This window comes from Lacerta agilis, chromosome 1 (genome assembly GCF_009819535.1).
Source record: "Lacerta agilis isolate rLacAgi1 chromosome 1, rLacAgi1.pri, whole genome shotgun sequence".
Lineage (NCBI taxonomy): Eukaryota > Metazoa > Chordata > Lepidosauria > Squamata > Lacertidae > Lacerta > Lacerta agilis.
The window spans coordinates 112,662,813-112,734,901 of record NC_046312.1 but is presented as its reverse complement, the minus strand read 5'-3'; the positions used below and the strand labels follow the sequence as shown (position 1 = coordinate 112,734,901).

General features: G+C 41.9%; 1 protein-coding gene across 2 annotated transcripts; it reads left to right on the top strand.

Moving 5' to 3' along the window:
• Nucleotides 1-17,539: 17,539 nt before the first annotated feature.
• MTX2 (metaxin 2) lies at nt 17,540-52,883 on the top strand. 2 transcript variants are annotated; one of them, XM_033167553.1, is made up of 10 exons: nt 17,540-17,761; nt 32,979-33,026; nt 34,069-34,115; nt 42,446-42,518; nt 45,927-46,003; nt 48,740-48,832; nt 49,229-49,267; nt 49,627-49,752; nt 50,288-50,364; nt 52,367-52,883. In XM_033167553.1, the coding sequence occupies exons 1-10, from the start codon at nt 17,722-17,724 to the stop codon at nt 52,575-52,577; spliced, it is 831 nt and encodes a 276-aa protein (XP_033023444.1). In that variant the 5' UTR covers nt 17,540-17,721; the 3' UTR covers nt 52,578-52,883. The 2 variants fall into 2 exon arrangements, with proteins under 2 accessions (XP_033023444.1, XP_033023452.1); XM_033167561.1 differs by lacking the exons at nt 17,540-17,761; nt 34,069-34,115 and having other exon boundaries at nt 33,003-33,026.
• Nucleotides 52,884-72,089: the final 19,206 nt, after the last annotated feature.

The window sequence follows — 72,089 nt, the reverse complement described above, 5'->3', positions numbered from 1 at the left end:
CTTGATGTTATTATGTTTTTATATGTGTTGGGAGCCTCACAGAGTGTCTGGGGCAACCAGCCAGATATTATTATTATTATTATTATATTATTATTATTTTAAATAATTGCGTCTGAGAAACCTCGTTTAGGTTCGCGTTGCCTCTAGCCTAGGACTTCAGCTTCAAATTTGAAATTATAGACACCGTATACCGTTGCCTTTGTTTTAATTTAGGGAAAATCCTGGAGCACAACCTGATCATTCTGATCGCTGGGAGAGCATAGAGCAGACAAAGAGCCCGCGCGATGTCTGCCTAAATGTAGCAAGAAAACGGGCTTTAATGTGCAGGGGAATATATTGTAAAATATACGACTGCTTTCATGCCGTCTTAGGCCATTGAAGGAAGAGGGGTCAAACAGAGTTCATGCGAGAGAAGGGAGGGGGTGGGTTCCCTCTCCTGCCAGTATTTCTGAATGCAAGCCTATGAGGAGCACAGGTGGATAAGGCATAAGGTATAAGACCAATCGTGGAACCTTGAGCTCAGATGTCAAGAGAAGTGAAGTTCTCTCTGCACGGGGATAGGGGCAGCAAAAGGGCTAAGCCTGTTGCCCTCTCTATCTTGCCCCACATAAAATCATAGCACTGATGGGGACACCAAGGCTCATCCAACCCCCTACAATGCAAGAATCACTGGCAGGTGATCATCTACCTCTGTTAAAAAAACAACAACCACCAACTAAGGAGCATCCACCACCTTCTGAGTTGTCCGTTCCACTGTCAAAGAGGCCTTCCTAAAGTTCTTCCTAATGTTTAGTCGAAATCTCATCCTGCCTTTCTCTCTGTCCTTGCTTCTGGTGTCTCCAGGCCAGTCCACAGTAAGATATTACATAGTTGCAAGATGACAGTGGGTTAGGGGGCTGATCTGGCTGCATTACAGAGACTTGGGGTGGCCAACTTTTTGGGGGTGTGTGTGGACTTGACCTAGCTTTGCCCAGCTTGATATTCAGTACCCCATCTGTGCAGACTGGAGGGCTGGGAGGTGGGATATTGCACTAAATTCATACAGCTTCAATCTTCTTCAATAGGAATCTGCCAATTTGGGGAGCTGGGTGTGAGGGTCTGCATTTAGGGCTTGCTGACCAGAAGGTCGGCGGTTCGAATCCCTGCGATGGAGTGAGCTCCCGTGCTCGGTCCCAGCTCCTGCCCACCTAGCAGTTCGAAAGCACGTCAAGTGCAAGTAGATAAATAGGAACCGCTCTGGCGGGAAGGTAAACAGCGTTTCTGTGTGCTGATCTGGTTCGCCAGAAGTGGCTTGTCATGCTGGCCACATGACCCGAAGTTGTACGCCGACTCCCTTGGCCAGTAACGCGAGATGAGCGCCGCAACCCCAGAGTCGGACACGACTGGACCTAATGGTCAGGGGTCCCTTTACCTTTACCTAAGGAAACAATGGTGCTGTTAGTGTACTCCCTCTCCCACTGCTCCCACAGGAGGTAGTTACAATGTGGTTTTGGAGGATCCTATTGGAGACTTCACTGTCCATGTTGGGACGGCCTTGACTTGTCCAGCGCAGGACTTCATGGCCATGATGACAATGATGGATGTCTCTGACTCCCCCAGTAGAAGTGAAATCCGACTGTGCCCTATACTAGCAGTATAGAGGTGTAATCTGAAAACTATTTTATTTGCTCAGGACTTTGGAATATAGTGGGTATTATCACTGACTCTGCTGCTTCTGTCTTTGAACTGTGGATGATAATGCTGTTTGTTTTTGTTTTAAAAAGTTTTATGATTGTATTTACATTGTGGGATATAAAACTGATGAAATAAAATAAAGTTGCTACACAAATGAAGTGTCTTGTGCTACTTTAAGGTTAACTCTTCCCATGGATTCTGTGACACAGGCATAGCCAGGATTTATTTTGGGGGCAGAACCTCAGTTAAGTATTGTACTGCTCAGAGTGGCTAGGGCAACCCAGTAAGACGTGTGGGGTACAAATAGTAAAATTATCATTATGGAATGGGACGTCCCTATTTTCATCGCAGAAATGTTGGAGGGTATGTAATCGAAAAGGGTTCACCATGTGACAGGCTGTACAGCCAGCACATTCCTCATTTTGTTTCTCTGCAACTGCTTAAAAGCCCAATTACCACAATGCTACAGCAGACCTATTGAAAATGGTTTGGTAGGTACCTCACAATGGAACAATGACAAAGCAGGAGAGTGCTGAGATGTTTGGATTCACTTCAATACTCCTTGGCCAGGGCCAGCATAACTGCATAAAGAGCTCAAGCAGTTGCTTAGGGTGGCAATATTGTTAGGAATGCTGATGCAGCACGATGCACTCTGAAGAAATGAGGGGGGGGGTCTTGGGAGTTCATGGAGCTCAGGGTAGAATTCTTAGTGTCACCAGGTGAGGCTGGGACAGACCCCTTTCTGAAACCCCATAAAGCTGCTTCCAGTCAGTGTCGACAACACTGAACTATATGGACCAATGGCCTGACAGCTTCATATGTTCATACATGGCACATCTTTATGGGCTGGCAAAATACTCTGGATTTGACTTGGTTTGCTTTTTGCCCAGTGGCACCTCACATCAACCTTGTGTCTCAATGAATCCCTTGCTTAGTTCCCCCCCCCCCTTTGGTTCACCTTACTGTTTTTTGGCCTTTATTCTTCCCAAGTGGAAGACACATAGGCACAAAGGAGGTTATGAGAACGGGAGAGTGGCATGCAGCACTGTAGCTCCCTACAAAATGCTCTCCTGATCAGCTGCTCACAGTTGCCTACAGCCACTCTAGGCTCTAGGCAATTTCCTATTACCCTGAGGGTATCTTTCTTCACACTTTGACCTCAAGGCAGGATGGGAGAGCTGGTTCTCCAGAGTGCCCATTGAAGCACTCTGCTTCCAGAAGCTCTGAAGCACTTAACCCCCGCCCCGCACTAAGGCTACAGTCATAAGCACACACTTTGGAATAAGTCCCAATGAAATAAGAGGAAATTCTTTATGCTAAGTGTTGTGGCCCACAGAGAAGTGCTTCATTAGTGCTTTGTAAATGTGTTTCAACTGGCTTAGTGTTAGGTTAGCTGGGAAATTTGACATCCCTCAAAGAGAAGAGCTGTTTTGGATCAGATTAATGGACCATGCAGCCCAGTGTCTTGTATCCAGCAGTGGGCAGGGGCCATTGTGGAAGTCACAATCAGGTAACAATTGGCTTTCAGCCAGAGAATGGCTAGAAGTCATTGCTGGTTCTAGAGTCCAGGAGTCACTGACAGTTGCTGAGTGACATTGTTAGGTAACTTCCACACAGTAAGAGAATTATTATAATTGGAATCTGCTGAGTTTCTATTGAATTGATGAACAGCTGACTAGACCTAAGGACAGAATGATGCTCTTCTGCCTTCCTGGTATCTAGAGATAATGGTTGGGGAGCATTGGGAAATCTGTGTTGCTTCCTCTCTGCTTTTCTATAGACCAGTCTCAAGCCTCCAAAATCGCTCAGAAATTCATGTATTATAAACATTCTAAAAATATTCTTTGAAAATGATTGCTTTAAGCTTCAAAGATCCATTGGGATGCTCTTATCTCACCGCTTTTATGGCTCATATATACATCTTTTGCCAAATGATGATTTCTTTTGATTTTTGTGTGCTGGTCTTCCAAGAAGAAAGCCGAGTTCAAAGCAGGTCACAGCAATAATAAAGCACAAGAGAGGTAAATGACAGGTTAGTCAATATATCCATATGAACATATCAAATGAACAAGAACATAGTGAAACAGCAGCAGGCAATTTAAATACAAAACAGGATGATCTCCAACATTAGTCATATTTAGAGTAAACCCAAGTTATTCAAGCTCATTGATTTCACTGGGTTTTAATCTGTGATTAATATCATCATCATAATCAATAATAATAGTAATAATGAAAAAAGAATGTATCATGAAATCAATATTATAATTTCTAATCAAAGAAGCTTAAAAAAATAAATAATTAGGAGAACTGTAGAAATAATATAAAGTGGGGAAGCTAATGTGGTACCATTCAGATGCTGCTGGAGTCTAATAACTACAATTATCACCAACTAAATAGTAAATAAATAAACCTTTATTGTCACTACACCACCTGTGTGCAGTGAAATTAAACGAGCCCCACCCCCCCACATGCACTCAGTCTTGTTTGCACTCTGTGTGCTTGTCGGAAGTCAATTGCACCACTATTCCCCCCCCCCATTCAGCAGCCCAACTAGCATGGCTATTCTTTTGCACAAGCACCATTGAATGGAAATAGCGCAAGAACACAGTAGACACGTTGTCAATAGTGGGCTATCATGGGCCAGCTCTCAGATCAAGAGTGGAAACCCATTCATTTATACACTGAAGGAAGTCCCTCCGTGGGGCTCACTTCCAAGTAAATATGCATAGGACTGCAGCCTTCCACTTTCCCTTATGGTGAAACAAAATTTTGGTGGACAAAACTGAGAACTGATAGCCAGTAAAACTTGGCGAGCTCAGACAGTTCTTCCTTGGAGTTCACATTCATTTCAATGGTCTTGTGAAGAAGGGCCTGTATTTCTTGACTGTGACTATTATATACCACCTTTACCGGGACTGTCACACAGACTTCATTTTGTACATCTTCCTAGAGTAAGGTTGCCATTATTCCCATTTTACATTTTGGAGAAAGAAGGGAAAGCTATAATACAGGAATTTGCCAAAGGCCACCCAGTAAGCAGAGACGGAAGCCTCAAACTGAGAAAGAGCCTTCTGACTTGCTTCTCTCTCCCCCTCGTGCCATATATTTCCCCAAATAAACAGATACACATGTTGACCTTGTAGTGGGGACAGCTCTATATCCATCAAAATGACACAGCCCAAATATTGAGACTTGCTTGTAAATTATGACTGAGCCAGGCAACTTTTCTTACAGCAGCTGGTGAAGGGATAAGGGATGAGAGAGGCTTTCGATGCCAGGCACTCCTTAAGGATAATTTCTTGCTATGTGATACAGGCAGTTTAATGAGGCCTTATTTCCAGATGAACAACCCAAAGAGTATAAGTGTTAGCTACTGCTCCTTTGCATTATTCTGTCAGCGAGGGGGGCCCAGAGGAATGAGATAATGCAACTCATGTGCCAATTCCTGAATAATTAAATAAAAAATGTCTGTAATATATATGGGCATATACACATGAGACAAATAAATGATAGATAAGGGTCTAGCATTCAATTCATACAACATTAAGTCCAGCAGTTGGGTGCCGCATATGTTCTATGGATGCCAAACAAGGAATTAAAGGCTGGCTCAGAATTCTCAATGGAATCGGAACTCACAGAAAAGGCTTCTGCCACCATCTCCGTGAGTTCTTAACACCTCTTGATTCTCATGTTTATAAGTCTATAACGTCTAGTTGTTTTGTCTTACTTCCCCTCCCCAGGCGCTCTTTTTTTTATAAAAAAAGCTATTTTATGTTACAGCTTTCTTTTATCTTACCAAATCACTCTTCTATGTTATACAGAATCATGGGCACTCTAGATAAGAAAAACTCAAAATGATAATTAGGGATGCCTGAAAATTAATGATAATTTAGTAAAGCAATCTGGCCACTAGATGAAGTGAGAAATGCGGGCCAGGAGCTTAGAAACAATAAGTACGTTCCATTTGTATCAATAGATCTTACCTCCAAACGTAATGTGTTTTAATAGCAAACTAGAGTGACTGAGTGCCTATTGGTATGGAAATGTAACAGGGCAATTAAGAAATAAGGTAGTGGTTTCTGAATACCAGGGGAACATTTTAGGTATGGAGAAGTACATATATTTTCACATTAAAAGACAACAAAACATTTAGAACCCACCCCCCCAACTGCCCAAGGATCTGTGAGCTTCCAGGGTTGGTTTAGGGCAGGGGTAGCAGTGGTCCAGGTCAAGGTTGTTGAGCTTTTTTTAAGAAGGAATGCCATCCATATTTTGGGGGTTCGGGTCAAAGTTGAGCTTTTTTTTAAGGAAGGAAAGCCGTTTGGGGGGCTTCAGGGCAAAGATGTAGAGCTTTTTTTAGGGGAGCCAAAGTTGCTGAGCTTCTTTGGGGGGACCCAGTGATCTACCACAGACGTCCAGTGATCTACCAGTAGATCACAATCTACCTGTTGGACATGCCTGGTTTAGGGAATATCAGTGGCAATTGAGCTTATAGAAGTAAAGAATACCCTTTCCCTCCTAGAAATTCTGCCAGCACAAGAGAATTGAACCGTAGTACTGTACTAAGTGCCTGTTCTAATTGCAACACTTTTCTGGTGATGGGACTATACTGTAAGTTTCCTCTTGTATAAACATTGAAGCAGCCTTATATTAAACCACGTTTCACATCTGAACAAACCAGTCCACATGCAGAGAATTGTGGGAATATTCAGGGAGGCAGGAGAGGATATATTGTTTAATTACATCCTTCCCAACTTGTGTTAACAGTTAATTTAGCAGAGTAACATTCCCCATTTAAACTTTCACAGCGGATAGGTTTGCTAGGCTTGTATAAGCCTCTAAAATACCGGTAAGTTTCCTGGTAATTCCCCTTTATTCCCTCTTAAAAAGAATAGACACGACACAGTCTAGTATAAAAAGTATAAAATAGTTCATTCACAGGTTCATTCAGTTCACAAAAGGATCCCTGAAGGCAGACTTAAGTTACAAAGTATATACATGTGGAATCTATCCCATATGGAGATAGTTCCTTTGTCCTCTCTTGGCTGGAAGCCAAGAGAGCATCTCAGGCTGATGCTTCTTCAATGAAAGCAAAATGGAGATGAGAGAGATGTGGTGGCCAGTCCTGTGCTTTTGTTATCTGTGCAGTGAGATCACGCCCACCTCTGGTCACATGTAGAGGGAGTTTGTCCCAGTCCAGGAGGAAACAGGAAGTTCCAACTGGCTGGTCCAGACACCCCCTTTTTATGTCCACTCTAGGAATGTTGTATTTGACTGCTCTGTGTTTCACACCCCACAAGAACTGCATTCATTTTTAGTACAGAAGCAGAAGGTCCTTTCTACCATGACACTGGCTTGAATGAGGACCATCCTCTGAGAGTTGTTATAATTTGCTTCAGCAATAAACCTGTGAGCAAGAACAGGGAGAGACAGAACAAGCAAATGGATGGACTGACGGGGAGCAGACAAAGGAAAAAGAAGGTAGAAAAAGAGAGAGATGAAAACAGAGAGATAGTTGGGATGACTAGAACCTTGGGGTCTCCCGTGATAGAGGTCTGAGGTTCTCCAGAGACACTTGGCCTACAAGTTGAGACTTGTTACTTAGTGCTATGTTAGAGTACTCTATAATGTAACACTGTTTACAGAAATATAATTGTTTAAGTAACAAGATGGCAAATGTATACATGCATCTAAGTCATCCTCAGAGTAGACTCACTTTAAACACTGGACTTAAGTTAGTCATGACTTTAATGGCTCTACTCTGAGTATCATAGTCAGATGCAACCGATTGCAACCTCCACTGCCCTAATCAGGTCCCTTCCTTAACTCAGTTTCTGCCGTTGCGAAATGGTTGTGAATGAAGAACTCTGTGACATAGTGTGTACCCAGTGAGGTGTCTGACAGCTCAGCAACTTGATTCTTGCCTGGATGAGTCAAATCTGGATTCACAAGGACCAATCACCAACAGGAGATTAACCTGAAATTATTTATTGGAGGTCATTAAAAAAACACCCTACAGAATATGGAGCAGTATTTAATGAGATTCCTTCCAAAGCGAAGTGGAATGAGAACTTAACAAATATAGTTTAAAGTGTGTACACAGTCATAGTCCTATGTTGAGGGTCACTAGGATTATAACCATTTTCAGACTGTTAATATTTTTTGGGTGGGATTCAATTTCATACTATCAAATTCAGGTAACGCAATTAAACCTGATTTGTAGCTTTTGTACGACAATTCCTCTTCCCTCCAGAATCAGACTTTTTGAGATAAGGAAAATGATAGGGAAGCCACTGCGAAATGTGGGATAACACTTGCTTTGATAAACGTTGTCTAACCCAGTGTTTCCCAACCTTGGGCCTCCAGCTGTTTTTGGACTACAGCTCCCATCATCCCTAGCTAGCAAGACCAGTGGTCAGAGATGATGGGAGTTGTAGGCCAAAAACAGCTGGAGGCCCAAGGTTGGGGAACACTGGTCTAACCTCCCTGCAAGCGAAACAAAGTGAATGCTCATTAAAACAGCAACATTGTCTAACCTCCCTGCAAACAAATCAAAATGAATGCTCAATAAACAGGTCATCTGGAAGCACCCTAAAATAATTTTCTCTGCAGCAAACTAGACTTTCCAAGATTCTTTAAGCCATGATAGATTGGTGCAGGGTTATTAATGAAAAGGGCAGCCTGCTCTGAAGTCCAGTTAAACTAAAGCACTTGAATTTGTCCCATCTGGACACTTAATTGTTACAAATTTGTCATTTTAGCTGGGAAAATTAAGTGAAACATTCAAGTTCCTCAGCTGATTGGCTCAAATAGTTTCCAGGGCAAGTAATATCTGAACATTGATTGTGACATACATTGATTAAACCTGTAAACTGGATTAAACACAGTGTGTGCGCCTCAATTCAATGCACACTTATCCCCACTGAGTTCAATGGCGCTTACTACCAAGTATGCCGCTATCAGGTGGTACCCCAAAATGGCTCGAAATAAGTCAAGGTGCCTAATGAAGAATGTTTCCTCTCTGCTACTTTCACATGTTAACAATTTAACATGCCTGCTGCAAGAATCGAAGTTACAGGGAACCAGGCAGGGGGCCTTCTTGGTGGTGGCACCCGCCCAGTGGAATGCCCTCCCATCAGATGTCAAGGAAATAAACAACTATCTGACTTTGAGAAGATATCTAAAGGCAGCCCTGTTTAGGAAAGTTTTTAATGTCTGATGTTTTATCGTGTTTTTAATATTTCTGTTGGCAGCCGCCCAGAGTGACTGGAAACCCAGACAGATGGGGGGGGTTTATAAATAAATAAATATTATTATTATTATCATTATTATGGCCAATTCTTAGGGAATGAGGGGTCTTTGACCCAACCCATAAAATATTTGAGGGCCCCCCCAAAAAAGTTGATAGACATTGCCATTCAAATGGGGTGTGTTTACTGTGTCATGTGATAGAATGATTATGCAGAGTGGGGTTTATCTGCCCCCCCCACCAAATATTTATTCAAGTTGACACCCCAGTTTGTAAGTGAAACTCATCACATTTATTTCTGTGCAAGAACACTTAGCAAAGATTCCCAAACTGCCTGAAGCATCTTTGAGCAGCGAACACACAGTGAAATAATAGGCAGCTGCTTCAGATCATGCTGTAAAAACACATGGTGACCCTATGGTGGTTTTACTCCTTCTGTAAAAGGGTGAGCTAGGTTTTATCATGCAACTGCTTTTGAGATTGAATTGACTGAAGTTGTGCCAGATAAAAGGAAGGGAGCTTAAAGCCAGTTTGTTTTCATACACATTCAGATGAGCCAGAATAATGACTATTTCTTGCATGCATTCAGATATCCGAGGAGGAGGAGGAGGAGGAGGAGGATAGACAAGCAATAAGCAGATTGCCAAGATGTTAAATCATTTGTTGTTCCTTTGCGTTATTCCCATGTGGCAGTCAGACTTAAAAGACACATTTGATAGGCCAATGGTGGATAATTCAGTGGGTGGAGAAGTTCCATAGTGACAGCAAAGGGAATCAACACCCATAAGGCTGGCCAAATGGCCACACACCACAAACAAACACAAACAATTTCATCTAATTCAAAGTGGCTTTTTCTAAAAATACGCATTGCAAACAACTTTATATATTATTGTGATGTACCTTCAGATACACGCTGAACAGATGGATGAAGTTTTGGAGAACCAAAATAATCTAAGGGAGATTATGTGAAATCAGCCACCAGCAGTCCTGTAATGCTAAATCTACACATGCCGTAGTCAGAATATGGATTGTTGCAACAATGTCTAAATTAACATATTGTAGAAGAACAATTTATGATCAGCTAAATGGATTTTTAGAGCAATTGACTTTATTTGTTATGTATTGGAGCAATACATTTCAGAATAACACAGCACTTTTGCATTACTATAATTATATATGTGTAAGATGCTCTTTAATTATATTTATGTATAAATTATTTTTTTAATTAAAATCTTTTCTTCTTCTTCTTCTTCTTCTTCTTCTTCTTCTTCTTCTTCTTCTTCTTCTTCTTCTCATAATCAAAATTTTTCATTTTTAAAGGTACAACATGACTCCAGATTGCTTCCATCTCCCAAACTCAAGCTATTATTAGTGAAAGTCAGTATAGCATAAAAGTTACGAGTGTCAGGCTGGGAAGATGGGGGGCGGGGGCGGGTTAAAGCCCCACTCAGTTATGAAGCACACTGGGTGACCCTGGGCTAATTGCCTTATCTCAGCCTAGCCTACCACACAGAATGTAAGAAAACTTGCTGGGCTCACCCTATCCTTTGGTCTATAATTTATTTTCACTGGTTTTAATATTGTATTTTTAAATAACCACGATGCATCCTGGGACCTCATGGCAAAGGGTGGGCAAGAAATCTAAGAAGAACAAGAACACCTGGATAGCTTGGTTGGTTAGAGTGTGGTGCTGATAACACCAAGGTTGCAGGTTCGATCCCCAAGTGGGACAGCTGCATATTCCTGCATAGCAGGGGGTTGGACTAGAGGATCCTCAGGGTCCCCTTCCAACTCTGTGATTCTATGAACATAATATGCCAGAGGAGGAGGAGATTCAGGTATTAGAGTATTGGCAGGATAAGTATATAATAAATGAAGTATTGCCAGTAAAGTAGGAAATCTACCTACCACCAGCATTTTATTTACAGTATTTGGTTTATACCCCACCTTTCCTCCAAGGAGCTCAAAGTGGCTTACATCATTCTTCCCTTCCCCATTTTGTCCTCACAACAACCCTGTGAGGTAGGTTAGACTAAGAGACAGCGACTGGCCCAAGGCCACCCCCTTGAGCTTTATGGCTGAGTGGGGATAAGAACCCTGGTCTCCCAGGTCTCGAACCACTGCATCACACTGGAACTTCAATTTAGTTACCCACTCCCATCTCTATTTGAGTGGCTGATCAGAACTTTTTCATATAATGTAATCTTGGCACAGCCCAACCTATACACTTAAATGGCAGTGCAGGAATTGTTAGGAACCATTGTAGATTACTATGGATTTAACAGGTTAACTGTAATTATTGGCACAGCAGTGTGAATCCTGGAGCTCTGTAGTACTGGATTCAATGTATGTCATGATCAGATTCTGACTGCTGAATGTGCACTGCTTCACACGAAGTGGCATATTTCATTATTGCCAGAAATGCCTGAAAAAAAGAACTGAAATGAGGTAACGTGTCAGATTAATTTGATATTTCCAGTATAAACTATATCTACCATCTATGAGAAGTTATTGCAACTCCCCAGGGGCTCCCCTCACCATTGATCGCGATCCAAGATTTAAATTAGAAGAGATGAGCAGTTGGCTGAAAAGGCAGATGCTGATGATGAAGATCTTGACACAAGATTCCTGTCACATGGACAATGCTGGGCCTTTGATTATGTCTATTTTTTTTTGTCAGTTGCAGTAGGAAACTGAACACAAGATATTATCAGCTGGGGGGAAAGTCCTTTTTATTCATGCCTGATCTGAAAGGGCGAACATTTTAATTTATATGATTGAATTCAGAGTGCCAATCTGGGATAGAGCTTGGTGTCAGGCACCCAGGCCTCGGGGCAAGCAGCAAACAGAGAGGCAGAAATCACACAGGCTGAAGAAAGTGCTGTCAATGGTTAGAAGTCTACAATTCTGATATGGGTGGAAGGGTAAATCCCAAAGAGGGTCTGGGAATAGACAAAAAACAGTGCTTTTTGGTAAGTTGAGGAAAGGACAGAGCTCAGTGCAAAATATGTGGTGTGGTGTGGTGTGGTGTGGTGTGGTGTAGTGTAGTGTAGTGTAGTGTAGTGTAGTGTAGTGTAGTGTAGTGTAGTGTAGTGTAGTGGTGAGAGTACCTGAGAGACAAGGGTTCAAATCCCCAAACAGTCATGAAGTTCACTCGGTGACCTTGAGCCAGTCACTGTATTTCAGCCTATAGGAAGCATGTATGTCATCTTGAGCTCCCTGGAGGAAAGGTGAGATATTAATGTAACAATAATATTCATCTATGTTGTGTGCAGACTTAAAAAGAGGGCAGGGGGGGGGGGAATCAGCCTTGCACCTTGCTTTTCTAGCCCTGTATACCTGAAGGAGCGTCTCCACCCCCATCGTTCAGCCCAGGCACCGAAGTCCAGCTCTGAGGGCCTTCTGGCAGTTACCTCATGGCGAGAAGTGAGGTTATGGGGAACCAGACAGAGGGCCCTCTCGGGAGTGGTGCCCACCCTTTGGAGCGCCCTCCCATCAGATGTCAAGAAAATAAACAACTATCTGACTTTTAGAAGACACCTGAAGGCAGCCCTGTTTAGGGAAGTTTTTAATGTTTGATGTTTTACTGTGGTTTTTAAAATTGTTGGAAGTCATGTTCTCGCAGTGATGGAACCGCCAGAAGGCCCTTGTAGCTGGACCTCAGTGTCTGGGCTGAACGATGGGGGTGGAGATGCTCCTTCAAGTATATTGGGCCCAGGCTGTTTATGGCTTTAAAGGTCAGCACCAACACTTTGAATTGTGCTTGGAAACGTACTGGGAGCCAACGTAGGTCTTTCAGGACCAGTGCTATATGGTCACCGATAGAATTGCCTTCTATGAAAAGCAGGCCTGTGTTGCAGGGAGAAGCAAGATAATGCCTGCTCCACAGAACTCCATAATTACACATTCAATATTAAGCAATGCTGCTGCTGTTGTTACTACAATTATTACTACCCATGTTTTATGTAATGCAATTAAACAACAATAAATACTGGGTGCACATAGCTTCTCTGAACATAGATGTGCATGGACCAGCCCCCGCTTTCACAGAAATGCAGAAGTGCCTTAGAGTTCCACTGTGCATCATGCAGCCATCACATAGAAGCTTCAACAGAAATGGCATAATTTATACAGCACACAGATTGCACTTTATTCCACCAAGTGACACCTTTGTCTTAAAAAAAACTCCAGATATAAATACTGAGTGGAGAACAAACCTTTATTTAATATATAAATAGCTACTATCCGTAAGGTCACATACCACTCTTCATGGTAGATACAACCTGAGGTGAAATCCCCATAAAAATCTCTCATTAAATTGCTCCCTCCCTCTCTCCTCCATTGAGAGCTGCAAGATTAGGCTGGAGATAATGACTAGCTCACTGTGAAAATATAGTGAGAAAGAGCCATGTTGAAATTAGATCTAGACAATGTAGTAATGAAAAGCACTGGCCAATATTGTAACGGATGGGGATATTTATCATAATTCTGTTCATTATGATGGATTGTTGGTTTGAGGATTAGCCACATAACTATCCAACAAATGGAGGCAAAGCATATGTTTGAAGGTGATGACATTTACAACATAAGTCATGACGGATGTAAAACCCGTTAGTAACATAAACAGTGTTGGCTTCTCGAATATTGCTGACAGTTTAATTCTGCTTCTGCTATTAAAATGAAATATGAAGTAAGAGGGATAGAAAGCCTGCGGACATTGGAATTATTGGGGTATACAGCATCAGCCATGCCGTTAGCCGATGCTGGTCAAAGTCAGATGCATGAGAGGTACTCGGGTATCAAGGTGACTTGATGTATACAGCTAAATCATGCGGAATTGTAGGTCTCCAGTATTGTGGTTGTTTCGTAATGTGGAAGGAACCCATAAAATAATTATGCAGGAGCAGATTTTCATAAAGGTACAGAACAACCAACTGTATATTCTTAAAATTCAGTCATGCACCAGTGGTCTCATCAACGCAGGACTTTGGGTCAAAAGTCGCAGGGCCCCCACCAGTTTTTTTAAGAACTGAAAATAACATTACCATCTAAAGAGCCTCGCCTCATAAGATCACTTGGTTTCTCAAGGCAAATCTAAAAAAAAAAGTAGTACTGTATAAACACTGACAACTGGGAAACACTGGCTTGTGAGCGCTCCAACTGGAGAACAGCCTTTACAAAAGGTGGCATGGACTTTGAAGATGCTTGAACTCAGAACGAAAGGGAGAAACATACTAAGAGGAAGGCATGTTTGGCAAATCCTCACCGTGATCAACTCCCGCCTGGAAACCTATGTGGAAGGATGTGTCGATCCAGAATTGGCTTCCACATTGACTCACTGTTAAGACTGTATTCATCGGGAACCTTTCAAAAACTATATAAGAAATAAAGTGGAAGGAGCCAACCTTCTAATAGCTGTATAAATGGGCCCGAAGAATAAAGTTAAATAAGGAGTAAAAATCAAATCAGATACAGTATACAAAAGATATAGTTATACAAACTGCAATAACAGGAAGGCTGGAAGTGAACACTGGGGTGTGTGTGTACAAATTGTCTTCATTTCTGCACGTAATATATTTCTCTTTTTTAACCTTTCATTTTTCTTTCTCTGTATTGCTTTGCATGTTTAACGTGTAAATTTTTTCGAAAACTTCAATAAAGCTTATTTTATTATATATAAAAAAGACCGTATTCATGGAAGACAATCTTACTCAGCTACGAGTGATCGCCAAAGAAGAAGAAAGAAGCCTAAAATTACTAAATTGTATCATGATATGAATATAATTTGAGTGAGAGCCTTTCCAGATAATCTCTTAACAGCACAAATTCAAGAAAGAATAGGTGTGTGTATGGCCTCTCCCAGCTGAAGTCAATGGCTTTGGATGTCTCACAGTGCAAATGGGAACAGAAAAGTGGCTCACATTTATCTCTGGCCCTCATTGGCAGTGATCTCAATGCAGCAATGATTCAGACATTATAAAGATATGTGGGGGAACAGAAAATGTGAGCCACTTTTGTGTTCCTGTTTGCACTGACTTCAGCCACTGACTTTAGTTGTGAGAGGGCACACAGACATATTCTTTTTTCAGTGAGTGTGTAGGGCATGAGCAGGACGATTCTACTTAGTGGTATCCCCATAGGGTTATTATTTTATTTATTTTACAAATTTACGAACTGTTTTACAGCCCAAGGCAACCAAGATAAAATTCAAAAAGAAACTTCAAAGAACAATTTAAATCGTTTCTGCAGACTCTAAAAAGAAAACCATTGCTACAGATGTACAATTGATATTTCATAAATTACATGATCACACCTCAGGAAAAGCCTTCTTAGGCAAAAGCATCCTCAGTAGATGTATAAACTTCATGGCACCGGGTGCCTAATTTTTGTTCATTCCAGAAGACCAGAGTGACAATACTAAAAGCCTTGTTTCTACTACAAACTAAATGCACCTATTGGGCATGGGATACTCTCAGCTGTGAGTGAGTCACCTGGGGAGTAGAGTTGCGAGCTGGGATATATATTGGAACTAATTTCCTAAAACAAGGGAGGGCAATTTTTTTCACCCTGAGGGCCGCATTCTCTTGAGAACAGCTTTCCTAGTACATGTCCGTGGTGGGTGGGTCCAGACCCGAAAGCAGTGGGGCAATGTGATTCTTACCTTTGTACAGGAGGCTATATTCTAGCCACAAAAAACCCAGAGGTTTCTAACCCCCCCTCCCCCCATTTCTCCATCTAGGCCAGGGGTAGGCAAGCTAAGGCCCATGGGCTGGATGCGGCCCAATCGCCTTCTCAATCTGGCCCGCGGATGGTCCGGGAATCAGCGTGTTTTGACGAGTAGAATGTGTCCTTTTCTTTAAAATGCATCTCTGTGTTATTTGTGGGGCGCTGCCTGGTGTTTTGACATGAGTAGAACGTGTGCTTTTATTAAAAATGCATCTCTGGGTTAAATGTGGGGCATAGGAATTCGTTCATACTTTTTTTCAAAGTATAGTCCGGCCCACCACATGGTCTGAGGGACGGTAGACCGGCCCACGGCTGAAAAAGGTTGCCGACCCCTGATCTAGGCAAGCAAGTGGCATTATTACAGTTCCAAGGACAAAATCATGCCAGGCAAAAAGCACTTGAGGAGGGGATACAGCAGTGCCAGTGAGGAGTGCAACCTGGGGAAGGTGGCATAGACTGGGAAGAGTCCTGAGAGGACTTGATGTCTGCAGCTTTCATATTTTTAGGAAGTAATGCAAGGCCATCAAAGTTGTGATTCAATGTGGTGTTATTTCTTCAGTATCCACTTTATTCTTGCTTTGCTTAATGGCTGTTACATGCTTCAGATCAATGCTATTTTGTTATGAAGTTTTTATTTCTGGGTTACATTCTTATGGAGTGCTCTGTGCATGCTGCTTTGAGCAGCATATCCAGGACTAAAACCCTACTCCAGGCTTGCCTTTCCAGAGAGAGAGGATAAAACCAGGATGCAAAACTTTGCTTTTCATCCTGGAAGCTTGCTAATAATCACCGTCCTTTCCAGAGAGGTAGCTGAATTAGTCTATCACAGCAAAAACCAGCGTTTCGTGCCACCTTAGCGACTTAAAAATAAATAAAAAAGATGTAAGGTTTCATGGTCTTCATAGAATCATAAAATTGTAGAGTTGGAACGGGACCCAAGGGTCATCTAGCCCACCCTCCTGCAATGCAGGAATAAATTCAGATGTATGAATTGTTCTCAGCTGAGCAAATACTTGAATTCAAATTCATGAGCAAATACTTGGAACAGCTGAACAAATACTTGAGCGTACAGGGAAAAGTGGGAATGCATTATTATTATTCCTATGTCACACTAGGGCTTGCCGATCTGAAGGTCGGCGGTTCGAATCCACGCGATAGGGTGCGCTCCCGTTGTTCGGTCCCAGGTCCTGCCCACCTAGCAGTTTGAAAACACGTCAAAGTGCAAGTAGATAAATAGGTACCACTCCGGCGGGAAGGTAAACGGCGTTTCCGTTTCGGGAAGTTTTTAATCTGTGATATTTTAAATGTATTTTAATATTTGATGGAAGCCGCCCAGAGTGGCTGGGGAGACCCAGCCAGATGGGCGGGGTACAAATAAATAATAATATAATATAATATAATATAATATAATATAATATAATATAATATAATATAATATAATATAATATAATATAATATAATATAATATAATATTATATTATATTATATATTATTATATTCCGTGTGCTGCTCTGGTTCGCCAGAAGCGGCTTAGTCATGCTGGCCACATGACCCAGAAGCTGTACGCCGGCTCCCTCCGCCAGTAAAGTGAGATGAGCCCCGCAACCACAGAGTCGTCCACGACTGGACCTAATGGTCAGGGGTCCCTTTACCTATGTCACACTCAGCCTTGGGGTTCCAGAAATAATAGCTAATCATCATCATCATCATCATCCCCGGTGTTTCAGGCAGGTTTTGTGGGCAGAGTGGGCTCAGGCGCGGTGGCACAGAAAGGGCATTGCGCTTTACTGCTGAAGCGCCTGAAGTCTCCACAGGCAGCCGTGCGCGCTCTTGTCTCTCGCCGCCAGCCGGGCGAAGGGGTGGAGCAGGCCCCGGATGCACTTCCCTCGCAGGGTTGTCGGCGCAGCCGCAGTGCTCCGGTGGGTGCCCTTAACCTTGCGCGGTTTGCGGCGCGGCCCGAGGACCCGGCGCCCCGTGTGTGTGCGCGCGAGAAAGAGAGGAGAAGCAGAAGGGGCGACGCTCGCCGGGGAGCTGCGCTCGCTCGCTCGCTCGCCCGCCTCCCGCGTGGAAGCATGTCTTTGGTGGCGGAAGCTTTCGTTACGCAGATAGCAGGTGAGGAGGGGAAGAAGCGGCCGTAGAGGGGGCCGGAGTGAAGCAACAGGGGCCGTGGAGCAGCGCCCGGGCCAAATTTATTTTGAGCACGGATAGAGGTGCGTTGCGCGCGTCCTTCCAAAAAGACGCCCTCCCACCTGGTCAGGCTGCTTTGTGGGATCTTGCCTGCCTCTCCAAAAAAGAAAAAAAAAGAGCAACCGCAGGGACTCCATAGCAAATCTGATAGGCCTTAAGAACTGTTTTGAGTTCTCATGGTTTGGTTGCCATAGCATCAGCAGGAACCTCTGCTTTGGCTACTTTGTGGATGTTCCCTGGAGTAAAGTCATATGTTTAAAAAGCTGGAGTCCCAATTTGTGGCTAGGGTCTCCTGTGACAGTGCTGGATTTAAGTATAAGCTAAACAAGCTATAGCTTAGGGCCCCACTCCCTTGGGGGCCCCCAAAAAATTGAAAGGAAAAAAACAACTGGATGTACATTTCCAAAATAGAATAAAAAACAAAATAAAACCTACATACAGCAACAGTGTTTTGTGTTGTGTAGGCTCCTATGATGTAAGTAATGGGACCCGCCTGCTCCCTAAAATATCACTGGTTTGCTCATTTGTATATATAGGGTGCCTACATTCTGCATGGACTGGTTGCATGGCAACATGTGCAAATGTCTTTAGATACCTATTTGTTATGTCGTTTAGTCGTGTCTGACTCTTCTTGACCCTGTGGACCAGAGCACGCCAGGCACTCCTGTTTTCCACTGCCTCCCGCAGTTTGGTCAGACTCATGTTGGTAGCTTTGAGAACACTGTCCAACCATGTCATCCTCTGTCGTCCCCTTTTCCTTGTGCCCTCAATCTTAAAATCAGGGTCTTTTCCAGGCAGTCTTCTCTTCTCATGAGGTGGCCAAAGTATTGGAGCCTCAGCTTCAGGATCTAGATACCTATTAGGTCCATAAATTGACCATGTAGCATATATTCAACACACAAAAAAGCGACAATTTGTTGTTGACAAAGGACAGCTGGACATATAAAGGGCCCCATTACCTTCAGTAGCTTAGGGCCTCATCAAACCTAAATCTGGCCTTGTCTGTGGCTTCTGGGACTAGCAGTGCTAAGGCCCAGTTTAGACTGATTTGCCAGGTGTGGGATAGCCTGGCCACAGTCACCTTACGTCTGGACTACATAGTGTGCTGTATGTGGGACTGCCCTTGAAGACAATCTGGAGGCCGCGGCTAGTGTGGAATGTGACTGCTAGGCTGGTGAGCTCGGGCAGCCCGGTGGGGCCATGTGTTACCAGTCCTGAAAGCCCTGCACTTTTTGCCAGTGAGCTACTGGGCCCAATTCAGCACTGGAATACAAAGCCCTACTGTAAATGACTTAGGGCCCAAGTACATAAAACAACGCTTTTCCCATCTTGAACTACGATTGGCAGGTGAGATCTTGTTAGTGCTGTTGCCACTTTTTATCAGCCTGTGACAGGGCCTTTTCAGGGGTAGCTTCCTGTTTGTGGAATGCCCTACCAAGGTGAGGTACACCTGCCTCCCTCGTTTCCGGCTTTCAGGAGGAATCTAAAAAATGTTTCTTGTTTACCCACGTGTTTGATGGCTGAAAGTTCTTGGCAACCTTGAAATCACTGGTTGATAAAGTGTTTTTAAAATGCTTTTAAGAATGTTTTTGGTCTAGGTGTGTTTTCTGCCCTGGGCTTCTTTGGGAGGAAGGGTGGAATATATTGTAAATTGAATGGATGAATGGATGGATGAATAAAAAAACTGGAACAAATGGCCTGCCGAAAACTTTTATTGCACCAGGCCTACACAGGCAATTAAGAAAGCATATTACCACAATGGTTAACTGATGTCTGTTTTTAACTTTTTTATATGCTTTTCATTATATGTTTTAATTATTTTTTTCCTGTAAATCTAACAAAGGGAAATTTTGTCAGGCCAAACCTGTCCTCCAAGCTAACTAGCAAATACCGCTCCAGCAGCTGATGATTTAGGGTTTATGTCCTAATCTTCTGTAATATGTACCCAGAGCAACTATTAAAAAAAGAATATTCAAGAATAAAATAATTATATATGAATTTATGTACATAGCCAGATATTATTGTTTTGATAATGTTACACTTAAATCCAGTTTCTTTATTTTTTTATTTAAAAAAGAACCTAGCCAGAAATAACACCATGGATATGTTATCCAGATCTCAGTTTATCATCAAATATGTTGTGTTCTTGAATCTGGATATAATTCACATTTTTTTTCCTCATTTGAACTGTCTAAATCCTTCACCAAGTGTTTGTCAGTAGAGGAGTCATAGTTGACTACAGCATGTTGCTTGTTCACACTATGGGACTGCTGCATCAGCTGACAGCCACCTTTGCCAAAAAAAATAATCTCTTGTGGCAGCCTATGACAGGTGTCTCTACTGCTCACCCAAAACCAGGATGTTGAGCTCATTTTCTGCTTAGTTGATAAATCCTCACACGTCATTCATCTTCTGCACAGTGAAGATGTGAAGAGGAGCAAGTCCCATTGAGTTCAGTGGGACTTTACTCCCAGGTGTAAGATTGCAGTTTGCTGTTTGGAAAATAAGGCTTCTTTACTTACCAGAATTTGTGAATAACATTATATTGGGGTGTGTTGATATACTTCCATAGGATTACAATTTTTAAAGAGGTATCCACACGTGACTAGCTCATCCACACGTGACTAGCACATAACATGTGTGCATGATTTGTTACCATGTGAATATCTGGCATAATATATGAGACATCTCCTTTGAAAAGTGCTGAAGGAGCGTCTCCACCCCATCGTTCAGCCCGGACAATGAGGTCCAGTGCCAAGGGCCTTCTGGCGGTTCCCTCACTGCGAGACATGAAGCTGCAAGGAACCAAACAGAGGGCCTTCTCGGTAGTGGCGCCCGCCCTGTGGAACAACCTCCCATCAGATGGCAAGGAAATAAACAACTATCTGACTTTTAGAAGACATCTGAAGGCAGCCCTGTTTAGGGAGGTCTTTAATGTTTGATGTTTTATCATGCATAGCTGTCAGCTTTTTCCTTTTTTTAAGGGAAATTCCCTTATTCTGAATAGGATTCCTCACAAGAAAAGGGAAAAGTTGACAGCTATGTTATCGTGTTTTTAATATTCTGTTGGGGAAACCCAGGCAGATGGGTGGGGTATTATTAATTAATTAATTAATTAATTAATATAATAATATTGGATGATCAAAATTTTCTTTTTAATCTAGGATTGCTAATTCACAGTTTGTAAATGTGAGTCAGTTTACTAGTTGTTAATAGGGCTGGCCAACTCATGAGGCAAGGTGAGGTGATCGCCTCAGGCAGCAGGATCCACAAGAGCAGCAGATCCCAATGTATATTTTTATTCCACCCTTGTTCCTGATCTAGATTGTCACTCACCCCTTCTTCCCTGGTGGGGCTGGTTGTGCCATTTTGTGGTTTGCCTCAGGTGCAAAAATGTCTTGGGCTGGCCCTGGTTGTTAATAAATTCATAATCGGCCAATAGTTCCCTGGAGTAATGTGACTCATTAAATACTAGCAACCTTGTACCTGGCTTTGTTCAATAATTTTAAGAATCCAAAAGTTCAGGGCAGTTTTGAAGGTTCAGTCCACCATCTTAATTCAAAATGGCATCCACTTGTATCCAAACATAGAAGAACTCCTGCTCCTTGAGCTTGGGTCTCCAACTGCATACCATCAAACAACTTGCTAAAATATATAGTTGATTTTCTGTGAAATACATGGATGAATACTTAAATAGTTAGTTTGGTTAGTTTTGTAATTTACAATGTAGTGCAGTGATGTGAAGGGAACTTAACTGGGCCACTCTGGCCTCAGAGGTTGGCCAACCAGGCTGCTTTGGGTGATTGCATATATGACATCAGTCCACAGGAATGTTATTGCCACAATGCTCAAGAAATTTCCTTACTTTAGAATAAGTGACTATTTCTCTTGAAATGTTTGTAAATTCTTTTCTAGTAATCTACTCAGCACAATGCAAGGAAGTTGCTTTGCTTAGACGCTGATAAACGTTTTGGTTACTTTGGAAATATGTACCAGCAAAATAATAATCCTTAACTTTTCCTGCTGATACCTACTTTTAGAAGATTAAAATGAAGCCCACCAAATCTTCCGGAAGATCATCTCCTGGATTGTTACATAAATCTGCAAAATCCTGTTGCACTGCAAGGACATGTTCACCATACGGCTTGTCATAATCTAGTGTTTCAGAAGTGAGTGGAATGAAAAATGTAAGAGCCAATCTGTAATATTGGTTACAGATACACTGGTTCAAACTTTTGCTGAGCCATAAGGCTCTCTGGATGGCCTTAGATAAGTCCCTTTTTCTTTGCTTGATCTTCCTCCAAAGGTTTGTTAGGATCATACAATTGTAGAGTCACCACGAGGGTCTTTTAGTCTAGCCCCCTGCAATGCAGGAACATTTTCCCCAACGTGGGGCTCAAACCCACAACCCTGAAATTGAGAGTCTCGTGCTCTACTGACTGAGCTATCCTGGCGTAAGGTCTATTGTTGTGAGAATATAATGGGGATGGATGAGAAGAACCTTGTATATACTACGCTGTGCTCCCTTGAAGGAAAGGCAGGATACAAATGTAATAAAAGAATTGGATATCCAGTACTCCTTCATATATACTGCATTGAACATCTGAAAGCAGCCCAGTTTAGGGAAGTTTTTAATATTTGATGAATTAATTGTATTTTAATCTTTTTTTGGAAGCCGCCCAGAGTGGCTGGGGAAACCCAGCCAGATAGGCGGGGTATAGATAGTTAGATAGATAGATAGATAATAATAATAATAATAATAATAATAATTATTATTATTATTACAAGTTCATGCATTCATCACTCTAACCCAATGGGGGTTTAGTGTTCACACAGATGTCATTCAGGAACAGAAATAAATGAGAATCTGAATAAGTACCTCTTAAAAGGATAATGGATTTATTTTCTGTTTTCTGTAATACCAGTTCCCTTATTTTGTATGCATGGTGGTGCAGTCATAATTGAGAAAGTTTTTATATCGGTAATAAAAATGAAATTTGATTGGCTAGTAATAGAAGGTCCTGTTCGTGAAAACAATCACTTTGTCACGCAGTTCCAATTAACTGAAACTGCTGTGGTGATATAGCAGCTATAAAACATTGATCTTCACTGCATGTGCATTAAAACTGCTCTAGGGTGATTATATTATATTTTAATTTTTTGAAATGTATTTAGGAGATTTTTCTTGGCCCAACATTGGGTCATGACTTCTGTCTGGATGTTGACTCCCCCCCCCCTTTTTAATGGCCTTCATCCTCTGGAGAAAGTGTATACAGTCTCTCCCAGTCTTAATAGCTTTGCTTTTCGTGCTTGTTCATCTGGACTCCTTTAAAAGCACAGAGAATGTTAGTTTTCTAAAACATTGCCCCCTCCACTTGGGAAGTTGCATTTGTTTGAACATGCTGAGCAGAGTCTGTTGCTCTAATGCACTAATGATTAAATATAAAATGATGACCAAATCATTTATGAAGCGATAAGAGGCTTTTCGTGATTATGTTGACTGGGTAATGAAGAAATCATTTGCTAGCGTTTCTTTCTGCAAAATCTTACCGGTTTTAGTTGCGGATCAGCACAACACTGCTTTCTCACACCAGGGAAGCAACTTATTTTCCTCCGTAGTGTTACAAATGGTAATCATATGCCTTTACAGTATTTCAAACTCGCTGTCGCACAAGGCAGTGCCGAGTTCTGTTTTGTGGAGACGTCTAGTGTAACCTGTTTTCCCATAGACGTGTGACGATTTATAGAGATTAATCGTATATGTATCACTCTCAGGATAAGAAAATGAATTTCCCATGCCACTTGGAAAGTGAACATCTTGGTTTTCAGATGGTATCAGACCTTAATCTTTCTTAAAGCAGCAACTTTGCCGAAATATCAGCTCGATAGTGTTAGGTCAGAAAAAAAAACTGTTGCAGATGTGATAGATTAGTGGATGCAAAGAAGAGAGAATTTTTCCTAAACTCTCATTCGCTCTTTGTAAATGAAAAAGAAATTGAGGGGATTTTCTTTTCTGTGGTTGCTGCAGTGGGTGGGGAAGAGGGACATATTTATTTACCAAAGTTGAGAGATTTCCTTTCTAATCTTATACTGTGAGAAATGACTTAAAATGAAAACAAAAGCCAGACATTCACTGCATGCTGGCTGATCCCTTATATTTGCCAGACGTTCACCTTCTGAGCATCACAGAGTTGTTTAAAAATAAATCTCTTCCATGTAATTTTGATGTATGAGGTTGAACCCTGATTGCACTCATAATAAATATGTAGAATGCCACACAAAGTGCTTTTGTAGACAAAAAGCTACCTTTCTCCAATAAGGCTTCAAGTAACAAAGCAGACAGGATAACAAATGTGCCTATGTTAAACTAAAAAAAAAAAAAAGTATTAAATAGACATGTACAATGTCTGTGACCAAAGTGTTGAGAAAATTTGGATATAAAAGGCAATCCCTCATATACACAGATATGTTGGAAACCTTTTCATGTAACCAGTTATGTAAGCTGCATTTCCAACGTTTTTAATATATATAACTTCTGCAAGGCTGAAATGGCTTTTCATTGATAAACCAATTCTTCAGATTCAGTAAAGGCAGCCAGAGAGCCAGTGTGGTGTAGTGGTTAAGAGCAGTAGACTCGTAATCTGGGCAACCGGGTTCGCGTCTCCGCTCCTCTACATGCAGCTGCTGGGTGAAAGGAGATTGTTAGCCGCTATGAGACTCCTTCGGGTAGTGATAAAAAAGATATCAAATCCAAACTCTTCTTCTTAATAATAATAATAATAATAATAATAATAATATAAACACAGTAAAGGCAGCCTACCTTGAACAAATCTTTGGCAAGTGTCTGCCACAAACCATACTCAAAATTTGAGAGTACCTCTGTCATGTATGCTTCAGTACATACCCATCATTTGGTGGAGGTTTGCTTCTAGTCTATTAACTGTACAATCCTATACATGCCTACACAGAACTAAATCCCATGGAGCTTAGTGGGGCTTCCTCTCCTGAACTTCTGTAGGATTGTAACCCAAATAGGGCTGAGCAATATCTGGTTTTCCACATCACGATATATCACCAGCTAAACATTGCGATATCACACTGTCTGAAATAAGTATGGAACTATGTAGAGCTGAACAGTAGGGCTGGGTGATATATGTTTTACAACATTGTGATATATCACCAGCTAAACTTTGTGATATACTGATATACCACAATGTCTGAAATAGGGATGGAGCTATGTAGAGGCATTGGTTGGCTTCATGGTTTTTCCTGCATTGTGATTTTTGCTTAACACACACACACACACACACACACACACACATGTTGCCGGATCAAAAAATGTGAAACTGATTTCACAATATAGACTTCAAATTGGTTTTGGGTGATATATAACCCAGCCCTAACATGCGTCATGATTCACGATGTATTGCCAGGTTAAAAATTATGAAACTGATATCACAATATCGACTTCAAACGGGTTTTGGACAGTATATCAATATATCGTCCATCCCAAAGCCCGAGTTGCAGAATGAGCAACAGCACAGCATAGGAAGGCAAGTAGAATTGCAAGCCTGATTATAGCCTATGGAGCCAGGGATCCTGACAGCAGCAGCAAGTACAGTCGTACCTTGGATCCTGAACGCCTTGGTACTCGGATGTTTTGGCTCCTGAACGCCGCAAACCTGGAAGTGAGTGTTCTGGTTTGCGAACGTTCTTTGCAACCCGAACGTCCAACGGGGCTTCCACGGCTTCCGATTGGCTGCAAGAGCTTCCTGCAGCCAATCAGAAGCCGTGCTTTGGTTTCTGAATGTTTTGGAAGTCGAACGGACTTCCGAGGTACGAATGTACTCTGCTTTTGGAATTATGTTACCAGACGTATATTAACGAACGGGCATTTGGTTTATGAGGAGAGGGAAAGAGCAAAGAAAAACTCATGCGAGCCAGTGGAATACTCTTAAGAATAATTGAACACTCATCTTGTCAAACAGGCAACCAGGCCGTAACCTGTTATTTTTTTTAAAAGGCCATGTGTTGGATCTAGAATTCACTCCTGTCAGTGAGAGCACCCCCAAGGGCAGTTGCATTCAGGGGATTCCCCTGCTAGTGGGATGTTAGTTTTTTGTTAGTTTCCCCCTACCCCTGCAGCCCCCAGTGCCAGAGGGTTGAGTGACTTTCAGTCCTTTGGTGGCACTGGGGGTTGCAGGTGGAGGGGGGAACCTGCAAAAGTGGCATTGCCTCTGTCTGCCAGCTTGATTCCCCAGCCGTATCAAAAGCCTTCCCGTTCTATCTGCAGGTGGTGAACTCTGGATCCTGTGCCATGTTTTGGGTATGGGGTTGCATCCAGAGAACTGAGCAGGAGGGAAATTTCTGCTGCGTCCGTTTGCAAATGCTTGCACAAGAGCAACGCTCTAATAGATAGGTTCTGTATTATGCTCTGCAAGCAGAAAAGCATTTTTGGATTTTGTTGAGTGAAAAATGTAAATAAATAAATAAATAAATCGTTTGTGAAAGATGTACTTCCATGAGCTTAAGTTCTCCTTTCTTATGTGGAAAGCTACCTTTGGATCCAAACTATGGATTTTAACTAGAATTTGTCATTGGGCTAGCAACTGATTTACTGTGCTATTCTCGGTAATTACTCAGAAGTAAAGTTCAGTGGCACTTACTCTTTCTAAGTGTGTATAGGATTGCAGCCTCAGTGAGGGCGAGGAAAGATGATAGATGTGTTCACCTACTTCTGAACCCAGGAATATTTTTCATTTTCAAAATAAAGTGTGTGTTGGGGGGAGGGGTTTGCTACATTTTTAAGAGCCTTTGAATCTCCATCTCAATGAACTTGTTTTCTTGACCCTTTCTGGCAAAAGGTCTGAGTACATCTTGAAATTGATCGTGCCTTCATATAGGTATTTACATTGGATGACGATGATGAGGCAGCTAATTCATAAAGGGATGTATTTGAGCATTCTTTATTGATCACTCCTAATGGATGAGAGTTCTTTTTAACTGTTGTTCCAAACTGACTGCAGGCTTATTGAAGTAATAAAGGCTAGTTTAAAATTATCAGCTTTTTCATGTGCCTGTGAGGCAGTAGAAGTATGGTTTAAAATTAACTTTTCTATTTTTAAAGGATAGCAAACAGGTGGTAGATTTGCCTAGACATCTTTCTAGGAAACAGGTCATTAAAAAAAAATTTCCTGCGGACTCCATAGCCTTCCAGATGTTGTTGGGCTCCAACCTCTAGCATTGCTATTTTATTATTATCTTTTTTTAAAAAATTCATAAATTTTACACACTTTTTGATTGAAAAACCCTCAAAGTTGTTGCAGATATGGCCATCTCTAATGGCCACAGGTGACGGCAGTTGTGGTCTAGGAACATCTGGAGATGTTCCACTGGTTCCACATCCCTGCCAATGTAAGTCCTGCTGGCACAAGTTCTGCCTGCTGACCCAGCATGGCCCCTACTCAGTTGGGTTGTGAAAGTTATGCTGGGCGGTCCCTGACTGAGCCAGGATGAAGATGTATTGTTGGTGTGGTCCAGGCTCACTGAGGACAGCCCAATATCCATCCATTCTAAACTTGCTCATCCTCACTGATGTTGGGTATGGATTGTGCTGTAGGTCTTCCTAGCTGATGCTGAGCTGGACAAGTGTATTGGCAATGCAGCTACAGCAATGGCTTGCCTCGTTGAAAGGGTATGGGCGAACGTGATGCTAACGATCAATACCAAGATGAAGGTTTACCAAGCTTGTGCGTTGAGCACGTTGCCCTATGTGAGTTGTGGGCAACTGACAACTGCCAGGAGCGACGTCTCAATGCCTTCCACATGCAGTGTCTGGATGATTTGGGGCATCATATGGCAGGACAAAGATGTGCTCTCCCAAGCCCACATTCCCAGCATGTTTGCACTCCTGTCTCAGCAATGTCCATGCTGACTTGGTCATGTCCGCAGAATGGAAGATGGCAGGTTCCCCAAGAATGTGCTCTATGGGGAGTTGACTTCAGGCACCAGGCCTGTTGTCAGACCAACCCGGCATTATGTCTGCAAATGAGACATGGAGGCTGGCAACATCAACCCTGCCATGTGGGAATTCCTTGCAGACAACTGCAATGCCTCGAGACAGACAATCTAAGTTGCGTTCCCATAGCAGTGACCAGAGGAGGAACAACTGGTGGGAGGAGTGCAGAGAGAAGAAACAGCATGGTGCATCTGCAGCAGCACAACCAGATGCCTTCATCTGCCCCAGCTGCAACAAAACATGTCTCCCCTATATTGGTCTCTACAGCCACAGCAGGTGCTGTAACTCTCAAATGGTTTGATTTCACCCCCAAACCTGCACTCCTCCATTGTCTCCCGAGACAGATGGATGCCAACCCAGACTTCCTAGTTGTGGAGAAAGATCACACAGATCAGTCCATAAAGTTCTCCTTTCTCCTGTGAATATGGCATTAATATATTTTGCTAGCAAAGGACTTCTTTTCTCTCAAGTCTTAACTTCTACTAGCTAGGATGGCCAGAGGTCAAACTTTCATGTGTTGTCCATCTTCGTGCTGCAAAGCAAGCAATCTGCACAGGCAAAATAACACAGAATATTGTGCTTGCCTCAGGTATGCATGTTTGGGAAAAATAGACATGTTTTTGTGTTGGAAACAGGAAAAGGAAGGAGGAACTTGGTGAAATGCTGTAAAGCTTACAGGGGTGCTGAGGTGTCTCTGTGGAGATCTACGTTCAATCTTTACATTTGCGAATAAAACCAAATACTACAAAATGCTCTTAAGTCTCCAGTCTTCCAAAGGAATCCATATCCAAGCCAGCACTACTCCTAAAGCTTCTCATTGCTTGGAGCAATGAGCATCATTGCAAGTCATTCTTGACGCTTCCCTCTTCAAACTAAAACCAGTTTTCATTTCTGAGTCCTCAGCCACGTGCTTGTCTTTCACCCTTCCCCTCCCTTCCCCTGGCATTAGTGTGATTTAGGCGAGATGGGCAAATAACAGCTAAAGACCGAAAGAATCTAGTTGCTGAAGGATAAACTTGGTTTGACTTCATTATTAGACAAATGATAAGTTTGTGTGGACTTATTATAACATTAATCAACCTGATGGATTGGAAATATGACAGAACTGAAGCAGCGTGTAATATTAGTGCCTATTATTCTACAAATTATGCCTTCACCTATTGTTCGCAAGGCAAGAGTCATGCTGTATATTAAAAAATGTTGTGTGCACATTTCCCCCTCTCTTGTTAAGATACCTCCCACCTCTTCACAGTTTTCATTGTTTTTCTTGCTCTCGCTAATTTGGAGGCTGTTGCCTAAAATCCAAAGATAGAAAAAGCATGAGTAATACTGGTGAGCTTTTGTTTGGTTTTATTGATTGCTTTTATTTGGGTTTATAGCTAAACCCCCCCCCCCATTCCCAAAGCTCAGAATGGGCAACAAAAGCAACCCCCTCCCAGAAGAAAAATAATAATGAAATTTGCTAAAGTTTCTCCGTGCTTCTTCTGTTTTATTCTGACCCTCAGAGGCTACTCTAAAAACTGGTCATGAAAATCTTCTGAATGCATTAATACTTCCATCAGCTTTATGGACTGGCAACTCAATTATGCTATCTATTTGTATGGGTGGAATCTAGAGTGGCCCTTCCATAGACAAGAGAAGTCCTTCAGTTCATGGCGAAAACAGGGATCCTGTAGAGGCTTCCCAAGGAAGGGGAAAGGAAGAGATTTCAGTTGATTTTCCCTTCCATGACTTCCTTGCCATTCAGAAGGATCCCCCAACCTCTCTTCCGATGAACTTTTCAAGGGGAACAGGAATTTCTTACATTATTATTAACTGTACTTATTAAATACAAGCTTCTAAAACTAATTTTTCCTGTTCAGTACTCCGTAGAAATCTTTATACAGTACAATACATTTGTGTTGCCTTTCTCATCTCCAGAATTTATTTCTCCAGGGTGCAAGCTTTGGTGTTAAAGTAATAAATGTTGTAACGAAAGAAAGTTTCGCTATAACACTTAGATATGATTAGTTTTTTTCCAGGCGCATAGAGTTACAGATGTGTGTGAATGTATTTAATATTAAAGGTCAGGTTGCATGTGCGGTACTAGATGCTTTACGGTCCCGTCCAACTTTTCTGAAAAGACAGGTTAGTATATTGCAGAAAGTGGAAGGGGCAAATAATTACACACTAGAGTGGTTTTGTTAGTATTCTGGTTTCTGGATCATGTAGAGAGTAATGTTTCTGACCGTAGCAAAAGCATTAGTTGTGGTGATTAAGTTGTGGCCAATCATTTAAAGTTTATTTTATATATGAAAATGATTTGTATCCTGTCTATCCAGTCAAGTGGTATCTAAGGCAGCTAAATCGAACAGTATCTTAATTTTTACTCATAGACAACGCATTTGAATGCGGATTAGTTCAGTGTGCAATTCAGGCATTCAGGCCACCATGCCTTTTAACCACATACTGCAAAGTGTACGGCGGCTGGCAATGCTAGCATATCAGTACTGCTGATCAGTTGTTCAGTGATATGCATCTGTATGGTGCATGATGAATTGGTGAGATGCAAATTCTCAAGAGTAAAGAAAATTTATACTCCCTTGTTTCCCCTTTTAATACAGTATAGCATAGCTATACTAAAAAGGCATCTTTCTAAAAAGGCATCTTTCCCCACTCCCAGTTTTCATTGGATAAGTCATTTCATCATCATTTTATCTTTAACTTGCCTTTCTAAACAAACAAACAAACAAACAAACAAACAAACAAACAAACAAACATGCTAAAAGTGGCTTACCAGAAAGAGAGCAGCAACACATCTCAAAATCAACAATCAGAGGAGCAATTTCATCATAACAAGAATAATGGGACAGCAGCTTAATAGCAAATATATCAAAAGTATACATTACACATCACGGCAACAGCAGAAACAACAAGGGAGCTTGACAGTTTTAGCTTGGTCCTGTAAACACACCTCCCATGATGTTCCTCCCACATATATTTCATGTGAATCTTATCTTTATGGATGGCTCCTTATGTGTTTACCAGTAGCTTTCCGGACAACTTTTTAAAGTAAAGCTGGTTTAAAACAAAACAACAAAACAAAGCAAAGAAGAAGAAGAAGAGTTTGGATTTGATATCCCGCTTTTCACTACCCGAAGGAATCTCAAAGCGGCTAACAATCTCCTTTCCCTTCCTCCCCCACAACAAACACTCTGTGAGGTGAGTGGGGCTGAGAGACTTCAGAGAAGTGTGACTAGCCCAAGGTCACCCAGCAGCTGCATGTGGAGGAGTGGAGACGCGAACCCGGTTCACCATATTAGGATTCTACCGCTCTTAACCACTACACCACGCTGGCTCACACACTAAACCTTTCTTCCACTCCCAAATTCTCAGTTGTTCTTCAAACATTATTCTCCTGTTGCTTCACCTGAAAGGCTTTGGAGCGAGAGTCTGTTAAGAATATTTTGGCACCTTCTTTAGAAGGTGTACTCCCTTGCGCATGAATGCATCCTCCTTCAGCATTCTCTTCAGTTTCTTTAACACTTGATGGTGTTTCATTCAAAACTCTTTCATTCATTAACTCTTCTAAAACATGTCATCTTCAGCAGTAACTTGTTTGCTATTTTATCTAGGCTTCGGCTTTATATTATCTGGGCTTAAATTTTGCCGTGCTAGTTTGCCAGGCCTATTCCACTTCATTGAGGTTGAAACTAAATTTGGCTTAGATGCATCTAACTTTTGCAAGGATCTTGTTTTTAAATGCAAATGGCATCACCTGGGTCGGGAGCTGGTAACTGACAGGGTCAGAGAAGGGTGGAATCTTAACCATTTTGTCCTGCTGGCATGTTGGAGGTAAATCCATCTTCTGAAGCTATTTGCAAAAGGGAGAATAAATGGGTTAGGGCAATTGGATGTAGATGGGCTTACCTCTAGTGGGAGGGTAGAGCAGCTCATGACCACATGTTGTCGTGATTGGTAGGTATTTTGTGGTTTTGCTATTTTATATTGTTTTGATTGTGTTTAACATACTTGTAATAGTCAGTATCCAGCTAAACAATCCGCTACTAGTGCACGGATTTCTGCTTGCAAAAGGCAACATCCCCTCTCCTCTTCCCTGCCCCATACCTTTCCAAATCTGCTCTGGATGATTGGGGGAATCCCCAAAAGCAGGTTGAGGATAGGGAGGAGAAGTTCTGTGGTGCAACTGGAAACCCTTGTACTAACAGATCTATTTAGCTGGATACCACCCATTGTATCTTTCTTCTTCTGTTCACCGCTTTGGCGCCTTTGGGCTCCAAAGTGGTATATAAATATATTATAACAGTAACGTACTCTAATGGTTTGGCAGATGAGCGATTTGATGTGTGTCATATAATAGACATGCTACAGTGTTTATATTGGAAAATGTTTAAGGTGCAGATCTTGACTCCTCACCCGTCTAGGACAGGGTTTCCCAGACTTGAGTGTCCAGCTGTTTTTGGACTACAACTCCCATGATCCCTAGCTAGTAGGACCAGTGGTCAGGGATGATGGGAATTGTAGTCCAAAACCAGCTGGAGGCCCAAGTTTGGGAAACACTGGTCTAACAGGCATTTGTGGTATGAGGCCAGCGGCGGCTGATTTGTGTAGCAGTTTATAAAGTAAAGGGTGGCAGGGTACACTTTATAGATCTAAAGCAGGCTTCCTCAACCTCAGCCCTCCAGATGTTTTTGGTCTACAACTCCCATGATCCCTAGCTAGCAGGACCAGTGGTCAGGGATGATGGGAACTGTAGTCTCAAAACATCTGGAGGGCAGAGGTTGAAGAAGCCTGATCTAAACAGAGAGAGTTAAAGGTGGGTAGCCGTGTTGGTCTGCCATAGTCAAAACAAAATCAAAAACTCTTTCCAGTAGCACCTTAGAGACCAACTGAGTTTGTTCTTGGTATGAGCTTTCGTGTGCATGCACACGAAAGCTCATACCAAGAACAAACTCAGTTGGGTCTCTAAGGTGCTACTGAAAAGAATTTTTGATTTTGTTCTAAACAGAGAGAGTTCCGGTGTTTTTGTTTTGTTTTTAATAATAAAAAACCCTAATGACTAATGCTCATTTTGGCTTCTTTAATTTCTGAATGAATCCATTTGTTTTCTCTCTCCTTCTGCAGCTGCAGAACCTTGGCCTCAGAATGCAGCATTGTATCAGCCGCTGAAAGGTGAGTATTTTTTGCACTTAATGGGGGCCATCATTAAATATGCAGCAATGTAATTAACTGGAGCCTGGCGGGTGCGAAGGGGTGGGTGGGTAAGTGGGGAGAAAGAACCTTGTTAAAACGAGCATCCTTTGTGGTGGTCGTCCGGCCATAGGTTTTGCTAAACTTGTATCTGCCAATATAAGCCAGCTATTCATGGCCTTATAAGGTCCTTGGTTTATTATTGACTCATTATATTGGCTGCTGTAGGCAGTGTAAAATGATGTGGTTTGCAGGCCCAGTTGGCAGATTTACTGCGCCAATAGCTGAGGCAGCAGATTTTTGAAGTCTTGTGGTAAAGTGGGCTCCCGGTAAAAAGGAACTGTTAAAATGTATAGGCTAGGATGGTTCAGGCTCCCTTTAGCAGCTCTTCATATATCATCAGATCACATTATGGCCCCCATTTGGGGCTCAGCAGCCTGCTACAGTTGTCAGAAGACTGCAAAGTAATGAAGACTAATAGGTAGCAGCCCTAGTCTTCTAAGCATGGGATTTTTATTGCTGTGTACTTGTCATCTTTCTTTTGTGTGACAGACCTAGACACAGTGCGCAATATTAACTGCAAGCTGGTTTTTTAAAATATATATATATATATAGATAGATTTCTGTATGCTTTTACTTTTAGCAAGAGGAATTATGAAGTTGTTTGTTTTTATTTCTATTAGGAAATGAATAATTGCCCTTTTATTTATTTTTTTAAAAAGAAAAAGCCCAAGGCATGTGCACGCACGAGAACACACACACACACACACATGCATATCGGTTAGGGATTTTAACTGTTGGGACCATACGATAAATTGCAGGGCAGAGCTAAAGGAAATATTTCTGAGACCACAGGCTTCCTACAGCTACATTAATGTAATGGGGCATGTGATTCGTGTTAAATCAGTTTGTCTCCTTATGTTTGTACACCATTTATTTTTGCACCCCCAAATGATCTGCAATTATCCATTGGGGAAGGAGCCATTATTCCCAATAATTGTCCTGCACTTTATTTATTTTACAGACGAACAAGTTTTGCTTTCTGATAATGCTGCTTGTCTTGCTGTTCAGGTAAAAGCATCGTTCTACTTTCCTACTTGGCAGATGTTAATGTATCAGAGAATAACTGGCCCCATCCACTGAACGTTTCATTAATGCATGCCCTACTGAAATGAAAAGGACTTTTGCACTGTTGTGTTGTATTGTGTTCCCGCTGGATGTACACGGGCAATGCTCTTTTCTCTCTGGAGGCGTAGCAAAAATGTGAAGCAAAATTTTTTATTGCACTTCAGCTGCGTCTAGACAACGTAGTAAGCCACAAACCATGGCTTACTGTGAAAGAGTAGTATGCCAATGCGTGCTTCCGAATTGTTCCCACCGTGCTTATTGCATGAGTAGGAATAACAAACCACGAACCTTGGCATTCCGTGAGGTCCGAACCAGCCCTTGTGGCTTGTTTCTCTCCAAGCGTGCAATGACCCGGAAGCCAAGAACAAACCTTGGATTCAGATTGTGGTTTCTTTGAAAAGAAATGTCGCAGTCGCTGTGCATCACATTAAGTCCTGGCTCATGGTTTGCTGCTTCCTCTTGCATTAGGAGAGGAATGCACTGATGGATAATTGGGTAGCATGAACTCGGATGCCATTCTGTCATGGCAAGCCATGGTTTATGGCTCGCCATGGCATCCAAACGGGACCGTTGATCATCCACGACAAGACGTACTTTTTGAGAGAGAAGCAGCAGGACACAAGGTAGCAAGTGGCAATATTGTCCCTAACACAGGATGAGCTCATGTCTTTTATCCAGAACCCTACGAGCACAGCATTAGATGTCTTGCAATCTGCACTGACTCAAAGCAGGGCCTTAAGTGTAGCTTCCCCTCATAGACTCATAGAATTGTAGAGTTGGAAGGGATCTCAAGGATCATCTAGTCCAACTGCCTGCAATGCAGGAATCTTTAGCCCACCCTTGTTCCGTGGAACAACATTTCTGCCAAATTACAACAGGCACCCACTAACCCCAGCCTTCCTAGCCAGATGAACAGGTCTCTGCCATGAGTGCCTGTTTAGTATTGGTGGGGTTTTTTATCTGCTGCTATTTTGTGCATAGTTATAAACTATTTTTTAGCTGTTTTTATTGCCCTCTGTCTATTGCCTTGGGATGTGTGTGCAAGGAGATAAATAAACAGACAATAATATTTCTATACACACACACCCCTTCCATATATGTTGGCTTCCCACTGATGTCATTTGGATATTTATCCTCTGCTATATTTTATAGCTGATCCCCCCAAGTTCATGCTTTTGCATTCAGAGGAGTATTTGTATACAAAATCAAACCCTTATACTCTGTAAAAGTTTATATGCAAGAACTAGCAGCCTCTGGTGCCTTATTCACAGTTAAAATTGGGTAGAATGCCCAGTTATTCCATAAGCATTTGCTGAAGAAGTGGTTTGGATTAGCATTACATGCAAACTGAGCCAGAGTCAAAGTGAAAAAGGATATTTAATGTACCATAGGGAGCAGATACAAACTTAATACTACTTGGAATTGTACTACAGTCATACCTTGGTTGATGAACGCCTTGCGACTCGAACATTTTGGCTCCCGAACGGCGCAAACACAGAAGTGAGTGTTCCAGTTTGCAAACGTTCTTTGGAACCCAAACATCCTATGCGGCTTCCGATTGGCTGCAGGAGCTTCAATCAATTGGCTGCAGCCAATAGGAAGCCGCGCCTTGGTTTCGGAACATTTTGGAAGTTGAACGGACTTCTGGAACGGATTCCATTTGACTTCCAAGGTACCACTGTACTTGGAATTTGAAACAGATGTAAACCACCCTGAGACCTCTGTGTATAGGGTGATATATAAATTCAATAAGTAATAATAGTAATCTCTTCAGAGCTGAACAGCGCTGTTAAAAAGGTGTTTCGTTTTCTCTTTTCTCATTTATAAATAGGAGGGGTGGTGGTGGAGGGAACATTGATGTAACTGTTTGCAGTGCTGAAAAAACAAAGTTCATAATCGTTTTGAAATGTTTCCATGTTCTGTATTAAAATGACACTCTTAAAATGTAAGCAAACTACGTGAAATGTAAAAAAAGACCAAAAACTGAGGGTGATAGCCAGCCTTAGTCATACTCAAGAGTAGACTTCATGAAGTCAATGGACTTGAAAGTCTATTGATTTTAATGAGTCCACTCGTTGGACATTGATCTAGGACAAGTAAATATATAAGAACTAAGTGAGATTTGCAGCATAATCCTATACATGACTACTCAGAAGTAAGTCCCACAGAGGCAGGAATCCTAGGCACATGTACTTGGGAATAAGACCTACTGTGTCTAAAGGGGAGTTACTTCTGAGTAAACACGTACAGGATTGTGCTTATCAGAAGGCATACAAAGATGTAAAGGTTTATTAAAAGTAATACACAATAATAAAGCCAAAAATATAAAAAGTCACATTCAGAGAAATGTTTGAAAAAAGCAAGAAATTTACATGTTAGTAAAACTATGCTGCATTCTTTTAAAAAAGTGTTTTTCAACTTTTAATTCAAAAAGGGGTGTTAGATGGGGGAAGTGAATAAAGTACATATATAATACTAATTTTGATGGGTGACACTGATCACAAGCACCCACAATTATGGGGCGCAATTGTAGTTAATAATATTGATTTCCACTAATGTGGAAAGTGCTGTTATTTTGATAAGCAAATATTAGTGTAATATATAATCATTTTAACTAATCCTTGGATAAAGAAGTAGATTACACCATTAAAAGTTTTAAACCATATATTATAGTTTTCGGAATACACATGTGTATATAGAGCAAGTGTTAATAATTATCTTCATCAGCATAATAATCTTTTTAAAACAAGGTTCCCCCCCCCCGAAGGAGTATATTGTTTGATTATTTCCATTCTGTTGTTCTACACATGTCACTTAGATGATAAATTAACCATAATATATTAAAAGAACTTCTTTATCTTCAATATTCTTTGGTCTGACAGCTGATAGTAGCCATGACTATAAATATGATTTCAACAGATATCTGATTTTAAACTTTATGGAACAATTTTCTTTGATGTAAGGGGATGGTATCTGTTTTAAGAATCTGTATTAAGAATATACTGCTGATTCCTAAAAAAAACAACACACTTATTTTTCTAAATAATAATATTGCTCCAATCTGTTAACGTTAGTTTACTAGCTATTTTTAAGCAATGACTAATGAAAATATCAGTCTGGTTATCTCTTTCTGATGTTCAGACTTGCATGTTGTGGTGGAGACAATGGTAATTATTATTTACTGAATTTATATACCACCCTATACCCGGAGGTCTCAGGGCGGTTCACAGAACAAAACGATCCATTCTCTGCTTACATCTTGGTTAGATTGATGAGAAACTTAGTTGCATACCACCCATAATGTGGAATGTGTTTCTCGTGGAGCTGCTTGATATATGGCCAGGCCATACAAAAATTGCCAGGTGCCAGGCACATTTTGCACCTGGCTATCAGCCACTTGTGACCAAGTTAAGATGCTTGGGCACCAGAATGGCTCCTGATGTCTCCGGGGTATCCTTGGATCCCCAGCTAGGAGAGTCAGTTGTCAGGGATTCTGGGAGCTGCAGTCTAATAACATTTGGAGGCAGCTGGTTGGGAAGGTCACCATTTACAATAAGAGCCCCTTTCAGACATTTGGAAGGAGGGAGCTTCTGAAAGTATTTAGGAAGAGAGTGGCAGGCTTTGTCTCCCCATCCCTGGACACGTTCTGTCATACATCTGCAAGGTACCAATACTCCTGAGCATCTGAAAGGGACTCAGGACGTTGATTAATCTGTGGTGTTTCAACCCTTCTCTCTTTCTCTGAGTGTGTGTGTCTGTTAATTTGTGAAATAAAATGGAAAATTCTTTCCAGTAGCACCTTAGAGACCAACTGAGTTTGTTCTTGGTATGAGCTTTCGTGTGCATGCACACTTCTTCAGATGTTAATTTGTGAGTTTCAATACAAAGGTAAATAAGTTTTGTTGCACTCTAGAGTGAATGGTGGTGGGGGCGGAAATGCTATACGTTCAAATATTGAGATGCAGGTGGCGCTGTGGTCTAAACCACTGAGCCTCTTGGGCTTGCCGATCAGGTCAGTGGTTCGAATCTCCATGACATTGCTCTTTCCCAGCTCCTGCCAACCTAGCAGTTTGAAAGCATGCCAGTGCAATTAGATAAATAGGTACCACTGTGGCAGGAAAGTAAATGGTGTTTCCATGCACTCTGGTTTCCGTCACAGTGTTCCGTTGTGCCAGAAGCGGTTTAGTCATGCTGCCACATGACCAGGAAAGCTGTCTGTGGACAAACGCTGGCTCCCTCGGCCTGAAAGCGAGATGAGCGCCGCAACTTCATAGTCACTGGACTTAACCGTCCAGGGGTCCTTTACCTTTTACCTTTACCTTACATCCAAATACTGGAGTTTAAATGATCCAGGATCGCAAAAGTTCATACTCTACCTGTAACTCCATTGCAGGCATACTAGTCCTTGTGTTCCAAACTTTGAGATAGCTCAATAGCAAAAGCCACAACCCTTTCATACTGAGTCCAAAGTTACCCAAAGTTAACCATTCTGTTTTTTATCCCTACCCCCAGAAAGATATGAGTTGAAAGCCAGCTTCATTAGAATACACAATAGTAGTTTGATATAGGCCCCAGATACCATTCATTTGGAGGGACCCAGGTGGCGCTGTGGGTTAAACCACAGAGCCTAGGGCTTGCTGATCAGAAGGTCAGCGGTTCGAATCCCTGCCACGGGGTGAGCTCCTGTTGCTCGGTCCCAGCTCCTGCCCACCTAGCAGTTCGAAAGCACATCAAAGTGCAAGTAGATAAATAGGTATCGCTCCAGCAGGAAGGTAAACGGTGTTTCCGTGCGCTGCTCTGGTTCGCCAGAAGCGGCTCTGTCATGCTGGCCACATGACCCGGAAGCTGTCTGCGGACAAACGCCGGCTCCCTTAGCCTATTAGAGCGAGATGAGCGCCGCAACCCCAGAGTCGGACACGACTGGACCTGATGGTCAGGGTTCCCTTTACCTTTACCTTACCATTCATTTACTAGTGAAGTTCAGTTTTATCACTAGGAACACTCTGTAATAACATTGTTGGCATCTTTCTGACTTGAGGGAGAATGGAGTGCGTCTCCGGGGGTGAAGTCAAACTGCTGTGTTAGCAGCACCGAAGTGACCTCCCTGGGGCGCAAGCCTGGGCAGTGTGTATGTATTTGAAGGGAGCGATATCTTGTAAGGGGCTTCCTTATAGTGAGTCTCACCCAACACTTCACTTAGCACAGGCAGTCATATCCCACAGGCCTGGGAAGATTTCCCTTGTAGCCCCTTCTACCTGAGATAATTTGGAACTGGCAGTGCAGCAAATTGAATGCCAGATGTTTCAGAGTATGTCACCCGTCCACTAGCCAGCTTTGAGGTCCTTCTAACCAGCTGTGTATGTCGCCTGCCACTTAGTATTTGAAAAAGCCCCAGTCCTTTCAAATGTGGGCCATAATATTACATAGTCAATGCAACAGGGTGGCCTATGCACTAGGCAATAGGAGACCACGATATTAGCACAACTGTATTCCTTGCAGTGCTCCAAACTGCATTGTGTACCAGTGTTGAGGGACCCCTCTGTTCCCCTGAAACAGAAACATGATTGAGGAAAATGTTGCCATGTAAGAGGAAGTCTCAGGATGCATTTGAAGGCCACCAGCTTGCTTTTTGTTAACAATGAAATAGAAGACTGTTTTATGTATTACTATGTAGAAAAAAAAGACAACTCTGCCGGCAACCTGGTCTTGATTTTACTGATCTGCGACTTGTAATGTGAATTTATAATTTCAACTTTGTGACCTGAAACTGTGCTTGTTGCTCTTCACTAGAGGGAGAGAGAGAGAGAGAAAACAGTATAATGAAAGCCTGACAATCTATTCTTTAACCAGAATAATAGCTGGAATTCTTCATGATTAGAAATACAGTATCAACATAATCGATTTAACAACATTACATTGTAGCTGAAAATAGACTGAAATCCCTAGCCAGGCATCCACTGTGTCTGAGCGAAACATCTTTCATATGGTTCTAAGATGAAATTACCCCTGAATGAATAGCATCTTCATTTATCTTCAAAACCTCCTCTGTGTTACCAGTGAGTCTACCCTTCTCACATTCTGCAGCAGGAATTACATTATACCATTATAGCAGCATTCCAGTGCAGTGTAAAATAGATTGTTTTGGAAAATGAACTTGGCTTTGCAATAAATTACATTTACAGGTACAAAGGAATTTGTTACTTTGTTTAAAGTAGTCACAAATACAATTAAACTCTTAATTTATGTTAAACTACAAATGTGGCTATTACCATAACTGGATTAGGAATATAATCTGTCACTCCAAGTACGATACTGAACAGTTTTCATTTATAATTGCAGACAGACTTTTCACTTTACAGGGTCTGCTACTGCTTGATAGGAAAGCTGGAATATTTCGTACATTTGTCTGGGTTTTTTTTTTTAAATTTTCAGACACGCTTTTCCACCCCAGATAAATTGGAGAATAATCCCTCAGTTGTCATTATCCAGCTTCCCCTTTGTTGTGCTTTTCATGGAGGAGAACAAGAGGAAAAAGCAAATCCCCTTTTTTTCCTCCCCTGTCACGCTGGCCTTTTCTGGAGCTGCGTTTAAAATATTACTCAATATGATTTAACTTGAATCTGTTTCAATATATTTGTGAGATCGATCATGTGCAGCTTAAAAAACCCAGAAAACAGCTTCGTACATGTACCCTTGTTCCTTTAGGGCAGTGATGGCCAAACTCGGCCCTCCAGCTGTTTTGGGACTACAATTCCCATCATCCTTGACCACTGGTCCTGTTAGCTAGGGATGATGGGAGTTGTAGTCCAAAAACAGCTGGAGGGCCAAGTTTGGCCATCACTGCTTTAGGGGCACATTATCTCCCATCATTGCCTAACCCATATCTGAATGTTTGTGGAGCTCCTTATGCTTTGCTACTGTGCATGAATCTGTGGACCAGGGCACAAAGGGGGTGTTAGCCAAAGTGCTTCACTGCCACCTTTCTCTTCATTTGTGTCTCCCTAATTTTCTATTGTGGCAAAAGAGCCCCCTCTGGGATTTGATCCACATGGCGCAACCTAGACAGGACTTGGCTTCAGATGTGGAGCTTCTGTCCAGGGGCTTCAGGAGAGACAAACAACACCTTTCTGGTTGGCTAGAAGAGGCCAAACAGATGTCTCACAGTCCAGGGTCCTCCGATCTACAGTTTCAGATCTTAATGATTCTAGTCCATTTGTAGAGCCAGGATTTAGCCTTTAGGCAGCTCAGCTGACTAGTTAGGGGACACAGGTGCATGTCACCTTCCTATTCTATAGGCTGAGCACTCTTCATGCTTGACAACTGGTGTTGGGGAAAGAGCACATTTCTCTGTGCTTCATAAGTTTAAATGCAAAGTGGGCTGCTATTTAGTTTGTGGGTAGAGTTGGATGAAAAAAATCACCATTGTTTGGAAATAGATTTAAGCCTGGAAGGATAGCTAAAAGCAGCAATGTTTGCACTGGTTGTGTTCTCATTCATTCATTTTAAAGCTGCAGGAATCATTACTTCCAAACCAGGAGATATAACAAACGAAGTATGAAACAATAAGTGAAAGACAGTTAGCAAAAACACACTTCATGTTAAAATTGTCTCATTTTCAGTATGGTATAGAGAAAGGGAATATAATTGTCGCCAACAATTTATTTGCATGCTGCTCATCCGGATTATGCTCAAAGCAGATGACCAAAACAGTATATACAAGTGTTAAAAACGATCTTGAGTATGTAAAATATATTTCATTTTATCGAAATCCCTACTTGCAAGCTAGCAGAAGCATAATAATTACAAAGTTTTCTAAACATATGAAAAGTATTCTTGTCGAAAATGAGAACAGTCGCCGATATCTGCATTTAGCTAACAAATTTATTCACAAATTAATCCAAATCACTAAGGTATCGGCAATTAAAAAAATGCATTAATGTTGAAGCGTTACAATTTAAACCAGTTAAACTTACTCAAAGGCCATTAAAACAGCAGGCTGTCTTGGTTATGCAAAAGTTATTGAATAAAGAATACAGACCATCTTCGATACTAATGTATTTGCTGCAACAGCAACTAGAGTAGTAAAAATGGGGATTTTGATGTGCGAAATGTTGGGACCTTGTACTGACAAGTCCCATATTCACCTGCTTTGGCAACCAACTTTTAGAAAAACCTATATTTTAGGTTAAAACTCCTGACAATTTATTTTTTAAAAAATTTTGCCTTCAGATAAGCAGTGCAATCTTTTCATTTTTTTCCTGCTTTATTTTCAGGCCTTTTTGCAAATGTGCAACCTGCCAGTCCAGGTGGTTTGTAGGGCAAATGCTGAATATATGTCCCCATCTGGTAAGTGCAACACTCATTTACATTACACCTGTGGTTGGAAACTATGGCAACAGTATCTCATCATGCAGACCATGAATGCATGTGAGCTTGCATCTTGTTCTGCTAGAAAGGAATGAAAATAATGTGTTTCTACCTTTTTATTTGCTTGCATTATAACAGTAGGCTTAGGGCCAAGGCAGACAGTTCCATGTGTTTAAGTACTGAATGATTCAAATCATAGTGAATGGGGTTGCGAGAGTCTGATTTTTAACTTCAAAAGGAGCCCATGGAGAGCTAGATATTGGAAAAACTTAGAAGGGGCCTCTCTGACAAACCAGTACAAGAAGTTATGGCAGCTAGAATTTGATGAAAAACAGGCCAGCCTCTGAGGCTGGCTTGAGAATTGACGTGCATCGACCCTTTTGTGGTGGTTTGGTGCAGTTTTATTACCGTATTTTTCGCTCCATAAGACGCACCAGAACATAAGACACACCTAGTTTTTAGAGGAGGAAAGGGGGAAAGCCCCATTTTTTTGAGGATCAGCTCAAAGTTGTGCAGCTTCTTTTGCAAAGGGGAAAAGCCTCATTTGGGGGGGGGATCAGCTCACAGTTGTGCAGCTTCTTTTGCAAAGGAAAAAGCCCCATTTTTTAAAGGATCAGCTCACAGCTGTGAAGCTTCTTTTGCAAAGAGGAAAAGCCTTGTTTGGGGAGGGGATCAGCTCACAGTTATGCAGCTTCTTTTGCAAAGAGGAAAAGGCCCGTTTTTATGGGGTTCAACTCACAGTTCTGCAGCTTCTTTAGGAAAGGAAAGGGAGCCATTTATACAGTTTTCATACAGATAATCTAATCAGCCAGTCACATGTCGCTGGGGAAACAAACAGCCTCCTTCTGCAGAACATTCAACAATGGAGGCCTGGGCAAGGGGGCGGGGCCAGAAAAGGAGCCAGCGACCCTTATCTCTCTCCCAATTGCTTGCTGCTCAGCGGCTTCCTTTCAACACCTCCTCTCTTTGTAAAAAAAAAAAAAGCACGATCTGCTTTTGGCCCCTGGGCAATTCCGCCCCAGGGAACACACATTCACTCCATAAGACGCACAGACATTCCCCATTACTTTTTAGGAGGAAAAAAGTGTGTCTTATGGAGCGAAAAATACGGTACATTCACAGCTCCAAATTATTGCAAAGGACTTCACTCTTCCTACCAGCTTTTCTGACTTTTCTGAATATCATTTGCTTCTCCCTTCATAGACAACTGGAGCTTTGACAACTGATTGGAAATTGACCCTGTTTCTGGACGCAGACTTCATCTCTTGTAGAGGACGATATAATGATAAAAATTAATTTATAGAGGGAGCACCCATGAGTGATATTGTTTATTATCAGAGAGGAGTTTCCCATATTGCTGGAGTTTTATTACAGAGCTAGAAACATGGAAGTGCCCAGCCCAAGGCAAATATAGTTGCACACTTGTGTGCATTGATTGTAGTAAACCAGCTATGCCAACTGCAACATCTGAGTTGGGTCTTTATCAGTTGAGTTGATTAGAAGTATTGCAGGAGTGGACTCAATGAAACAGTGTGCCCAACCCCCTAAATTTATCACCTGGGTGTTTCCTTTCCTTAGGACCTGAAACCAAGAGGGGAGTCTCTGTTGCTTAACAGACTTAACTCAGTACTGTTCATGCCTTTCAGTGGGTCTACTCTGAGTAAGAGTTATCACCTTTTGACTGTGAAAGCCTCTTCCCTTTTATGGGATTCTGTTCCTGAGGGTTTCATGGTTGGCTCTGCTTTTATTCTGTCCATCTGTTAAGAGCCTTCTGAGAGCACTGAAACGCTGACTCCTGCCGCAGAAACACCAAAAGACCATTCTTTATATAGTAGCTTTGTGGAAGTAAAGTCTGGATCGATAAAACCATTGAGAGGTCTGTAAGCTCAAAAAGACCCTGCATTCTTTTTGCAATGCATGCCATAGTGCAGATGCATCGATTCTTGTGACTGCTACTTTGAACCTGAGTAAAGCTCTATAGACAGCTAGACAGTATTAACTATTCAGGGGCTGTGTTTGCATGTCATGCAAAACCATATTTTCAAGTTGGTTTGTTTCAAACAAGCCATAGTTTAATGTTAGCTACAGTGTTTCTGCTGGGACTGAAAGACGAACTGTGGCTAAGCAAAACCAGAAACCAAAAGCTTACTAACTCCTCTGCCTGGGAGGAGCAGGGGGAGCAGACAAGTCCAAGAGTTGCACCAAACGAGGAGTGGGGAACATGAATAGCACTGGACTCCAATTCCCATGAGCCCCAGCCAGCAAGGCCAATGGTTAGGGATGATGGGAGTTGTGGTCTAGCATTATTTGGAGGGCACCTCATTGACTACCCATGGTTTGGTATGATTTGCAAATGTGACAATTATGCCTTTAAAACATTCAATCTTCTTTCTCGGCAGCAATAAAAAAATAGAACAAGGAACGAAGTCCTTCACCAAACAGACTGATTGCTGCAGGGGTGTCAGGATTACATACTATCTCAACCTCAGATATCTATGAAGTTCCTTTCTGTGCTCTGTTTTCTCCAGCTTAGCAGCACCAAAGGATATACATGTAACTAAAGCCAAGCTGTTGTTGGAGGGCCATGTCTGTTTGACAGCTCTCACACAATCAGACCAGGGTTTGAATCCTCCCTCAGCCATGAAGCTCAGTGGGTGACCTAATGGGTGTAGTTCACCTCATTAAGTGGTGATACCTCGACAAAACTGACACACAACAATATTGAAGGCTAGAATATTCAATTTAACCTGCAAGTAGGAGTTAACATATGAGCAGCAGATAATAATATAAATAAAGGAAGATTAGAGACAAAAATGGGTGGAATATCAGGATACGTAGCAGATCAGTTGTGTGCTATATCTGAAGACTCTTTTAAGGTGCGCTGTAGCAAACATCCCCCACATTTCTGTGCTGTGATTTTGGCACTTGACCAGAAGTAAGCATGGGAAGCTTTGGCAGGGAGATGCCCATCTACTTCTTGGGTATGTGGCTGAGGGTGTTCAGTCCGGAGTTCCCTGATTCTGCTTGTCGGGTATGCAGAGGGTCAGGGTGGGCTGTGCAGATTACAGAATGAGTGCTATGGAGATCATCTCGTTGCAAAAGGTCACAAAGGGATTCAGATATCCAACAATGATCCACATGTTTTAATTGCTTCCAAGCGTTTGTGTTTCACGGGGCTTTATAATTAGGGTGGGATCCGCCATCATTGCCTGGAACAAATGCCAGAAGTATAATTTCCATACTAGCTATAAAGGCTCAAAAGCTTTGGCACATTCCACCCCCCAACACCGCATTTGTTGAATTCTTGCTGATTTCATCTAGCAACCTCTCAGATTTAATTACATCAATGAGTTAAAAGTGTGCTGTTTCTTCTTCTTTCACTCGCAGGGAAAGTGCCCTTTATTCACGTAGGAAATCAAGTTGTTTCTGAACTTGGCCCCATTGTGCAGTTTGTAAAAGCCAAGGTAAGGTGCATATACACGAAACCTATTTTTCCTCAGCAAATTTTTGTTTTAGCAGTTGTGCTAATTAAGTTTGTGTTGATAAAATTATCCTAGTGACTTAATAAAGTAGAACCAGAGCTCTAGAAGACAGGATAGCATCATTTATTTTGCATAGTAAGGCTTCTTCTAATGGCTCATAATGAAAATAATTTATTAATAAGCTTTAGGAAAGGTTCCAGTTTAGCAGAGAGAGGAGGGGAAAGGAGGGAGAGCTTTCCAGGCTCACATCTGCAGAAGGTTATTTTTTGTAGCTGTAACTTTTTAACTCTTGAGGGCAAGATTTTACTCCTCTGTCATGTCCCTTATTCTTTTCTCGTCAGCTAAGTAAATCTGGTGCCCTTAAAATCCAGGACAGAATCGTTTCTTGGTGTGAAATATTGCCTGTGCGAGAGAGACAGAGACAGGGACAGATTGTGTGTGTGTGTGTGTGTGTGAATGAATGAATGAATGAATACAAAATAGGTAACATGAAATGCTTTTGTTTTTGTCCTTTCTCTGGACCAGAGGGGGTTGGATATATCATTCATGTGTGCACCTGTATTTTTCTGAGCGCTTCCTTCTCAGAAAGAGGTGCCCACAGGTGGTACAGCTTCAGGTATGCTTAGAGGAAGCTGATCACTTGGATTCATTCCAGTCTTTCTTCAGACCTGGTCATGGCACTGAAACCATCTTGGTGAACCCTGGTTAATAACATTAGTTAGGACAGATATTAGTTAGGTCACGAAGAGTAAGACACGACTGAACAACTGAACAACAACAAGGACAGATATGTGGGGAGTGTCACCATGTTCGTTCTCCTTGAGTTCTTGGAGCCTGTCGATATTGTAGAGAGAGGGAGAAGGGGTTGGGGGTACCGTGTTTCAGTGACTCTTCTTCAACTTTCATTTCCAGAAAGTCATTATGGGAGACTGCTGTTTGGCACCATGGGAGTTGTCCTGTGGTGTCCTACAAAGTTCCACCTTGTCCTGAATGCTAGTTAACATCTGTATCTTGGTTTCTTACCTATGGTCCATTGATCCCTAGAGCAGTGTTTCCCAACCTTGGGCCTCCAGCTGTTTTCAGACTACAATTCCCATCATCCCTGACCACTGGTCTTGCTAGCTAGGGATGATGGGAGTTGCAGTCCAAAAACAGCTGGAGGCCCAAGGTTGGGAAACACTGCCCTAGAGGGTCCATGGATGGGCATCAGGGGTCCGTGAGCCAGATGCAAGAAACAATAAAATAAAATGTTTGATTTCCTTCCTGTTACTTTGAAGTGCTCAGAGGTGTGCTTTTATTTCAACTAAGAGTCATTTAAGCATCTAGTAGACGAGCATATATCTTTGATGTCTCCTTGTCCTTTTTCTGGAGCCTTTTGGCTAATTCTGTCCCCGTGACCAAATTTCATCATGGTTTATTCCAGTAGTTACTTGTCTGTCTTTTTAGTTTGAGATACTATAGGTTGACAATTATATATATATATATATATATATATATATATATATATATGAGAGAACGCTGCTGTTTTTATCAAAGGAATGTGTTAGAATGTTGTCTGAATGGGAAAAGTTATTTGAAGATGGTGGCCTTTGAAGTTCCAGTAGCCCTTCTGATCCTGCACTCTGTCTAGAAGATTGCTGCACGTGGGTTCCTGCCATTTTGGCAGGCCTGGAAGTTGCACTTACTCCTTGGCTTCCACACACTAGTTCTTACGGAACAGAGATTCACTTTGTTTAAATCTTAAAATTCTATGTAATCAATGTTCACGTTGATTCCTGCTTTCTTTCTTTAGCCCTGTGGATCAATGCCAGTGCATTTTTATAAGGCATCTGCATCATCATAATTTACTTAGGTTTATTTACAAGGAGGCTGTGGTATTTAGAAAGGCTACTTGGCTTTAAAGCAGAAGCAAAACAGGCGGTTAGTTGGAAATCCTGCATACTGGTGTACCTTGCGCTTTTCAGCTTTAAAATATTGCATTTCAAACTATAGGATCCAGCATTGCACTAGCAGATGCGACAGGATTTCATTTCGCTTCCCTCTTGTCTTCAACCTCCACATTTGTTCTGGAGGGTTCCCCAACTCCCTGGATCAGATTTTTGGGGTGCATGGGGTTTTCAAGGTGGGTGGAGAGAGGTGGGAAGACCCATTTGAGCAAGCAGAAGTCCATTGCACAAGCAGAACACAGTAATAGGGAATTGCCCAGTACTTTTTGTAAATATATAAGAATTATTATAGAGCTGTGTATATATACAGTCGTACCTTCGATCCCAAACGCCTTGCAGGTCAAACGTTTTGGCTCCCGAACGCCGCAAACCCGGAAGTGAGTGTTCCGGTTTGCAAACGTTCTTTGGAACCTGAACGTCCGACGCAGCTTCCGATTGGCTGCAGGAGCTTCCTGTAGCCAATCGGAAGCTGCGCCTTGGTTTCTGAACGTTTTGGAAGTCGAACAGACTTCCGAAACGGATTCCGTTTGACTTCCAAGGTACCACCATAGGAACATTGCAGTATTCGTTTCATTTTTCTCTGTGAAACTTCAGTTGCCTTTATGATCTGCAAAGCAGCATTTTAACGTGTAATGTTGCAATGTAGGGAGCTTTTGGAGTGAGCCAGAGCCCTGGACTTGAGTGGGCTTTGGAAAGGACCCAAACGGATCATTTTCCCTGCCCTTCCTTTTCTCACCCCCCTCTCTTTTTTCTCTCTCTCTCCTTGCCTAAGGGCCATTCACTTAGTGATGGGTTGGATGAAGTCCAAAAAGCTGAGATGAAAGCCTACATGGAATTAGTCAATAATATGCTTTTGACAGCAGAGGTATGGCAAAACACTAGTAATTTGTCAGTCTTGTGAAATGAATGATATTGGGGAGTGGAGGGTGTGTGGGGGGGAATAGAATGCTGTTTTCTTTGTGATGCTGCAAGCGAGTTCCTACCTACTTTATTTTTTAATAAAACACAAGGGTGGGCTTACAGTTCCAGCTAGGTTCAAAAAACAGCACGCCGCTAATTTACATATTGCAATCTCAATTCCGTTTTCTCTGTCAGATGGGATTTTGTGCCTGCTCCATGACAGAACTGGCAACCACCTTTCTGTGTTCTAAATATGATTATTAATGGCTTGCTTGGTAGGGAGGGAAGACAAAGCTGCGAGGAATAAGCTGTCTGTGTAACCTTACATGTTATGAAATTTTAGTATTTCTTGGTTTCCTAGCTGTATCTTCAGTGGTGTGATGATGCTACAGTCCAGGAGGTGAGTGATTCTGCAACATTTATCTTAATTAAATTTTAATGAGAAAACACTTTTGCTCACAATTGCAAGTCCCTACTCATAAATGAAACATAGAGGTTTATACCACTAATGATACCATATTTTTTTCACTTTAATTTTGCTTGCATACACATTTTGGGGGAGCTCTATGCCATTACTGGATGCGCTGGTTTCAAAGTGAAAATGTTTTTAATATAATTTTAAAAGCTTTTTTTTTATTTAGCTGCAAGTTATAAATAATTGCATGAAATGGTGTACGAAAACAGTGCCGTGGCAATAAAAACCACAGCATCTTTTTTTTTTTTTGGTAGTAAAAGTGACAGTTTTTTTCCACTTTAAAGATTACCCATCCAAGATATGGATCTCCTTATCCTTGGCCCCTGAATCGTATTCTGGCCTACCAGAAACAATGGGAGGTCCGACGTAAAATGAAAGCTATTGGCTGGGGCAGCAAGTCGCTTGATCAGGTCAGTCGTTCATGCGCCAAACCTGAATGGTTCATATAGTAATGAAATATAAATATCAAAAAACAAGGCTTCAAGGACGTGTTGGTTTCTTACACATACACACCTGTAATCCATAATCATAGAGCAGTTGCCAATGTGCACAGAGATGTGACCCTACGTATTTTGGCTAAAGACTAGCTACAGCTATAGAAACGTGCCAAATGTATTGGTCATTCCTATTCTTTTTATTGTTTCTTTGGTTGTTGTTGTTTTACAAAAACAATGTATGCTGAGAAATCCCCAAGAGCTGCTTCATGTTGCACATGCAGTGTCTATACCAGAATAACGAACTACGTTGGGCACAAAAATGAATCTCTGCATACCTGAAGCTGTTTTGCGTGTCACTTCAGCTTCCACCTGCAAATTACTGCGGTATCTACAATCTGTTCTAAACACGCAGCTGGTTTTGTATGTTCCTGTAGCCACCTGGCCATCCATGAATGAATGAATGAATGAATGAATGCATTCTGCTTTCTGTTTATGTTTGCCTTTTTAGGTGCTAGAAGACGTAGATCAGTGTTGCCAAGCCCTTTCTCAAAGGCTTGGAACACAGCAGTATTTCTTCAATAAGAAGTAAGTTGCTTTCATATTTATATTAAGGAGTTTTTAGTCATTGACGGTTGTGGGGTGCTTATTGAGCCTAGGGAGGCAATCCCTCTCCCCACCCAAAAACTGCACCTCCTTTCCCAAATGAATGGGTGTGGGGAGTCTGTGCTGCCACGTCCTTCCCATCTTTCCCACCACCCCACCCACTCTTATCTGAGCCACATCCAAGGGCAAACCAGGCGTTATTTGCACTGCTGGAACTAGGACTGTGCCGAGGCTGGGGGAAATACTTTCTCACCCTATAGCTTGGGGGCAGCCATTGTGGTGACTCCTCAGATGTACAGCTCTCATCATCTCTGTTTGCTCTTCTGACTGGGACTGAGGGGAGCTGGTAGTCCAGCAACATCTAAAGCAGGCCTCTTCAACCTCGGCCCTCCAGATGTTTTGAGACTACAATTCCCATCATCCCTGACCACTGGTCCTGCTAGCTAGGGATCATGGGAGTTGTAGGCCAAAAACATCTGGAGGGCCAAGGTTGAGGAAGCCTGATCTAAAGGGTGCCATAGTTTATCAACCAAACACTGGCAATGTTTACTGCAGATAGCCCCTGTGACCCACAAAAGGAAGCTGTGCGGTATAGGTCTGTGGTATGTACAGATAGTTTAATTTGAGCCCTGTTACTCCTTGGCTGGGTTTAGGATTGCTCTGACCATACGTTGGTAGGTTTCGAAGTTCAAATACTGCTTTTGAGAATGGTACAGCCGCATATGAATATGCAAAAATGATTCCAGTACTAGGAAGCCCAAGTTACACTGATGATAAAATGTGAGGTGTGTGGAGTATTCCCGGAGTGGAAGTGCTATCGCCACTGCTTCTGTTATTTCCTACGCTGTGGAAATTGCTTTGAGATCCAAATCCGAAGCAAAGAGTAGAAATGGGTTCATATTTTTATTTTGTGGATGCCTTTACTCCTTTGAGCTCCAAACACTAATTCCCCTCCAGTTCATAAATGTCATTCTTGTAGTCCAAAAAAACCAGAGAAACCCATTTAATGTAGGCCAGCTGTGTTCCACTTCAGTGTTTCCCAAACTTGGGCCTTCAGCTACTTTTGGACTACAACTCCCATCATCCTTAGCTAGCAGGACCAGCAGTCAGGGATGATGGGAATTGTAGTCTGAAAACATCTAGATACCCATATTTTGGAAACACTGCTCTAGATTATAGGGGTGGGATGCAGAGAGCAAAAAGGTGCAAATTTTTGAAACTAGCAGCGACTGCCTAATAACCAGCTACCCAATGTGCCAGCCTAGTCTAGTCTGCCTCTAGTCTACTAGCTCTCCAACCCTTACAAAGGAGCACAGAAAGGCCCCGCAAGTCTTGTCCCCTGCCTGCCCCAGTGGCAGAGGAACCAGGAGAGGTAGTAGACAACATAGGAAGATGTCTTCTACCAAGTCAGATCACTGGTCCATAGAGCTCGGGACTGATGGCATTGATTGCTAGTGGTTCTCCAGGGTTTGTGGCAGGAGAAATTCCCACCCCTACCTTGAAACACCAAGGGCTGGATGTGGGGATCTTTGAATGCAAAGTATATACAGTGGTGCCCCGCTAGACGAATGCCTCGCTAGACAAAAAACTCGCTAGACGAAAGGGATTCGCTAGCGGAAGGCTGCCCCACAAGACGAAAATGTCAATGGGGCTGCCTCGCAAGACGAATTTTTTATTTTATTTTATTTTTGACGTGAAAACCTCCGCGCTCCATTGCTGCTTCGCTAGACGAAAAATTCGCTCTGTGAAGACACTCGTAGAACGAATTATTTTCGTCTAGCGGGGCACCACTGTACACTGAACAATGATCCTTCCCTGAGGGTTGTTGCTGTTCTTATAGATCCCTTCCCTGATGGTGTCCGGAAGAATTTTGTCATTTAAAACACTCTCTGTGGTCTATATGTTGAGCTTCTACTGATGCTTAGTGTGAAATGCAATGGTTTATTTGTCTCTTTTGAGACTATTGTTTTCCCTTTACTCCTAGGCCAACTGAATTAGATGCTTTGGTGTTTGGGCATCTGTTTACAATCCTTACTACTCAGCTGATCAGTGACGAACTATCGGAGAAAGTGAAAGGCTACAGCAACCTCATTGCATTTTGCAGAAGAATAGAGCAGCACTACTTTGAGGGGCACGACAAAGACAGCTTGGCAACTCTTCCATCTCCGACGCTGAGGCGGTCATTGATGACCTGAATGTTCTTTGGTGGCAGAAATTTGGCAAACGGATCTTTGATTTTTGCATTGTTTAAAAGAGACTAGTAACGACTTTGGAAAATTGGATGCACTGCACACTTTCTGTTTGAAAACTGCCAAAACTGTTGTAGCCCAAGAAAGAGAATGTCCTTGTGACTAATTCTACAAACACACATTATGATGAAATAATTAGAGTGGGCTTTGTTGTAATATTAGCCTGCATGCTGTTTTAACGTAACTCTAAAGTGTCCTTGAAAAACAACATTGTACCAGAATCCAACAACAATAAAATTTATGACAACTCTGCATAAGCCTTTCTGTAATCTTTCCTTTTGCATTCTCTTAGGGTCTCCAGATTCTTACAGCAATTTTCATTTTATTCTTTAGAGTTAAAAGTTGAATACATGATTCAAATTAGCCCAGAATAAAATATTTGGGCTTCTATATCTAACCAGTCATCATTGAGAAGGATTAAGAATAAATTTCTTACAGGCCAGATTTAATAAACACCCTAGCCTCATCTCCTCTCCTCCATGGCTTGAAGTACCATGGAAGTTTCTGCTCTGCCTTAATTTTTGTATATTTCTGTAAATAAGCACAGTATGCAAATAAGAGTTTGCTAACCTTTCCTCTAAATCTTGTTTATTACATGTTGGGTTTAGCTGATCATTTAGGCTTTGCCCTGCTTGAGGATTATTAGATTAAAAACAAACTCTCAAAAACTTAATCAAAATAGAACCATCAAATCCCATTCAGAGCACTCCCTTCTCAGATTGATAAACCCAGCTAGCTCAGCTTTGTCACTCAAAATCAAAGGTGTTTTCCGTGTTGTTGTTTTTTAAAGTGCTCAGATTTGAGTTCTTCATAGAAAAATAATTATTCAAATATGGAACAACCACCATAAGCCTATGCTTCCCATGTCCAGTTGATTTTATTCTTTATGTAACGTGGTGGCTCTCTTTGTTGTTATTTTTCTTGTGTTGGTGTTGTTCAGATATGTTTCTTGTTTGAATCACCAGTAATCTCTTGGATGCCAATTTGCAGCAGAAAATGACTGTATGTCTTGTTCAGCAGCATCCCATCAACCTTTTAACTTCTTCTTAAAGTCTGACACTATGCATTAACTCAGTTTGGAAGTGTCTTTCAGATTAGAAATCCCAGCTATCTAGAAACGATTTAGCAAGAGAATACTGATCTATTATAAGCAAATAAAGCATGCACAAATCTATTTGAGCCACTCAGACTGCACTTAAGGATATGGAGATGAGTGAATTATGTTGCAAACTCAATAACTAAAGGAAGATGAGCTGCAAGGCTGTAAGACTATTGCGAATAAATATATATATTTTTGTAAACTAAGCTGCCTTCTCAGTCCCCCACATCACCCCATTTTCCGTTGCTCTAATTGAGTTATCAGAACACACCATTTGAATTAGGTTAAGAATCAGGAACACTTGTTCAAAGGATATAGGACTAAGTACTTCCTATGCTCTTTTAATTCGGAGGAAGTGGCATTCCAATAACTAATGCAATCATGTTGTCTTGAGTGCATGCCTTGTTTAAAAAGCTTAGGGTTTCGAAGTTTGGAAAATTAATTTTGAAACCCAATCAAACTGCCGTATAACAAAGTTTGGAAGCGGCATTGAATTGCAATGTATTCTTAGAGCAGCAAGAAATGGAAGCTGTGCACACTTCATACCACTGATTGTAATCTTTCATCAGTATAATTAATCCATTAAAGGTTTAGGCTGCAGTTTAGACCGACAATTGATTAATCAGGTTGTTACTTGCACTGCAGGAAAGGCTTCCCATACTCTGCTGCCCAATCCCCCCGGCACTTGCTAATACCCCTTCCCCATCCCCAACTTGTCCATGTTCCTGTGAACAGTGGAGAAGAGGCCTGCATGGATGTCATTCCTTTCCTTGAAGACTTGCCTGATTCCTAAAGCAGTGTGCCCATGTAGGAGACTGCTCCTTTCATTTGAGAACAATGCTTGTGCTCCTTCCTGGTTCCTTTGGCAGCTTAAATTGTGCTGAGGAAGGGGTGGAAGTAGGCTACCGGACGGTGTCATGGGCTGGTTGGATGTAGAAGAATGATGAGAGGAACTAGCTGGGGAACCAGTAAGGGAAGAAGGCTCAGGGAGCCCAGGGAGCGGTGATGGGGCAACAAGTGGTCAGAGGGAAAAGATGGGGAAGAGGAGCTGTTGGAAGCTGAAGTTGGGAGAGTCTGTGGCAGAGATACGTCCAGAATTGGAGGCAGAAGCCGAAGCAGGTGCGTGGGAGGAAGGAGGCCAGGAGGCAGAGATGAGTTAGGCTGGTGAAGAGTCACAGGCGTCTTCCCCTCCTGTTGTGACAAGTTTCCCTCCCCACATCTCCCAGAACCAGAAGAGGGCTGAATAGGGCGGAGCAGTGGCAGGCTACACACAGGTACAGTCTCTGATTGCTTGGAAAAAAGCCCAGGAGAGGAGAGGACTTAGAGGAGGAGGCGATGCAATTGCAAACCAGTGCGATGGTCAGTGTCCATGAGTGATACTCAACTAAGATTTACTTGGAGTAAAAATGAAGAAATTAGTGTGCATGAGTAAGTTAGGTCCACTAATTTCATTAATATTATCTATTTATTATCTCATGAGAAGAGAAGACCCCCTAGAAAAAACCCTGATGTTGGGAAAGATGGATGGCACAAGGAGAAGGGGACAACAGAGGATGAGATGGTTGGACAGTGTTCTCGAAGCGACTAGCATGAGTTTGGCCAAACTGCGGGAGGCAGTAGAAGACAGGAGTGCCTGGCGTGCTCTGGTCCATGGGGTCACAAAGAGTCGGACATGACTGAACGACAGAACAACAACATTCATTATCTCATTGCATAAAATTTCTACAACACTTGATTGTTGTTGTTTTTTTTTTTAAAAAAAACCCACAGTTTACAGAAAGAATAAAACAATACAATACAATTATTGGTAAAAATAGTTACAAACAACAGTTTTAAACACCCAAAATATTAAAATCAGCAATAAACTAAAAATAGATTGAAAGATACACCAACATTCTAGATATCTGGGTAGACCTGTCTAAAGAAAAATATTTTAGCAAGCACCGAATAGAGTAATAATAATAATAATTAATAAAAAATAAATTTATTATTTATACCCTGCCCATCTGGCTGGGTTTCCCCAGCGACTCTGGGTGGCTTCCAACAAAATATTAAAATACAGTGTACAGAGTACAGTGAAGGAGGCCGTCTGATGTCAACAGACAGGGAGTTCCAAGGGGTAATATCAAAAACTCATGTCTACATTCCAATATATGTGTTGAATTTATGTTTTGTGGTACAGCGGAACAGCTTAATTTAAAAGCTTTCTTAGGCTCCCTTTGGGTCTATTCTTCTGATTTAGCTGAAACATTCTTCTTTGAACTAGCATTTGGCAACCAGCCTGGAGATAATGGGGGGTCTCATTTCAGATACTCTGAAAAGGTTTCTGTACTGGTACAAGGTGCTGGAGTCATTCTTGCCTCTTCCCTCCTTCAATTTGACCCTTTTGTGCCTTTCTGCATGGACATTGCTGGAGCATGTCAAGTGGAGCTCTTTGATCCAGGCTGACTTTGTAGTTTGTAAACTGCTTAGAGGTTCATTTACAATCAAGCGGTGTGCGCGTGTGATTTCGATAAGTTTTTAGCATTTTAACTTTTGTATGTTTTAAAGCAGGCCTAGGCAAACTCGGCCCTCCAGATGTTTTGGGACTACAACTCCCACCATCCCTAGCTAACAAGAGTAGTGGTCAGGGATGATGGGAATTGTAGTCTCAAAACATCTGGAGGGCCAAGTTTGCCTATGCCTGACCTAGATCCTTTTTCTCCTAATGCAGCTTTGAGGTCTTAGGTAAAATCTTTAAGCTGGAAAGAAGCATTTTTGGCCGGGGCGGGGGGAGGAAGAAAGAACAGGCATTGTTTCCCCCCTTTCTGTCCACCCTCTGCTTTATAGGAATTGGGCATGGTCCTCATTCTAGCCCATGGGATGTGGCTCCATCATGTCTACTTTGCTGCATAGACATCACCTAAAAGGAAACACTTGCATGGGTACCAATTCCCTTGGTAGCAAATTGCATCATGATTAATAGTTAATTAGGGGGCATATGAGCAACTTGCCTTGAATAGATGAATGTTGTCTTGAAAGCAATGAATGGGCCTCTAAGCATGTTAATGATAATTAAGCATTTGCATATTACTTATTCCAATGGGCTTCATAACCATTTTGCGGTTGTCAAGAAAGTAACTATGCTTAGGGCCCAAGCCATAACCTACGTCAGCATCAGAGTCAACTTCTGCTGCAGTTTGGGTTTTATTCACCTTTATTGCTCTGGTGCCGTTCTATTTACATATGTATCTATCCATCTTTACAGGATGCATGAACAAAGAAAAATCCTGATAGATGTGTGCCAGTATTCCTGTTCACAGGCAAATATACTTGGGAGCAGTTCACTGCTAAAGCAATGCTCTTGCACCTCCCTGGGTGTTATGGTATTCAGTGGTCTGTGTTTGCCTGAGCTTGAGTCTGGACTAAGGATTCTGAGCCCCTGTGCTCTGATTTGATACATGATATCCAATCACAGAACATTTCAGGATTTGGGCCTCTGCCACTGGCCCTTAAACTCTGAGTTATGATTTGCAGCTTGGAAGTTTAGACAGCCAATCACGTTGGGAGTGGGAGTGGCCCAGGCCTTCAGAAATGTATAGAAGCAGTTGCTTTGTCCCTGTTGTCCAGTTCTGTTAGTTCAATAAAGGTCCTTGTTGTTATCACTGTGTCTTGCCTCATGGGAACCCACCTACACTTCACTGAGTACATCTTCACTGCCACTATGGCTTAAATGGCAGACCCACCTACTTATGAGAGGAAGGGGAGAAACGTGTCACTTGCATTCCAAAAGCAAGTTTTGGTGGGAAATTCTCCAATAAAGAATGGGGTTTTGTTTTTTTGAACAGCTGCCTTGAGACACATGGCCACTATATATGTGTGGAGAGACAAAATGTCCTCACAGGTTTCAGGCTACTTAAGCTAAATAAAAGGTTGTGGGCCTGCGATAGAACAGATTGTCTTATTCTGACACACAAAAGAGCAGTTTCGTTAAGAGCGGAAATATTTTAGGATTTCTATGTGGTTATCAAAAATACCCTGCCAGTCTCTCCCAACAACGTGACCCCTCAAGTGGATGGTGCAAAACTTAAAATGCTATAAAATCAAAATATATAATATTAAAAGGAGTTCAGTAGAAGCTGCTTCAAGCGGCAGGAGTGCATACAAAACTCAGGTATCAAAGGCCAAATTCATGATGCAACTCTACTGCTTGTGGGCTTCTCAAAGGCATCCGGTGTTAGCCACTGTGAGAACAGGATGGTGGACAAGATGGGCTTTTGGCCTGATGGGAATTGAAGTCCAACAATCTCTGAAGGGCCATAGGTTTTCCACCAATTGGTAGGGAAACTACTGCAGCACTACAGCTGGATTTGCTTGGTGGGTTACATCTGTGCGATTCAGCTGGGTTTTTGAACCTGATTTGAAAGATTCAAAGAACATTATTTTATTCATTCCTTCTTACTTCCCAATGTGACTTGCTTCAAATTTCAATGTCCCAGTTCCTGAAATCAATTACCAATGGAAAATTCTCAGATTCTTAAATTTAATATTTGGAAACTTAACGCAAAATTTTCATTTCACTATCACTGAAGATTTGCTTAAAAAGTTGACCTGCCAACCCATACCAACATGCTACTGGAATGTCTTAAGATGGCAATGAATAGCGTTTATTAAACTAACCAACAGTTGCCAGACAGTCTTCGCTTACTGTTGAGTTTTGGCCAACGTTCAAGCTACAGTAAGGAAGCCTACGAAAAGGAAGTTTATGCAGGTTTGTGTCAGAACACAACATCTAATAAGACATTAAAAAAACAAAAACGTTTTTGTATTTGGAAAGCCAGTAGGTAAATCACTTGATCGGAACCAGATTGATTCCCCCCCCCCATCTCCCCTTGGTTGTCCTTCCACTTTAAAAAGATGTGCATCACACTGGATTAATCTTCCTTTTCTCCTTATAGCATTAAGGGTGTTTTAAGAGGCGCCAGACAACCCCTGGTGCCCTTTGCTACCCTTCCCTTCAAATTCATTCATCCTGGGTTTCAAATTGCTGTTTTGCTGCACTAAATCTCATCTTGCTGCCAATCCACCCACATACGCACACGGGCCGCATGCACACACATGCGCAGCCGCACACTAATTCCAGCAGGTCAAAATCTGACCTTGATTGGAAGAAAATCTATCGAGTCAAATATTCACAGCAGAACGCTTCTGCCTGGCTACATGTCAGAAGCCATCTTGCTACAAATGCTTCACACACCTTGGAGTGCAGCTTGTGGAACTGATGAGGTGAAGAGTACTGCACAGCATTCCTGCGCTGGTAATCACAGGCCTGAAGAAACACATACATCATCTGCCACATGGGCTGGTGTTTCAAGTTTGGGGGGGGGGGGTTGTAAAAAAAAACCTTCACATTGTGTAAAGCGTTGGACAAATGATGGCCATATGCATGTTTGTCTCTACACAGATGGCTCTGCAGCCTTGGCCTGGTGGGAGGGGAAGGAAGGAAGGCAAAAAAAGAAAAAGAAAAAGGCTGAGCTAGGCTTTCAACGGAGAGGCAGCTTCGTAGTGGTGACACAGTGTATGTCTTTTGCAAAATAATAATAATAATAATGGAGGAGAAGGTGACATAAATTATTTTGCAAATCAGTTGACATACGTGGGCCATTGTCCTTGCGATAATCCTCACCGCTCTGTCAACTTAAGGTATGAACTTTGCCACGACCATTTTATATCAAGCTTTCACATGGGCTGGTTTTAAGTATTTGTTCTTCTGAGAACCAGTGAAACACCCATCCAAGTGTATTATGTTTTGTCAAAATACCACTTGCTGTGCATTGCTGAAACTTGGAGGTGATTCATGTGTGTGTTTGTGTGTGTGTGTGTGTGCGCGCACACACACACACACCCCATAACTACACCTTAAGCACACACTACCTCAGAGGAATCTGCTGCATTTAAAGGCATGTCTATACAGCCAATCTCAAGCTGGTTTGAAAACTGCTTAATTGTCATGGCTTACAACAATGGGATATTAGCTCCGCCCAAGGCATGATGGAGAACAGCAACAACTGGGAAAAGATAGACATAGCATTTTACAAGGACAGGAAGAAACATCACGGACAGAATAATTGCCACACCCAAGAAGAATAAGAATATAGTTTGGGTGCCTCACCTGTAGTTTTATAAATAATTTAATGTGTCAATACGAATGGAAGTTGCTAATATTGCAGTTGTTGCATAAGGGATTGTAATCTTGACTGGAGTGTAACTGAAATTAATAAGATTTTGGAATGCAGAAATAAAGAAAATAATCAAACCATCAATTCTAGCATGCAGGGGGCCACCTAAATTATATAATTTGGTATCTGAATGGTATCTAATTGTATTATAATTTGGCATTGTTATAATGAGGCTATTATTGAACTGTAATTGAAAACTAATAAAATTATTAATTGTCACGGCTCTCTCTCAGAAAGGACTTTGGGAGTTGTAATTTCATGAAAGCACCAGGGCTTTCTAACCAAGATCCCAACCACCTTCACGTAGCCTTCTGAAAAGAAACCAGTTTCAACATGTTTTTGTAACATAGGTGCTAGCAGAAAAACAGAATTCAAGTGTGCTGGATTGGGCTAATGTTTGATCTAGTCCAGCATCCCATTCTCACAGTGGCTGACCAGAGATGCCTGGGAGAAGCCTGAAAGTGAAACACCACTCAGCCCACCTATGATTCCCAGTAACAGGTATTCAGAGGCATAATGTGTTATGTATAATTGTTTAATTGCACATTGAAATGGAAAATGGCTCTCTGTGTGTATTGCTAAAGGGAACATTGGGAATTCTATTGAAGCTAAGTAAGAGCTCTCTGAGTACCTAATGGGTTGATAATTAACTGCTGATGTATCTCTGCTGCTCTCTCACATAGTGTTTAACTTTAGATCACACGAGAGGGCTATTCAGTTGCAAATCTCCATTTTGAGAGAGTAGCCTTTGTTCTCAAGCAGCTGGAGATCTGCTAATGAGTCTCTTCAGGAGAAAGCAGCCTTAGGCTAATGGAGAGACGGAGTTTTGATTTTAGTTTTGGATAAAGTTATTTTATATTTTTAAGATGCTGAAAATGTGCTTGGACATGACGATATGCAACTATTCAGATGTAACATTATTTGTTTTTTTTGTCTGAAGAAAGTTCTGTTAGTAAAGTGTTAGAACCATATTTATGGACTAGACAATGTTTATTCCAAGTGGAGCCAGTTTTTATTCATCCTATTCCTTCAAGCTCCACAGTATTAATATCTGCAATCCAATGCCTCTGACAGTGAAGGTAAAACATGTGCCCACAGCATGCTTTCTTTTTTTGAGACTGATGCATATTATTCAACATGCCTACTTATTTCTTAAGGCCAGAGAAAAATGAAGATGCTTTTAGTGTTCTTTAGCTATCCTCAATGATGATGATGTTTAGCATTAGAAGATGCTGTGTTACGGTAAGGTGTCTGGAGGCAGTTTTGGGATGGATGAGGGTATACATCCAAAGTTAGACCCCAAGTCATATGGAAAACCACAAGGGTTGGGACAGCTGGATGGAGGTGGACAATTTGTTCTGGATGGGGCTGCACTCTCTCAGAAGAATCAGGTACACAGCCTTTAGGTTCCCCTGAACTCAGCACTGTTAATGGAGGCTCACGCATTGTTGGCAGCAGTGAAGTGATGCAGAACTTTTTCCACAGTGAAAAACTGTCTGTTTCATAATTTCATAAATAATGATAACTCCAAAAGCAATATTAGGCAAGCCTGACAGTTTGAAAGTTGTAATTATCCCCCCACCCCCAGGTGATTATGGCTAGCAAGTAAAAGAGAAAATGCATTTATGGAATGGATTTGGATTTGTAAGTTGGGGGTCCAGAGGAAGAAAAAAATGACACCTCAGCAATTTTCAGTACCTTTAAACAAATTTAAACACTAGTAGGAGAAGTACAGGTATTGCCTTGAAAGGCTTCCAATAAAAATTTCTACATAATGTCACACCACATTAAGGGCACTTTAATCCCTGCCCCCCAAAATATTTCTGGTCACATAATTTTTGGCATACTAGGACAAAATGCTAACACTGCATACTTTTTTTTAAGCTTTCAAAATACAAGTAAAATAAACATTCTACATTTTGTCACTCTCTAGGGGGCATCAGAAAAATTATGATGCAAGCTGAACAATTACTGATGCAAATCAGCACATGCAGATTAGCCTGATTTGCATAACATACTTTACTGGACTGTTCCCGATACCCTTCAATTGGATCTTTGCTGATTAGGACCCAGAGCGGCAGAGCCTCTGATGCAGATCTTAAACTAATATGAATGGTACAATCCCCTACATGTCTAGTCGGAAGAAAGCCCCTTGAGTTCAACGAGAATTACTCCCATGTAATTGTACATAGAACTGAAATCCCAGCCAATGTCATTGTGTCAGACAGCTGCTTTTTACTTTCCAAAAAAGAACCTTCCTTATTTCTTGTCATGTCATTCAACAGAAGCGAGGTGGTTTTTATTCATTTTTACCACTTGTTTCTCATGCAATGATGGCGCTTCCTATTCTGGCACAAAACCCTCATTTGTATACAAAATACCAGTGTAAATTTTATTGCTTAAAAAAATGTAACCTTGCCCCCCATCTCACCCCACCCCTCTATTGCCATGACTCCACCCCTCCGGTCAGGCCACTCCTGAGTTTAAAGAGGCTGTAGTCTTCATTTTTAATCTTACGGCTGGTTGTGACACAGTAATATGAAAAGTTCTTACTGCTATCGTTATGCCTGTGATTATGCAGTTGTTGTTGTTTTTAGATGTTGTAAGCTGCTGTGGCAAAATGCACACACACACACACTGGAAGAAAAGGCATCTTCAAGAGAGTAGCTATCATGAAATGATGGCCTAGGAAAGAACAGTCCTTATACTGTAGTCAAGGAACAAGCAAACACACATTCCATTTTGTGTGTGTGTGGCAATTACCTGCAGTTTCTGGTCAGCAGAGAAGAATCTCATCTTTCCCGGCAGACCTTAAACTGGAAGGGTTTTTATAGTGTTTGTTTCTTTGAAAGAACATCGTCTTTTGTTTTGGGCAGTCATTATTACCATTGCCACTTTATATCCTCCTGATAAGTGCAGGCAATAACCAGATAAATGCCTTGCATGCAAATTAAGTGCACAAGCCACTGAACCTTGCACACGACCAGAAATGCTTCAATAATATTCATACTAATAATGAAGCTCTGTCCAGGGGAGGGGAGACTTTAGTAGTAATAGCCTATTTTAAACCTCAGAGATTTCTAAAAATGCAAAAGGGGGGGGAGAAATTAATGAGTACTAAGCTAAGAACCAGCTGCTTAGCTTTGTCCCTGCAGATCATGAATTACTAGAAAATTACATGGTGTGGAACATGGTTTATAGACAAAAGATACCTCTTTCCCCCCCTTCAAATGGTAAACCTAACCAAAGAAGAGAAATTAAAAATGCAATCATTGTAGAGCTGGAGTGAGGAAAGCCAGCGCGCAGGTCTGGCATGAGTTCCAGTTTGGCCCTTAAAGTCATTCCCCACAAACCATGCCCACTTGCCCCACATTTGAAATCATATGTGAAATCAGGTGTGGGGCATGTAAGCACATAGAATCATAGGATTGGAAGGGATTCCAAGGGTCATCTTATCCATCCATGGTTATGAAGGAACAATCAGGAGCTTAAAGAGAGTTCCTAATTGTATTTTGTCAAATCATTATCCAGATGTCCTGTATTGCAAATATTTCCCCAATATCCCTTCAGCATTTTATACCTGCCTATGGCATCCAGGAAAGCCAATGGAGTTATGGCCAGTTCTTTTGAAGCAAGCAGTACCAGAACTTGACATTTTCTCACCTAGAAGGAAAACTGGGCCCATATGCCAGAGACCTCTAAATTGCAACCGCTGAATCCCATTCAAGTTGCAGAGGATTCTGGGGCTTGTTCTACACTTAGGCCTCATGGGGCAGTGCCATTTCACACCAGCACTCCTTGTGTGAAATGAAAGTGTGGAACACACCCGAAGTTCCTGTTATGCATTGCAGAAGAGCAATGGTACTGGGAGCAAGCTGTTTCATTGAGGAATCCTGATAAACTTCCACTTATGTGGTTCACAAGAAGATAGTCTTTAGATATTTCTCATGAAATGTGGTTTCATTTCCTGCTGAATTTGAATGAAAGAACCTGTTAGGCGTATGTGACGGGCTCCAACCTGTATCTCTGTATAAAATTCTGCTCTCTTTGTGAGTTGTTCTGTGCTCTCTCCGCTTTGATCTGCAATTTGGATTCTGAGTCGCTCCGTAGAAAACAAAGCTCTGCAGCCTCCATACATTATAATGGGCAACCTAAAAATGGCCAGAACATTTCCCTCTTGGCAAAAGTGAACGAAATTTGCAGGCATAGGAACCCCTCCAGTGAGAATTATGCCTGCCAAATTGCAGACAAATGGGTCCAGGAGATTTTTGTGGGGAAAGTAAAAGGGATTAACTATTTTCCATAAAACTTTATGATGGCATGGGTGGTCTCTTGCTCTTTCTTACCTTAAAATAATTAGAGGTGGCCTAGTGGAGCATCATACTGCTTCTACATCTTTTACAACTTTGCAGTTTCACAGCACCCTTCCCTTTCTAGTGCTTCCTTGTGTCCTCTGCTGAGCCTTCCAGGTCTCCAATAGGTCTTACAATACAAGGCTGTGTAGAATGCTGCCTGCAGAATTCTGAAGAGCTTTGGGCTTTTATTTTGTTTAAAGGAAAGCAACATATAATTCAAAAGCTTAAATAAAGCTTTGCACTTTAAAAAAGTAACTTTGACTCAGCAAGGGGGGGGGTGATGTTACTGCTTTGCCTCATTATTTCATTCCCACACAGGCCCCGTACACACCTGTAGAAAATGTGCAATTTCAATTCAGTGTAGACTTTAGTATTTCAAATTTCAGTGGCTTCCTGTGAGACACCAAAATCCTGTGCCCCCCCCAGCCTCTTCCACTGGATGTCATAGTTGCCGTGCCAGTTCTGCGCCTGGTGCGACTGCATCAGTCGCGTTCCCCGAGACCCCCCCCCCCATTGTTCAATTAGTGTTTGATGGGTGACACATTTGCCAAAATTAAAGCAGTCTGTCAAAATCAGACCAATCACAAGATACTAAGAAGTGCCAAGAATATGGAACTTTGCATCTAGAAATTCCTTAATTCAAAAAAGTAAACATGAAAGAAAGCTGGCAAATTGATCTAATCTGAAATATTTGTGAACATGCCCAAGGTTTTATCAAGCTGTGCTTGTGGGATTCTTACCCGCCAAGTTATTCTTCTATAACGTCAGTTTCATCTCCAGTTAAGATTCCTGCCATGAGCGTTACTATAACTTTTGGGCTAAATGCTTCAGTAAAGATCCTGTATATAGCCCCGTTTTCTTTTCTCCACAAGGATATATATCCTTATATGAAACTTTTGGCAACCTGGCTGGAAGATTTTCTCCCTGGACTGGGTGATTTATAAAGAATACGCACTGATCTGACAACGCTGGATGGATTATTAAATGTAATTCACTGTAGCTTTAGTGTCCTTTTTGCGGTGCTTCATCCCAAGATGCTGAAAAATACCTTCGCTCGAGTTGGATGGCCTCTTCTTTTTAATATCCTTGAGCAGATGGGACATAGACCAAAGTCCCCTACTTGAATAAGAATGCACGCGCCAGTTTCAGCAGCCAGGATTCTTATTAATAGCTTTGAATTCAAGGGCTGTCGCCTGGAACAATTGTAGGATTGCAAGGGAGTTCTCTTTGGTCATCAAACCCAAACCTTGGCACTGCGTTGGGACTTGGTAGACTCACACAGCTTTTGACAAATGCTTGTCCAAATTCTGCCTAAGAACACCCTTGGAGTGGTTCCCACAAGTGTTCTAGGCAATTTATCCAAATGCAGGCAAGAAGGTTTCCTTACAGGTTAACTGACAGAGACCAGCCATTCTCTTTCAGATCATTAATTGGTTTACAGTGCAGTTTTACACATCTACTAAGAAGTAAGCCCCACTGGGTTTATTGGGGCTCACAGCATGGTAAATAGATATAGTTTAATTCCTAAGTTAATTTATATTTTGCCCTTTCTCACAAAGGGCAACAAACAACAAAAAATAAGGAGCCCCATATTATTTGCCATGTGATGTCTGATTTTAAATGTTTACACACACACACACACACACACACACACACACACACTCTTGCTATTATTTTTTCACAACATTACAGTATATAAATATTTGAACAAATAAATAACTGAATAACATTATTTGCCATCAAAGACTGTGAAGTACAGGGCAGTTTTAGTCTGGGATGTAAATGGCAATGGCGTCGGTGCCAGGCAAATGTATCTTGGGCATGGGCTCTGCAGTGTCGCCATGGTAGGATTCTTGAAACTATCAGTGATATTTCCTTGAACTCCCCTTTCCCACTCCGAAAGCTCATTTGACCCATGAGAGGGGACATTGCTGTTGGTGAGAAGCTCCCAAAGAGGAAGGGAACGCGTTACAAGCTCTTTCTCTTCTTTGGATTTCATCGGATGTCTATAGGGGAGTTGCTCCGGCTGGCTAAAACAGCCCCAGGGCATCAAGTCCTGGAGACCATGCTGTCAATATCATTCTGAATGCATTGGGAGGCCCTGGATGACTTTCAGTTTCCAGAGTTTGCTCAAGGCATTGTGGAAACAGTCCAAAATGGCAACTGATACCATGGTTTGTATTAAATAGTGGGTGGACATAGCAGACGACACAGTGATTCTCCAAGCAGCTCTCTTTATTCTCAGGCTGGAACAGAACTGGACTGAAGGGCTGAGCCAGCCTGCTTATATAGTATTCAGTAACATGCAACAGTAACAACTCTCTCTCTCTAGCTATCCAATCTGTGAGCAGCAATCTCAATCCTTCATTTGCATGTGCGGACCTGAGTGAGAACTGCAGCCACGGTAGGCAGAGTGAAACTACCGTATTTTTCGCTCCATAAGACACACTTTTTTCCTCCTAAAAAGTAAGGGGAAATGTCTGTGCATCTTATGGAGCGAATGCATGGTCCCTGGAGCCGAATTGCCTAGGGGCCAAAAGCAGATCGTGCTCTTTTTTTTTTTTTACAAAGAGAGAAGGGGGTGTTGAAAGGAAGCCACTGAACAGCTGTTCAGCAAGTGATCGGGGAGAGAGATAAGGCTCCCTTTCCAGCCCTGCCCCCTTGCCCAAGCCTCCATTGTTGAATGCAGAGGGAGGCTGTTTGTTTCCCCAGCGACATGTGACTGGCTGATTAGATTATCTGTCTGGAAACTGTAGAAATGGCTGTAGGACTAGAAGCTGCAGAATTGTGAGTTGAACCCCATAAAAACTGGGCTTTTCCTCTTTGAAAAAGAAGCTGCACCACTTTCAGCTGATCCTCAACAAAACAGGGCTTTTCCCTTTGCAAAAAAAGCTGCACCACTTTGAGCTGATCCTCAAAAAAAGGACTTTTCCCTTTGCAAAAAAAGCTGCACCACTTTGAGCTGATCCTCAAAAAAACAGGGCTTTCCCCCTTTCCTCCTCTAAAAACTAGGTCCGTCTTATGTTCAGGTGCATCTTATGGAGTGAAAAATATGGTATACACACAACACCCCTAGTGGCCTAGGGTGAGAACTTCAATACATAACAGGTTTAATGCTACTTTATATCCCAAAGCTGCCTGCGTTGTTGTTTTTAAAACTGGCAACTTCTGTTAGGTGTTTCATTCCACCCGCCCCCCACAATGCATTTCTTATTCATCTTCAGCCTATTCATTCTTTTCTGACTGTGCCACTGTGTCAAATAACAGCATTCATTTATTTACACTTTGTAATGTCCTGGTTCGGTGTCAAAACCACAAGAACGTCAAGAACTACCACAGTTGCTAGACGTCTGTAGCTACGCTGGTGTCAGTTGCATGAAACCAGATCGCATATTTGGTGGATTGATGTTCAGTGACAGACCTGTTTACTGACAGCACAATCTCATGCACATCTACTTGTAGGTAAGACCTATTGAGTTCAGTGGGACATAGTCTTAGATGTATAGAATTATAGCCTTAAAGTCCTACTATGGTTTCTACCAACTAATGTATTTATATTTAAATGTGTGTGTGTGTGTGTTATTGCCAACATTTCTTGACTTTAGTAGAGAAGAAGACACTTTATGATTCACTTTTGCCCTTTGTCTTTGCAAGGTTCACAACTTAAATTCATCAGTCTGTCATAAAATCCCTTCATAAAAGGCCAGAGTTACACAAAGAGACCAGAGGCCATCACAAATGGAGCTGAAATGAATTCATAGCTGAAAAACATGGCTCTGTTTCGTTTGAACACAGAATCCATTCCAATATTGACATTTGGATGGTTACGTTTGGATTGCATTGGAAACATTTCAAATTCTGTAATGTCAGGAAATATGAACCAACCAGACAAAATGTCACAAAGCAACAAGCAAGTTTCTGAGTTCTGTGGAACTCTTCATTGAGTTTCAGATGGAGCAAAATGGGAGAGAAAACTGGTTTGATGTTGGTGCCACAAACATTGACAGTTGTTTCTTCCCTGTCCTCATTTCTGAAAAAGATCCAGTCCCATTAAAGAGTTGTGAAGGCCCCCAACGTTTACAAAATGTGACTTTTTGTTTGAAATCAGTAAAGATATTGGCCAATTTGTGGAGTTTGATTTCCCCTCTTTGCCTTTCTATTTTATTGCAAACAGGGGGCTCAAAAGTTATAAAATCTGATGACTGAGCCTTAACAATCAAGCCAGCCCCTTGTTTTTGACACAGGGTCAGAACTAAATTAGGAAGCAGGAATAGCACGGGCGTTTGGCTCGGCTGCAGTGGGCAGCGGCCACTGCACAGCAATTTCCATTTATGCACAATATGCCCTCCTCTGTCCCCACTGGTGCTCCCATTCCAGCTGTCTCTGGATCAAAGATTGATGCCAGGGAGTTTAGGCAATATGATAGATGGCCATTGGCAAGCCGAGCTTGACCACAGGTTATCACAGGCTCTAATTAAAGAAAGACATGGGCTGCTGAGTCAAGGGTCCCTTGCACTGGTGACAATAGGGCAGCAGTCTCCAAAATAGCTGCAAAGGAAAATGGATTCCTTTGACTGATTGTGTGATGTCTGGATTAATGATCAGGAAATGAGCTATTATTGTATCCTTACTAGTAGGCAGCTTCATAATGCTTCCACTGTGCTGTACGTTTTCTTACTTCGCCATGGGTGGGGTGTTCTTTTTTTTTAAAAAGGCTATGTGGTGTTCAGATTAATGCAATGCACAAGAAACAGGTTTCCCTGTCAGTGGCAATGTCGTCTCTTCATTGTGCCTTCCCCTCCATTCTCATTGATCCAGTTAACGAGATTCACATACATAAGCAAGCTTCCCCATTCATTCCGGACTGGGAAGTGTGAGCACCAATCAGGCACACCTTTAGATGCACATCCAAATTGCATCCACCGCTGCATCTATGCAACATTTTATTCTAGAATCAATGGAGACTGAGTCCTTGTCTCTTCTACCGAGTCCACACACAATCCAGATCTGTTGTATCTTTTTTGCCCCTGAAAAGCGCTTCTTCTTCTTTTATTTTTTTAAATGTTCCTTTCTGAAAATAAAACCCCATTGCAGATTGATCCTGTGCTTCAGTGTGTTCATTTGAAGATGGAGGATAACAGGTGTAGGTAGTCTTGGCAGAGGTGTGTGTTGTGTACCCACACCTGCCCAATGATGTTGTGGATGGGCCTGTACTAAGATCACAACCACCACTTCCTTCTTCGTTCACCTGGGGCATGTCCAGGGAAGAAAAGATGTAGATAACCTGATCAAGGGGAGTGTTTTTTGTAAATGCATGTCAAGTAACCATACCCACCTTTATTGATGGCAGGATCTAGAATTAATCCAGATTGAAAGCAGCATGCTGAGGACAAGCACAAATTATTCCAGATTGAGGGTTATTACATTTTGTGCGTACTCAGCCCAAGTATGCAATATATCGCAACAAAAGAAGAGTGGCAGATGGAGTTAATGGACTATGCCAAGTTGGCGAAAACTAACTGGGAAAATTCGGAACCAGAAGGACCAGACCTTTTTGAAAGACTGGAATAAAGTTACATTGTATTTGAGACAACTGTAAACAATTGATATCGTTAGTAGGGCTACAAGAAGTTTTGTAAGGTTAGAGATATCAATTATTATCAATATGATGTTTAAATGGTGTATTTAAGATTTGGATTGGAGGGTAATAATAACAATAACAAAATGCAATATCAGAGTATAATTAGGAAAACCATTAGTTAAGGAGGAGGGAAGTCTCAGGCCAAGATGTCCAAGTGGTTTTTATATATTATATGTAAGATGTATGTTTTGTCAAAAATATGTATAAAATTTAATAAAAATTATAAAAAAGAGAGAATGTAATACACCAACACTTCATGTCTCTGAATGTGTGTGTTCCAACATGCATCTTCATCGCAGTTCTTGCTCAACTAGTAAGACATCAACAACATGTTTTTATGTATGTTGGTGTGCATGTGTGTCGTTTAATATGGTTTTATATCATCCTTAGAGAAAAGTTTGAAAAGTTTGACCATGCTGATTTCATTGTAGGTCAGGCTTCCTCAACCTCGGCCCTCCAGATGTTTTTGGCCTACAACTCCCATGATCCCTAGCTAGCAGGACCCAGTGGTGAGGAATGATGGGAATAGTAGTCTCAAAACATCTGGAGGGTCGAGGTTGAGGAAGCCTGTTGTAGGTCGAGCTGTTTTTAAAGGGATGAGAACAGGATGGGCCATTTCCTCTCTGTTCAGCTGGCAAATCTTCGAAGAGTCCTCCATACCCTTCCCTTCCCTGAGTTGAAGCCCTCAGCTGATGGGCACTATTGTCCAAGCACCCGGAGGGCACCAGCTTGGGGAAAGCTGCCTCACACAAAAGCAGCATGCATATTTAATTACTGTCAGCCATTTTTAATTGCTTTGAGTCTCTCTGGTACCCTGGAAAAAAAGGAAATTTCTCATTAGCCGTTTCCTTGTCATCTGACACACAACACCCCCCTCACCACCATTGATGACAGAAAGTTTACCAGACAGGAAACACAAAGAATGAGACGCAGGAATTAACTAATCAGACAAAACTGTGCCCCCGTTCTCATCCTGTTATGTAGGATCCCATTGTAGCTTGTTTCTGTGAGGCAAACATTCTTGAAACAGAGAAAGAAGAGTCGGAAAGGTTTACAGCTGAAATGCATGCGTTTCCCCAAAAGATCCTACCTCCAAAATCCTTGTTTGCTAATTGATGGACAGATTAAAATGTGAACATACCACCAAGAGGTTATTTTCCTGGTTACAGTTTGCCAGTTCCTATGGCAGCAGGCACTCCATTTAATTTTGTTTTATTAAAAATGCAAAACAGTATGGCAGTCTCTTTAAACACAACGTATTGTTTCAATGTGGGACTTTCCCAAATTCACAGTGGATGGCAATTATACAATCGCTGTTTGTTTGTTGTTCTGTCTGTGAGAGAAGACCTGAAAGCAGCACAGATGCACCTTCAGAGTTCAAGTGATGAATGTGCACACATGGTTTGCTATCTTGAAGTTTGAGTGTGACTCGCAAGATAGCTAGGTCAACTTCTGTATCTGGGAACATAACCAGAGGAGCAGTCCTGGGAATGCCACAGATATGGGAGATCAGCGGACTGTGCATTTAAATAATTGGCATTTGCTATCACAAAAACACCAAGTCAGATGGCTGGGGGCGAGAATGGAGTGTTTTAGGAGCTGGCACCTCATTTTTAGGCATGACCAGCCCAGTACAGGTTCTGCAGGGACACAGGAACCTGTCTTTTACCAGGTCAGACCATTTGTCCATCCAGCCCAGAGGTGTGGGGAACCTTTGGGCCTCCAGATGTTGCTGAATTAGAACTCCTATAATCCCTGGCCATTGGCAATGCTTCCAAGGGCTGACGGGAGTTGTAGTTCAGCAACATCTGGAGGACCAAAGGTGTTGATGTAAGAGTAGCGAAATCACAGCTAAGAAGCTCAAAACATATATATGACTGACACCCTTCTTTGGAAATCAAACCAATGCCCGTATTTTAACATACAACAACCTTACTTGCAGAAACTTATAGTTATATATGAATTAAAACAAAATATTTACAGTCACATGCTCATCCAAGCAAGGACTTACAGTCTCTTCTTCTAACTTCCAAACAACTGTATTTCCCTCTCTTTCCAGAGCTCAGCCTTCTGTATCTCAGTTAGGCCATGCCTTGCAGCTCCTATGAGAGATTTCCACTCTTACCTTCTCCTGCAGCTTTGCAC

What these genes read in the sequence shown, in the direction of transcription:
- MTX2 (XM_033167553.1), top strand. Translation starts at nt 17,722, where the DNA reads ATGTCTTTGGTGGCGGAAGCTTTCGTTACGCAGATAGCAG. An exon ending in TTTCGTTACGCAGATAGCAG is followed by an intron (nt 17,762 to 32,978) that starts GTGAGGAGGGGA and finishes CTCCTTCTGCAG; the next exon opens with CTGCAGAACCTTGGCCTCAG. An exon ending in ATATGCTTTTGACAGCAGAG is followed by an intron (nt 48,833 to 49,228) that starts GTATGGCAAAAC and finishes TTGGTTTCCTAG; the next exon opens with CTGTATCTTCAGTGGTGTGA.